Source organism: Scyliorhinus torazame, chromosome 21, assembly GCF_047496885.1.
Source record: "Scyliorhinus torazame isolate Kashiwa2021f chromosome 21, sScyTor2.1, whole genome shotgun sequence".
In the NCBI taxonomy this organism is placed as follows: domain Eukaryota; kingdom Metazoa; phylum Chordata; class Chondrichthyes; order Carcharhiniformes; family Scyliorhinidae; genus Scyliorhinus; species Scyliorhinus torazame.
Window position 1 is genome coordinate 46,296,005 of NC_092727.1, and position 60,948 is coordinate 46,356,952.

General features: G+C 46.4%; 1 protein-coding gene across 5 annotated transcripts; it reads left to right on the top strand.

Moving 5' to 3' along the window:
• The first annotated feature begins 18,465 nt into the window (after nucleotides 1-18,465).
• Nucleotides 18,466-40,515, top strand: tmem218 (transmembrane protein 218). Of its 5 annotated transcripts, XM_072486743.1 has the most exons (5): nucleotides 18,595-18,703; nucleotides 19,987-20,085; nucleotides 20,944-21,064; nucleotides 27,377-27,482; nucleotides 39,206-40,515. In XM_072486743.1, the coding sequence occupies exons 3-5, from the start codon at nucleotides 20,955-20,957 to the stop codon at nucleotides 39,335-39,337; spliced, it is 348 nt and encodes a 115-aa protein (XP_072342844.1). In that variant the 5' UTR covers nucleotides 18,595-18,703; nucleotides 19,987-20,085; nucleotides 20,944-20,954; the 3' UTR covers nucleotides 39,338-40,515. The 5 variants fall into 5 exon arrangements, with proteins under 5 accessions (XP_072342843.1, XP_072342841.1, XP_072342842.1 ...); XM_072486742.1 differs by lacking the exons at nucleotides 18,595-18,703; nucleotides 19,987-20,085 and adding an exon at nucleotides 18,466-18,514; XM_072486740.1 differs by lacking the exon at nucleotides 19,987-20,085 and having other exon boundaries at nucleotides 18,543-18,703.
• The last annotated feature ends 20,433 nt before the right edge of the window (nucleotides 40,516-60,948 follow it).

Sequence of the window (60,948 nt, forward strand, 5' to 3'; positions counted from 1 at the left end):
GTTAGCAGGGAGTCAAACTCATAGAGAACTGTGCTAACTGTGCTACTGGTTCAATAAATCAGATTGAACTAACTTCAAGGTCTGGAGTGTCTTTTGGTTAAAGCTGCATCCAGTTGCAGCCTGTGTTATCCCAGAGTACATAACACATCAAGCAGGTGGTGGATGAAGCGGGTGTTAGAATTTAGAATTTACAGGGCAGAAGGAGGCCATTCGGCCCATCGAGTCTGCACCAGCTCTTGGAAAGAGCACCCCACCCAAGTCCACACTACCACCCCATCCCCATAACCCAGTAACCCCACCCAACACTAAGGGTCTTTAGTCCAAGCAAGTTGGTTGAATTACAACAAAGAGATTCAGAGATAAAAAAGTTATACTAGAAAGAATATACGGAAATAGAATCTGAGTGTATACCAGAATGCTATTACATTACAAATAATGTACTAATGAGAAAATGGAGACTTTTACCTATTCAAGCAAGTGGGAAATGGGCAGAAGTTCATTAAGTGGTATTACCGGTGGATTATAGAAAGGAGGTTTTGCGAGGAGCACCTGAGGTTCCAGTGGGGGGGGGGGGGGGTCATTTAGGGACGAGGAAGACTCAAGCAAAAATACTAAGACATTTCTACTGGTCTGGACTGAATAAGGATGCAGTTGAAATTTGCCACACATATCACACATCAGGTAATAGGGAAACCTCAGGCTGTAATCAAACCAGCACAGTAAATACCCATTCCTGCATTCAAGGAAGCATTAAAAACAAGATTTAGTGGGCCTAAGATTGAAAGGAAATTGAGTGAGGTGAATCATTTGATAAGAATGCCAGACAGGAGGACTCACAGGGTGTGTCAGAGTAATATGCGAAAAAATGATTCTGATAGCGAATGAAAGAAGGAGGAAGTGTTAGTCGTAGTAATTCAGGGAGAAGAGTTAAATCCAGATAACTCCAATTTAACATTCCTCAAATTAAATTGGACAATAAGAAAACATTCAAAAATTGGGATAAATTATTTAGTTATCCCCTGGAGGAAAAGCAAAAATGACCTGAGTCATTACAGTCACATAGAGCTGCATGGAGGGATAACGCGGGAAGTCCAAAAATAATTATGCAGGATATAGCTATCGGAAATTACGTTTCCATGAAACAGCATACACGAAAGCTCAATCCGTTAACAACAGCTTGGTTACAAATGGAGATGGCTGATTCACGTAAATGAAAAATAAAACTTTTACAGAGTGAATGGAGAACTGAAGGCGAGGAAGCAGCTGGCATGGGAACTACATCCAGCAGAAGGCATCAGTGATGGTTACATCAAAGAGAAAGTTAGTCTGGAAAGGCAGATTTGGAAGAAAGCTGAGATCCAGCATCAGATTGCAAAGGAACTCTTTTTTAAAAATAAATTTAGAGTACCCAATTAATTTTTTCCAATTAAGGGCAATTTAGCATGACCAATCCACCTTGCGTGCACATCTTTTGGGAACTGGGGGCGAAACCCATACAGACATGGGGAGAATGTGCAAACTCCATACGGACAGTGACCCAGAGCCGGGATCGAACCTGCGACCTCAGTTCCGTGAGGCAGCAGGGCTAACCCACTGCGCCACCATGCTGCCCTTGATTGCACAGGAACTCTAGCATACCAGCAATCATCTGCATGAAATCAAAGAGGAGCAAAAACAACCATAATACGAGAGAGAGACTCACAAGGCAGCAGATTTTAAAGAAATTGCAATAACTATGGAGTTCCAAGAGCAGTAAAATTCCTATCATAATGGTGACACAGGAAGTGATGATATATCGAGTCACGAGGGACACATGAAAATCTAAAGCTGTCTCAACATTTCAGAGAGCATCGTCCGTGGTGGAATACAGAAGCAGGAAGATGAAGAGCTGGTACAAATGTAGCCAGAATCTACAGCAAACGTTTCAACATGCAAAGATTGGTGTTTGATACTGTCCAAATGCACCAGCTGTTACCAATTATTTTGGCTATCCTCAATATACAGCAAAAGATGCAGGATACAAAATCACTGCTAAATGTGACAAACTGATGATGAATTCTGCAACAACAATCAACAATCTGTCATATGATCAAATGGAAAACTCTGTTGGTAATGCCAGACAACTGCATGTAACTGAGTTATATATAATAACTCTTTGTATATTAACTCTGTACATTAGATCACTATAACTCTATATATTTACTCTGTACATTAGCTCTACATTAAACCACTGTAACTATATAATAGCTCTCTGTATATTAACTCTATATTAGATCACTGCAACTCTATATAACTGAATATTAACTCTATATTAAATTACTGTAACTATATATAATAACTATATATAATAACTCTGTACATTAACTCTGTACATTAGATTACGGTAACTATATATTAACTCCATGCATTCATTCTATATTAGATCACTGTAACTCTATATAATAACTCTATACATTAACTCTATATTAGATCACTGTAACTCTCGCTATTAACACTGGACATTCACTCTATATTAGATCACTGTAACTCTATATAACTCTGTATATTAAATCTGTACGTTAGATCACTATAACTATATAACTATCTGTACATTAGATCACTCTAAATCTACATATTAACTCTGTATATTAACTCAATATTAAATCACTGTAACTTTATATATCTCTCTGTACATTAACTCTATATTAGATCACTGGAACTCTATATAATAGCTCTCTGTCTATTAACTCTGTACATTGGATCACTAACTCTATATCTCTGTACATTAACTCTATATTTGATCACTGTAACTATACATAATATCTCTGTATATTAACTCTATATTAAATCACTGTAACTACATATAACTCTCTGTACATTAACTCTATATTAGATCACTGTATCTCTATATAACTCTGTATATTAACTCTGTACATTAGGTCACTAACGCTATATTAGATCACTGTAATTCTAGATAACTCTGTATATTAACTCTATACATTAGATCACTATAACTCTATATATTTACTCTGTACATTAACTCTATATTAAACCACTGTAACTATATATAATAGCTCTCTGTATATTAACTCTATATTAGATCACTGTAACTCTATATAATAACTTTGTATATTAACTCTATATTAAATCACTGTAACTATATATAACTCTCTGTATATGAACTCTATATCAGATCATTGTAACTCTATATAATAATGCTGTATATTAACTCTATATTAAATCACTGTAACTGTATATAGCTCTGTATATTAACTCTGTACGTTAGACCACTGTACTCTATATATTAACTCTGTATATTAACTCTATGTTAGATAACTGTAACTATATATAACTCTCTGTATATTAACTGTACATTAGATCACTGTAACTCTATATAACGCTGTACATTAACTCGATATTAGATCACTGTAACTCTGTATAATCTGTATATTAACTCTGTATGGTAAATCACTGTAACTATATATATTAACTCTATACATTAACGCAATATTAGATCACTGTGACTCTATATAATAGCTCTCTGTATATTAAGTCTGTACATTGGATCCTGGGTCTGTACGGAGTTTGCATATTCTCCCCGTGTCTGGGTGGGTTTCACCCCCACAACCCAAAGATGTGCAGGGTAGGTGGATTGGCCTTGCTAAATTGCCCCTTAATTGGAAAAAAAAATAATAATTGGGTACTCTAATTATTTTTTTTAACTCTGTACATTGGATCACTAACTCTGTATCTCTCTACATTAACTGATAGACCAGGTCAGACTACGTAAAGGATGGGTGGGGCAGGTGTTTCATTCAGGTTTGGATGCGAAGAACAGGCGGGTGGCTATCTTGGTGGGGAAACGGGTACTGTTTGAGGCAAAGACCTTAGTGGCGGATAGTGGGGGTAGATATGTGATGGTGAGTGGCAGATTGCAAGGGGAGGCAGTGGTTCTGGTGAACGTATATGCCCCGAACTGGGATGATGCAAATTTTATGAGGCGTATGTTGGGACGTATCCCGGACCTGGAGGCGGGAAAGTTGGTAATGGGGGGAGACTTCAATACGGTGCTTGATCCAGGGCTGGACTGATTGAGGTCCAGGACCGGGAGGAGGCCGGCAGCAGCCAGGGTGTTCAAGGACTTCATGGAGCAGATGGGATGGGTAGACCCCTGGAGATTTAGTAGGCCTAGGAGTAGAGAGTTCTCATTTTTCTCCCATGTCCACAAAGTATATTCACGGATAGACTTTTTTGTCTTGGGAAGGGCACTGATTCCGAAGGTGACAGGGGCGGAATATACGGCCATAGCTATTTCGGACCACGCTCCACATTGGGTAGACCTGGAGGTAGGAGAGGAAAAAGAACAGCACCCACTCTGGAGAATGGATATGGGCTTATTGGCGGATGAGGGGGTATGTTTAAGGGTGAGGGGGTGCATCGAAAGGTACTTGGAGCTTAATGACAATGGAGAGGTTCAGGTGGGAGTGGTCTGGGAGGCGTTGAAAGCGGTGGTTAGAGGGGAACTGATATCCATAAGGGCACATAAAGGGAAGCAAGAGGGTAAAGAAAGGGAGCGATTGCTGAAAGATCTTTTGAAAGTGGACAGGCAATATGCGGAGGCACCGGAGGAGGGACTGTACAGGGAAAGACAAAGGCTACATGTGGAATTTGACCTGCTGACCACGGGTAAGGCAGAGGCACAGTGGAGGAGGGCACAGGGTGTACAGTATGAGTATGGAGAGAAGGCGAGTCGGCTACTGGCCCACCAATTGAGGAAGAGGGGCGCAGCGAGGGAGATAGGTGGGGTGAGAGATGAGGAGGGAGAGATGAAACGGGGAGCGGAGAGAGTGAACGGGGTGTTCAAGGCATTTTATGAGAGGTTATATAAGGCTCAGCCCCCGGAAGGGAAGGAGGGAATGATGTGTTTCTTGGATCAGCTGGAATTCCCTAAGGTGGAGGAGCAGGAGAGGGCAGGACTGGGAGCACAGATTGAGATGGAGGAGGTGGTAAAAGGGATTGGGAGCATGCAGGCGGGGAAGGCCCCGGGACCGGACGGATTCCCGGTGGAATTTTATAGGAAGTATATGGACTTACTGGCCCCGCTTTTGACGAGAACCTTTAATGAGGCTAGGGAAAGGGGGCAGCTGCCCCCGACTATGTCGGAGGCAACAATATCGCTACTTTTGAAGAAGGAAGAAGACCCGCTGCAGTGTGGGTCCTACAGGCCCATTTCCCTTTTAAATGTAGATGCTAAGCTCCTGGCCAAGGTGATGGCGACGAGGATAAAGGAATGTGTCCCGGGGGGTGGTCCACGAGGATCAAACTGGGTTCGTTAAGGGGAGACAGCTGAACACGAACATACGGAGGTTGATAGGGGTAATGATGATGCCCCCACCAGAGGGGGAGGTGGAGATAGTGGTGGCGATGGATGCCGAGAAAGCATTCGACAGAGTGGAGTGTGATTATCTGTGGGAAGTGCTGAGGAGATTTGGTTTTGGAGAAGGGTATATCGGATGGGTACAGCTGCTGTATAGGGCCCCGGTGGCGAGCGTGGTCACGAACAGACAGAGGTCTGATTACTTCCCTCTTCATAGAGGGTTGCCCCAAGGGAATGCATTTCGGTACATGCAACTGAGGGCTTTTGCGAGGCAACAGGTGAGGGAATTCCCGCAGCTCCCGACGCAGGAGGTTCAGGATAGAGTGATCTCAGGGACATGGGTGGGGGATGGTAGGGTGTCGGATATATACAGGGAAATGAGGGACGAGGGGGAGATCATGGTGGATGAGCTGAAGGGGAAATGGGAAGAAGAGCTGGGGGAAGTGATTGAGGAGGGACTGTGGGCTGATGCCCTACGTAGGGTAAACACATCGTCCTCGTGCGCCAGGCTAAGCCTGATACAATTCAAGGTTTTACACAGGGCGCATATGACCGGAGCACGGCTCAGTAAATTTTTCGGGGTAGAGGATAGGTGTGGGAGATGCTCGAGAAGCCCAGCAAACCACACCCATGTGTTTTGGTCATGTCCGGCACTACAGGGGTTCTGGGTGGGGGTGGCAAAGGTGCACCGTTTCCATGTATCGGTGTATGGAGAAAAGAACCAGAAGGCACAAAAGGCAGAAATAGAAAGATAGGCAAAAGCTGTGCTGAAGCTGCAGCAGTAGACAGCATGGCCGAGGACCGGACCCCTGGTGTCGGCCCAGCGATCAACAGAGCAGTTAATGCAGGTCATCCAGGGTGGCTTTGCCAAGCAGAAACGGGACTGCCTGGACCCGATTAAAGAGTCGATTGATCAACTGGAGCACAGATTGGACGCCCAGGATCGGGCGATCCAGAAGGTTGAGAAGGCGCTGGCTGAGCAGGAGGAGCATCAAACTGCGGTGGAGCTGGAGGTGGGGATGCTGCGGGACCAGCAGAAAAGGCTTCTGGAGAAGGTGGAGGACCTAGAGAATAGGTCCTGCCGGCAGAACTTAAGAATTGTCGGGCTCCCGGAAGGGTCTGAGGGAGCTGCTGCTGGGGCATACGTAGCGGGTATGTTTGAAAAGCTGCTGGGGGAGGGGACATTCTCCCGACCCTTGGAGGTGGACACGGCGTACAGAGCGCTTGTGAGGAAGCCGCGAACGGGGGATCCTCCGAGGGCAATGGTGCTGAGATTCCACAGGTTCCTGGACAAGGAATGTATTCTTCAGTGGACCAAACGAACGCGGAGCTATAAATGGGACAACAGTATCCTGCGGGTGTACCAGGAGTGTGGAGGTGGCTAGGAAAAGGGCAGGCTTCAACCAAGTTAAGTCAATCTTCTTCAAGAAACAGGTGAAGTTTGGACTGCTATATCCGGCTCGTCTCTGGGTCACATATGAGGACCAGCATCATTATTTTGAGTTGCCCGAAGATGCACTGGACTTCGCGAAAAGATTTTTTTGAGTTCTGTTTAAGAAGGGGGGGAAAAAGTTTTTTTGTTTTGGGGCTTTCGTTTTGGTGAATGTTGGCAATGCCTTTTTCTTTGATGTGCACTTTTGGGTGATGGAGACGTGCTTGTTTGTGTTTCGGTGTTTTTTTTTTCAGCTGAGTGATTGTGCGGGGATTGTTAGATGAGGGAATTTGTTTGTATGAGCAGGGGGGAGGGGAGTGAGGGAACAATAGGTGGGAGACTATTTGGCGCCGCGGGTGGGGGCCACCAAGCTAGCTGGGTGAGCTAGCTCACAGAAATGCAGTGGGGGGTGTGCATATGTTTAGTTTATTGTATGGGTTAGGTTTCAAAGTGGTGTTGCTAGGGGGAGGAGGGGGGTTGTTGTTCTGCTGACAAGGGAGGGACTTCAGTTGAGGGACAGAGAGGAGGTCGGTGGCGGGGGCTGCCGGGAGGCGGGCCGGAGGAGGCGCAGCGCATGGGCTGGAGGCAGGCCCAAGAAAGGGGATGGCTGATCGGCGGAGGTGGGGGTCACTTTGCCCCCCAACTAGACTGATCACCTAGAATGTTTGAGGGTTAAATGGGCCGGTTAAGAGGGCAGGTGTGGGCTTCCGGGTGCGGTGATGACCAGCTAAGTCGCACGTTTCGGCAGCTCCCATTGGAACGGACTTTTGGGCTCTTGATAAGAGCCCCAACGGCAATTTTAAACGGCCAAAATCACTGTGCGGTGAAATAGAAGGGAATCCCCCCGGATATTGATGGAAAAAGGAGAGGATAGCGGCAGGATTGCAGTGGATCCTTCGGAGCAACGGCAAGGAAGGGAAGCTCGAAGCAAGATGGCGTCGGAAGGTGGCCTTTCGATATGGGGCCCGGAGCAACAAGAGTTCCTGCGGCGCTGTGTGGAAGAGCTGAAGAAGGAGGTGTTGGCCCCGATGCTACAGGCGATTGAAGGGCTAAAGGAGGCGCAGAGGACCCAGGAGCTGGAGCTTCGGGTCGTGAAGGCAAAGGCTGCTGAAAATGAAGATGAAATTCAGGGCCTGGTGGTGAAGACAGAGACGCACGAGGCGCAGCACAAGAGGTGTGTGGAGAGGTTGGAAGCCCTGGAGAATAATTCGAGGAGGAAGAATCTAAGAGTCTTAGGTCTTCCCGAGGGCGCAGAGGGGGCGGACGTCGGGGCATATGTGAGCACGATGCTTCACTCGCTAATGGGATCGGAGGCCCCGACGGGCCCTTTGGAGGTGGAGGGAGCTTATCGAGTTATGGCGCGAAGACCAAGGGCAGGAGAAATAGTGGTGAGGTTTCACCGCTATAATGACAGAGAGATGGTCCTAAGATGGGCGAAGAAAACTCGGAGCTGCAGGCGGGAGAACGCGGTGATCCGCGTATACCAGGATTGGAGTGCGGAGGTGGCGAGAAGGAGGGCAAGTTTCAATCGGGCTAAGGCGGTGCTTCACAAAAAGGTGAAATTTGGAATGCTGCAACCGGCGAGACTGTGGGTCACATCCCAAGGGAAGCACCACTACTTTGAGATGGCAGAAGAGGCGTGGACATTCATAGTGGATGAGAAGCTGGAATAATCTGGCGAGAGAAAGAGCTTCTGGGACAAAGTGGTGGGGTGACTATGTGGGACGAGGAAGGGGGGGGGGATGATTTTTCAATTGTTAACTCTTTAATCCTGTAAATTTTCTCTCTTCCCCTCATTTGGGGGGGGGGGGGGGAGTATGAGGAACTGTGGGCGCCGGTGGGTAGGAAAGCGGGGCTGAGTGGGAAACCCGGGTCTCGTTCCCGCGCTATGGTAATTATGGCGGGAACAGGGACGCAGGAAGGTGGGGGCCTCGCACAGTGAGAGGCTGAGGGCAAACGGGGAAGCGGAGGTCAGCCAGAGTTCGCTGACTTCTGGGAGCAACATGGGGGGTGTAATTACGCTAGAGGGGGATCTAGCGGAGGGGGGGGGGAAGGGAGCAAACTGGGTTGCTGCTGCTAAGGGGAAGGGGGAGCTGTTATGGGGCGGGGTGGTCGAGGCGGGAGGGCACCGTCGGTGGGATATACGGGTACGTGGGAACCGGGTGAGGAGCTGGGGTAAAAAAGGGGATGGCTAGTCGACAAGGGGGGGGGGGTAAAGAGCCCCCCAACCCGGTTGATCACGTGGAACGTGAGAGGGCTGAATGGGCCGATTAAAAGGGCGCGGGTACTCGCACACCTAAAGAAATTAAAGGCAGATGTGGTTATGTTGCAGGAGACGCACCTGAAATTGACAGATCAGGTCAGACTACGTAAAGGATGGGTGGGACAGGTGTTTCATTCGGGTTTGGATGCGAAGAATAGGGGGGTGGCTATTTTAGTGGGGAAACGGGTACTGTTTGAGGCAAAGACCATAGTGGCGGACAGTGGGGATAGATACGTGATGGTGAATGGCAGACTGCAAGGGGAGGCGGTGGTTCTGGTGAACGTATACGCCCCGAACTGGGATGATGCAAACTTCATGAGGCGTATGTTGGGGCGTATCCCGGACCTGGAGGCGGGAAAGTTGGTAATGGGGGGAGATTTCAATACAGTGCTTGATCCAGGGCTGGACCGGTCGAGGTCCAGGACCGGGAGGAGGCCGGCAGCGGCCAAGGTGCTTAAGGACTTCATGGAGCAGATGGGAGGAGTAGACCCTTGGAGATTTATCAGACCTAGGAGTAAGGAGTTCTCATTCTTCTCCCATGTTCACAAGGTATATTCACGGATAGACTTTTTTGTCCTGGGAAGGGCACTGATTCTGAAGGTGACAGGGACGGAGTACACGGCCATAGCCATCTCGGACCACGCTCCACACTGGGTAGAACTGGAGGTAGGAGAGGAAAAGGAACAGCACCTACTCTGGAGAATGGATATGGGCCTGTTGGCGGATGAGGGGATATGTCTAAGGGTGAGGGGGTGTATCGAAAGGTACTTGGAGCTTAATGACAATGGAGAGGTTCAGGTGGGAGTGGTCTGGGAGGCGTTGAAGGCGGTGGTCAGAGGGGAACTGATATCCATAAGGGCACATAAAGGGAAGCAAGAGAGTAAAGAAAGGGAGCGATTGCTGAGAGAAGTTCTGAGGGTGGACAAGCAATATGCAGAGGCACCGGAGGAGGGACTGTACAGGGAAAGACAAAGGTTACATGTGGAATTTGACCTGCTGACCATGGGTAAGGCAGAGGCACAGCGGAGGAGGGCACAAGGAGTGCAGTATGAGTATGGAGAGAAGGCGAGTCGGTTACTGGCCCAACAATTGTGGAAGAGGGGAGGGGCGAGGGAGATAGGTGGGGTGAGGGATGAGGAGTGAGAGATGGAACGGGGAGCGGAGAGAGTGAATGGGGTGTTTAAGACATTCTATGAGAGGTTGTATAAGGCTCAGCCCCCGGAAGGGAAGGAGGGAATGATGCATTTCCTGGATCAGCTGGAATTCTCGAAGGTGGAGGAGCAGGAGAGGGTGGGACTGGGAGCACAGATTGATGTGGAGGAGGTGGTAAAGGGGATTGGGAGCATGCAGGCGGGGAAGGCCCCGGGACCGGATGGGTTCCCGGTGGAATTTTATAGGAAATATATAGACCTACTGGCCCTGCTTTTGACGAGAACCTTTAATGAGGCCAGGGAAAGGGGGAAGTTGCCCCCGACTATGTCGGAGGCGACAATATCGTTACTTTTGAAGAAGGATAAAGACCCGCTGCAGTGTGGGTCCTACAGGCCCATTTCCCTTTTGAATGTAAATGCTAAGCTCCTGGCCAAGGTAATGGCATCGAGGATAGTGGGATTGTGTCCCGGCGGTGGTCCATGAGGATCAAACTGGGTTCGTTAAGGGGAGACAGCTGAACACGAACATACGGAGGCTGCTAGGGGTGATGATGATGCCCCCACCAGAGGGGGAGGCAGAGATAGTGGTGGCGATGGATGCCGAGAAAGCATTTGACAGGGTGGAGTGGGACTACCTGTGGGAAGTGTTGAGGAGATTTGGTTTTGGTGAAGGGTTCATTGGATGGGTACAGCTGCTATATAGTGCCCCGGTGGCAAGTGTGATCACGAACAGGCAGAGGTCTGACTACTTCCGTCTTTATAGAGGGACGAGGCAGGGGTGTCCCCTGTCTCCGTTACTGTTTGCATTGGTAATTGAGCCCCTGGCCATAGCACTGAGGGGCTCCAGGAAGTGGAGGGGAGTACTCAGGGGAGGAGAAGAACACCGGGTATCATTGTATGCAGATGATTTATTGCAGTATGTTGCGGACCCGGTGGAGGGGATGCCTGAGATAATGCAGACGCTCGGGGAGTTTGGGGAATTCTCGGGGTACAAATTGAACATGGGGAAGAGTGAGTGGTTTGTGGTTCATCCGGGGGAGCAGAGCAGGGGAATAGAGGATTTACCGCTGAGGAGGGTAACAAGGGATTTCCGGTACTTGGGGATCCAGATAGCCAGGAGTTGGGGAACCTTACATAGGCTTAATTTAACATGATTGGTGGAACAGATGGAGGAGGATTTTAAGAGACGGGACATGGTGCCCCTGTCACTGGTTGGGGAGGGTGCAGGAGGTCAAAATGGTAGTCCACCCGAGATTCCTTTTTGTGTTTCAGTGCCTCCCGGTGATGGTCACGAAGGCTTTTTTCAAGAAGATCGAGAAAAGCGTCATGAGTTTTGTGTGGGCTGGGAAGACCCCGAGAGTGAGGAGGGGGTTCTTGCAGCATAGCAGGGAGAGGGGGGGACTGGCACTACCGAGCTTAAGCGAGTACTATTGGGCCGCCAATATTTCAATGGTGTATAAGTGGATGGGAGAAGGGGAGGGAGCGGCGTGGAAGAAATTGGAGATGGCGTCCTGCAAAGGAATCAGCCTACAAGCACTGGTGACGGCACCGCTGCCGTTCTCCCCGAAGAAATACACCACAAGTCCAGTGGTGGTGGCAACACTGAAAATTTTGGGGCAGTGGAGACGGCAGAGGGGAATGACGGGAGCCTCGGTGCGGTCCCCGATAAGAAATAATCATAGGTTTGTCCCGGGGAGAATAGATGGGGGATTTAGAGCATGGCAGAGAGCTGGGATTGTGCAACTGAGGGATCTGTTCTTGGACGGGACGTTTGCGAGTCTGGGAGCACTGACGGAAAAATATAGGTTGCCCCAAGGGAATGAATTTCGATACATGCAACTGAGGGCTTTTGCGAGGCAACAGGTGAGGGAATTCCCGCAGCTCCCAACGCAGGAGATTCAGGATAGAGTGATCTCAGGGACATGGGTGGGGGATGGTAGGGTGTCAGATATATACAGGGAAATGAGAGACGAGGGGGAGAACATGGTGGATGAGCTGAAGGGAAAATGGGAGGAAGAGCTGGGGGAAGAGATTGAAGAGGGGCTGTGGGCAGATGCCCTACGTAGGGTAAACTCTTCGTCCTCGTGCGCCAGGCTTAGCCTGATACAATTTAAGGTTTTGCACAGGGCACATATGACTGGAGCAAGGCTCAGTAAATTTTTCGGGGTAGAGGATAGGTGTGGGAGATGCTCGAGAAGCTCAGCAAACCACACCCACATGTTTTGGTCATGCCCGGCACTGCAGGGGTTCTGGGTGGGAGTGGCGAAGCTGCTTTCAAAGGTGGTGGGGGTCCGGGTTGAGCCAGGCTGGGGGCTGGCTATATTCAGGGTTGCAGAAGGGCCGGGAGTGCAGGAGGTGAGAGAGGCTGATGTTTTGGCCTTTGCGTCCCTAGTAGCCCGGCGAAGGATACTGCTTATGTGGAAGGAAGCCAAGCCTCTGGGCGTGGAGACCTGGATAAACGACATGGCAGGGTTTATAAAACTGGAACGGATAAAGTTTGCACTAAGGGGTTCGGCTCAGGGGTTCACCAGGCGGAGGCAACCGTTCATTAACTATGAGGGCCAATTAACTGATATAGACAGTGTTTCTGTGGAGAAACACAACACTTCTGGTGAATTAAAACAGGCCATTTTTCTGAAAGGGCAACTGCCAAAAGTTGGTACAAAAGTGACATACTTGCCTGAAGGGTCTAGTCAATGAAAGGATGCAACTGTTATTAGTAGAGCAGGGAAGGCCACTGGAAAGTATAAACATTGGTTGAATGTACAGCATTCAGGGGAAGGAGTCAAGACAATGGATTGGGAAAACAAAGTTCAAAAATGGAGGGCACAGAAACGCAGTGTCAGTTCAGATAGTACATCGGATAGTGAACAGGTCCGCAGGAAAAGGTCGAGAACTATTGAAAGGACATCCCACAGCAGAAGGGAAAGATCAAGTAGTAGCAGTACAGAACGAGATACCAGGCGGGAGAGGGGATGTAGTTTGTCAAGATCTCGGAACATGAGTAAGACTACGAATACTAATAGGAGTAGAAGCCCACATGCACGTGAGATTTTGGTGGCTTCAAATAAATTAGATGAAAAAGTTATTAAAGAAGCAAAACAGCAAGAATTGCATAGTTGGAGTGAATTTGGGGTATACGCGGAAGTACCGGATAGGGGACAAAGAGCTCTATCCCACAGATGGATTTGCACGGAAAAGGTTCTTCCGGATGGAACTTATAAGGCAAAGGCCAGGCTCGTGGCAAGGGGATTTGAAGAAAACATAGAAGATCAGGATTTAAGGGTAGATTCACCTACAGCAGGAAAGGTTATTTTAAAGATCTTCTTGGCTCTATTAGCACAAAGGCATGGGAATGCAAATCTATAGATATAAAAGTTGCCTTTTTGCAGGGGCATCAGCTCCAGAGAAACATTTTTCTCCGTCCTCCAAAGAAGCAGCTAACACAGAAGGGGTACTCTGGAAGTTGAATATATGTGTATATGGATTAAATGATGCATCTAGAGTCTGGTATTTTTCGGTAAGGTCAGTTTTGTTAAAGTTAGGCTGTTGCCAGTTGAAAGCAGATCCTGCAATGTTTTACTGGCACTATAAAGGAAATCTTTCTGGCATTTTTATGATGCATGTCGATGATTTTTTGTGGGGTGGGACTAGTGATTTTGAAGCTATGGTTTGAGGAAAGAATTCAGGGTTGGAAGTCAGGCTTCCGGTGCATTTAAATATATTGGACTGGAAATTGGACAGACTAAATTAGGGGCAACTTTACGTCAGCAATCTTATTTGGAAAGCATCAGCCCAATAGCAATTAGTCGTGGCCGAGTTTCACAAAAAGACGCAATGGTTTCAAAGATAGAAAAAGAGCAACTACGAAGTTTAATTGGGCAACTGAACTGGTTAGGTAGACAGACTAGACCGGACGTGAGTTTTGATGTCTTAGAGTTGAGTACAAAAATGAATGATCCCAAAGTGGAAGATATAATAAAAGCAAATAAAGCGTTGGCCAAACTAAAAATGCAGGAGTGTGTTTTGAAGTTCACGGTTTTAGGTGACCTAAAGCACTTGAAACTCATAGTTTATAGTGATGCGTCCTACGCAAATTTATGTGATGGGATTTCAAGCGCAGGAGGTTTTATAATTTTCCTTTTGTGGAACAATGGTAAATGTTGCCCACTTGTGTGGGAAACAAAGAAAATAAGGAGAGTGGTAAAAAGTACTTTGGCTGCTGAGACGTTAAGCCTTGTAGAGGCGGTGGATATGGCTTTTTATATAAGTATGATATCGACAGAAATTTTGGGATTAGGGGATTTGGGTAATATACCTATTGACTGTCACATTGACAATAAATCCCTATGGGAAAATGTGCACTCTACAAAATGTGTAAATGAAAAGAGGTTACGGATAGACATCGCACGTTTGAAGCAGATGTTGGACAGAGGGGAAATAACAAAAATTAAATGGATCGACAGGAGCTATCAACTGTCAGACTGTTTTACGAAAAGAGGGGCGAGTTCACAGAAACTTTTGAATATTGTTAATGAAGGCCGCTTGTTTCTGTGACTGTTTTTTTTCTCTCGTCCAAACAAAAAAAAAGAAAAGGGGGGGGACATCTTGTGCGTGTTTTTGAGTTTCTTGAAAATTTGTTTTCACCTAATTATTTTTTTTCTCCAAGGAAGGGGAGACTGTTAAGTAATGGGTTGAGAGATATTGCAATTAGTTGTCTCATTTATGTTAAGTATCCATTAATTGACACTGATATGTAAAGGGGCTTCAGGTGGCCGCTGTCAGGTGGTATGATGTTAAGAGTTTTGTGCAGAGGCTGTGGAAGTGAAATAAATGGTGTTTGGTGAAAAGGAACAAGAACTTTAGACTCTTCATTTCACAGCAACTAAAACGTCTAACACCCTTGGGGTTATAACTGGTAGTCCTGCTCGAGGCAATGCCCTTACTAAGCAGGTACTGACGCAGTTCGTCGTTCATGAACGACGAGCCCCAGTCACTGTGAACTTACGTGGGGAAACCAAACAGGGTGTAGGGCTTTAATGACGGTGGCCGCGGTCATGTCGGGGCAAGGGATTGCAAAGGGGAAGCGGGAGAACGCGTCGATGATGTTGAGGAAATATATGTTGCGGTTGTTGGAGGGGAGGGGCCCTTTGAAATTGATACTGAGGCGCTCAAAGGGCCGGGATGCCTTTACCAGGTGGGCCTTATCCGGTCGATAGAAATGCGGCTTACACTCGGCACAGATTTGGCAGTCCCTGGTCATGGCTCTGATCTCCTCAGTGGAGTAGGGCAGGCTGCGGGCCTTGATATGGTGGAGAAGCCGGGTGACCCCCGGGTGGCAGAGGTCATCGTGGATAGCACGTAGTCAGTCATCTTGCGCGCTGGCGCATGTGCCACGGGACAGGGTATCTGGGGGTATGTTGAGCTTCCCAGGACGATATACTATATCGTAATTATAGGTGGAGAGTTCGATCCTCCACCTCAAGATCTTATCATTCTTGATCTTGCCCCGCAGCGTATTATCGAACATGAAGGCTACCGATCGTTGGTCAGCGACGAGGGTAAACCTCCTACCAGCGAGGTAGCGCCTCCAGTGCCGCACGGCTTCCACAATGGCTTGGGCTTCCTTTTCGACTGAGGAGTGTCGAATTTCGGAGGTGGTGAGGGTTTGTGAAAAAAACGCTACTGGCCTGCCTGCTTGATTGAGGGTAGCGGCGAGGGCGACCTCTGATGCATCGTTCTCCACCTGGAAGGGGACGGACTCGTCCACCGCGCGCATTGCGGCTTTGCCGATATCCGCCTTGATGCAGCTGAAGACCTGACGGGCCTCAGCCGCCAGTGGGAAGATGGTGGCCTTGATTAGTGGGCGGGCTTTGAACGCAAAGTTGGGGACCCACTGGGCGTAATATGAAAAGAACCCGAGGCACCTTTTCAGGGCCTTGGGGCACTGGGGAAGGGGGAGTTGCAGGAGGGGACGCATTCGGTCGGGGTCGGGTCCTAGGACCCCGTTTTCCACGACGTACCGAGGATGGCTAGTCTGGTTGTGCGGAAAACGCATTTCTCCTTGTTGTAAGTGAGGTTAAGGGTTCGGCCGGTTTGGAGAAATCTCTCGAGGTTGGCATCATGGTCCTGCTGATCATGGCCGCAGATGGTGACGTTGTCCAAATACGGAAATGTGGCCCGCAGCCCCAGCTGCGCGGCACAGGCCTGGGGGTATTCTTTGGTCGGGGGTCCACGAGGGGCTCGCGTGATCGGACGGGAACGCATTAAGGCTTTGGAACGCTACTTCCAGAGAGGAGGCTAATTTTACCGTCTCTTCCAGGTCTAAGGCACCTTTTTCGAGTAGGCGCTGTCTCATGTAGTTGGACCTGACTCCAGCCACTTAGGTGTCCCGGATGGTGAGGTCCATATGTTGAGTGGCCGTGTGGCCGTAACGGCCTGGTAATTGCAGCTTCGTGCAAGGACTTTGAGGTCGTGTAGGTACTCTTCCAGCGATTCCCCGGGACGCTGGAGGCGAGTGGTGAGGAGATGCCGCGCGTATACCTCGTTCACGGGCCTTACGCAAAGGCGCTCTGGCGTCGTGAGGGCGTCTGCCTAGGTGGAGGCTTCTTTGAGTTGAACAGAGATTCGATGGCTCACCCGTGCGTGGAGGAGACTCTGCTTCTGTTCGTCGGTGACGGAAGGCGAGGAGGAGGTGGTGAGGTAGGCCTTGAAACAGCGGAGCCAGTGCGAAAAAAATCTCTTTTGCCTCCGCGGCCTGCGGATCGAGTTCCAGTCGGTCAGGTTTGAGGGCCGATTCCATCGTGGCGTTGTAGTTTATTAAATTGATGCGACCATCAATTCACACGAAACCAGGAGTAGAAGTAAACTGTGGCTTTAATCAACTAGAACAGTGCCTGTCTGCGACTGATCTGTTAGTGGGAGCCGCCTACAGGTCAACTGCTCTTATACCTCCCCATAAATGGTGGAGCCAGGGGCGGAGCCCACACAGGCCCCAACATGCTACATCATAGGTAATACCTTACAATCATCCATAGGTGGAGCCCACTTGGGCAACAGCGTAATACAGTTATGTACATGGTGAATTGTTACAGCAATACATTCACCACAGGAGCTATTTTGGAAGAGGAGAGGGCACCACTGGAAGGGACCAAAGCAAAGTGGGAGGAAGAGTTGGGAGAGGATATGGAGGAGGGGTTCTGGTGTGAGGTGCTCCAGAGAGTAACGTCTCCACCTCATGCACGAGGTTGGGGCTGATACAGCTGAAGGTGGTGTACAGAACACACCTCACGAGGGCGAGGATGAGCCGATTCTTTGAGGGAGTAGAAGATGTGTGAGAACGTTGTGGGGGGGGGGGGGGGGTGCAAATCACGTTCATATGATTTGGTCCTGTCCAAAGCTGGAGGATTACTGGAAGGAGGATTTTAGGGGAATCTCTAAAGTGGTGCACGTGAAACTGGACCCGGGTCCTCGGGAGGCCATATTCGGGGCGTCGGACCAGCCGGGGTTGGAAACGGGTGCGGAGGCAGATGTAACCTTCGCCTCGTTGATCGCCCGAAGGCGGATCCTGATGGGTTGGAGAGCAACCTCTCCACCCTGTGCCCTGGCGTGGCGGGGGGACCTGTTAGAATTCTTGCCTCTTGAAAAGGTTAAGTTTGAACTGAGGGGAAGGATGGAGGGGTTCTACAATTCATGGGCATTATTCATTATGCACTTTCAAGAACTGAATAACATCGAACATTAGTTGGGGCGGGGGTGGTTGGGAGGGTTGGGGGGAGGGGGGGTGCGGTGTGTGTTAATGGTGACTATGGGTGATTCCTGATTCCTTTTTGTCATTTGTTTATGTGAACTTGCGGGCTAATGGTTGGGGTTTGGTGGGAGGATGGGATCGTTATTATTGATATGGGGATTGACATATTTGTTACTGATTATTGTTGGTGGGTGTAAATTTGGGAGAAAATGTGAAAAAGAATAAACATATTTTAAAAAAAAGAATAACACTGTATATTAACTGTATATTAGATCACTGTAATTCTATAGAATAACTCTCTGTATATTAACTCTATGCTATATCACTGAAACTCTATATAATAACTCTCTGTATATTACCTCTATGTTAGATCACTGTAACTCTATAAAATAACTCTGTATATTAAGGGTGTTTGGCATCTCCTGCTGCACTCAGAGTCTATCGTTACCAGGGGAGTGCTACCCTCAGTATTGGTGGCTCTGATTGGCCGCTATCGGGTCTCACCCAATAGCAGCGGCGGATGCTGCGGGGTGCGGCTCCGTCGCCAAGGTTGAAGCCCCAGGTCTGTGATGCTTCTTCATTCAGGGAAAGGATGAGTGGCGGCGGTGAAAGAAGCTGCGAACTGCAGAGGGCTATGTGCCTGGTGCTCTGAGAGGAGCCCAGGCTGCGTAACCGTCCATAATCATCACCACATTAATGTTGCTCACGCGCGAGGTTTATCCTCTTTTGTTTGAAAAGAGTTTGGGAGCAGGTGAACAGAGTCGGTGTTGCATTCGCCTACGCTTGCCAGGAAGTAGTCCGACAGATTGCCTCAGAGGACCTGGAGCCTTTAAAGAGCAGGGTTGGGGGAAAAGGGAGGAAAGGTGGTTTTTGGTGGTGGAATCACATTGGCAATGGCAACGCTCTGGGGTGGAAGGCAATGTTCCATCCAAGCTGCACAGGTGCACAGCCACAAAGCAACCCAAAAGTTCTGCATGTTAGGCAAAAAATGGAAAAGCCCAGTGCACTTAAATGACTTGGCTTTGCACTACTAAAAACTATTGGCCTGTTTATTTGTGAAAGGTAAGGACAAGGGGACCTTATCTTGGAAGTGCAGGTAATGTTATGGATATTCCTTGGGTTCAGGCACCTGGTGGGGAGAAAAAACATCTCAGATGCTCTTGAATGAGTCGTGGCATCATCAGAACAGATTGAACAGCGATTGAGGAACTGGGAGAAAGAAATTTGAGTCTTTGCACAAGCAAGGTGGAAAGAAGTACTGTCCAGGTACTTGTGGGAGTCAATGGGTGTGTACTAGATATCCGTTTTACCCCGGAGATAAAGTATGCTGGAAGGCTGAATTGGACCGTTAGCAAGGGATGGATCAAAATTTGAAGCATGGTTAATGAATGAAATGTTCTAAATCAGAACCAGTGCATGACATAGTCATTCGTCTTGGAAAAAGGAGCTTGAAACGGATCCTAAATGGGATTAGACAAAGTTCAAAATATTCTGTGAAGGGACTGGAAAAACAAGGATCCTTGTGATCTTTCATAGCCATACCTTTTGCTTAGAGGAAGTGAGTAGTGTTAACGTAAAAGTTTTTTCATGCAAGTGTAATTTCAACCAGGTGGACAAGGGTGGTAGTGGTGGATGCTGACAGGTTAAACTACTTTTGGACGAGGGGGGGGGGGACTGAAGACTGTCATGACATTACCTGGAGGTATAGAGAGACTAGGGGTAAACTTAAAGGATGGTAGAGGGATCGGCAGCTCATTGTACACTCTCATAGGAATGGAAAATCAAGTGGGGTGCACAATGGACGGGTAATTCGCCACCACTTATTTTGCATGCCTGAAGTTGGCTTTATAATAATTGGATATTTATAACGATAAAGCAATACTTGGATAAACCTGTTTGCACAGGTGGTGGATGAGGTCAGAAAAAAGATAGATGTAGGAAGGGACTGAACAAGCCAGGGGAAGAGTTAAAATAGAAATAGATTCTTGAAAAATCTTCATTATGCCTGGCAAATCTTTTTCCATTGTTTTACAGACTCATAACACAAATTACTTCAAATTGCATCACTCACTTCTGTGTGATGTTATTATGGAACACAGCCCATAACTTATCTTCTCCCTTTGATAGACTGAGGTTTGCAAACAATTATTTTGAAGACTGCTTAAATCCTTCCAAAGAATGTCCTTCAAACTGTTCAGAATGTTTGGGAAATGCATTTATCCCATGCTTTGGGTTTTGAGACGTGCTAATAACAATGAGTGGGATGGAAATATTTTGCATCTAATATTTTGATGAAATGTGCAAAGAAATAGGCGATTGATTGAGATGTGAAGCATTCTTTATTGTATTGAAAAGGTCATAGAAAATGCACTTCAAATAAAAACATTGTGAAACATTAATTTCTAAAGATTGCTGTCAAAGACCTGAAAGTATTCTGCTAATACAGTGTAATTTCTGTCAAGCTCGATCATGGGTACTCTCAAAGTTGCAATTCCCCATGCCCAATGTCCTCTGTACAAAAACTTGCACATCCAACTGGGTACTTCTAAGTTTCTTTTGTACGAAGCAAGGTTTGCTCTCACAAAAACTTCGCAACCAAGCCCCAGCCTTTCTGTCAGGGTGATAGTAATGAGGCAATATTCTCAGCATATATATTTCAGGGCAAACAGTTGGCTTGCTCTATCTGGGAGAAGCACATTGTGTTGGCACCTAGATAGTCTTTTCTTTTCAGGATTATCAGAGTGAAGAGACATTCCTGGCTCATCTCGCACACCACTCAGTAACTTGCCTGACCTTGTCTGCTCCTGCTTTGTCAGCTATTAAATGGTGCGTTAAGGGAAATAGAAAATTAATTCAGAGCCTGATTGGCGAAGATCTATAGGAAACCCACTGAAAAGATTGACATATTAAAGATGATGACGAGTCTGTACTCTAATCATTACTGATGTTTTCAAGTTCTTTCAGGCACTAACAATGTTTTTCCACTTACAGTAACCTCCACAATGTATGGTACCATAATGGGAGTAGGGGCAGGGATTTTTATCCTTGCTGTTGTATGGATTTTGGTGTTGCTGACATGCATGCTGTTATCTCGATCAGGAGGCATGACCAGGTGAGGCACTTTACTTTCTGCATAAGTCGACTATTTAAATGTACGATTGATCAAAATTAGGATTCTCCCTCTACTTTGGGATTATCACCTTAAAAGGTTAGCTTTAAATTAATCTAGATACATCAAACTTAGCCCAATCTTTGATTTTCTCCATTGATGTGCCTGCCTGAAACAATTTCTCCATCCAAAGCTGAGGTCATAACCCAAAGTTGAGTTTGAGACAGATTTGTTTTCATTCTAAAGTTTTTTTCTATGCAAAGACCATGTTAATCTTTAAGAAAGTGGAAGTCTTTCCTTAAACTAAACATCTCTCCACTTTTCCCTCTGTCATTTCTGTGTCTCTTTTCAAATATCAAGTACAACAAGCCTAGCGAAAGAGGAAACACTGGAGGGACTGACATCCTTCAGGTCGATAAGTCACCAGGGTCAGATGGATTGTATCACATGCTGTTAAAGGAAGCTAGGAAGGAAATAGTAGATGTGAGGATTGGAAGTCTGCAAATGTTGTACCTTTTTTTAATAAAGGGTACGAGGGATAGGTCAGAAAACTAGGCTTGTCAATATGTCTTTGATCATGGGCAAATTATTGGAAACAATTCTGAGAGATAGGATAAACTGTCACTTAAAAAGGCAATGGATTGATCAGGGTTAGTCAGCACGGTTTTGTTAGGGGAGGATTGTATCTTATTAACATAATAAAATTCTATGAGTAAGTAACAAGGAGGATTAATGAGGGTAGCCCAGTGGATGGTGTCTCGATGGATTTCAGACGCATTTGACAGGACCCCGCGTGGCAAACTGGTCAAAACAATGAGATCTCATGGGATACGTAGGAAGGTGACTGGTTGGGTCCAAATTTGGCGCAGTGACAGGAAACAAAGGGCAATGTTCGATAGTTGTTTTTGCTAATGGAAAACAGTTTCCAGTGGTGTTCCACAGGGCTTAATCTTTTTTTTTTTTTTAATTTTTTATTCTCTTCCATTTTCACATTTTCTCCCACATTTACATCCATCAACAATAAACAATAATCAGCAAGATATGTCAGTCCCCATAATAACAACAACGATCCCATCTACCCACCAACCCCCAAACCTCAACCCGCATGTTTACATAAACAAATGACAAAAATAAATCAGGGATTACCTGTAGTCACCCTTAATCTTTCACAGCTCCACCCCCCCCACCCCAGCTCTCCAGCTCCTCCCGTCCACTGCCTCTTGTAAAGCTCCTCCCCCTACCCTCGGTTCCTTCCCCCCCCCAAACTTTCCACCCCGGCTAGACCACTCGGACCCTGTTCTGCCAGGCTCCGATGGCCGCAGCCCCTCCCCCCACCTCACTCCCGTTCACTGGCCGGCACACACCGGCCAGCGTGGAGGCCCCCGCCCGGGTCCCTTTCCCACTTGCCCGGCCCCAGGAAAGCCCAAAGATCCCCTTTTAGCACACAAACCCCGCCTATCCACCTACACCCCAAAGAACTCTCATTTCGAGTGAAAGTCCCGTCCCTTCCCTTGTCCAAATATATACCACCTTGGCTCCTTTAATCTACACCCGCGCGCAGTGATACAAGAAAGAAGGACATACAGTCATGAGGTTACATCGGCACATGGCCATTCCTCAATTTGTCAGTTCTGCCACAGTCCTTCTGCTTTCGCAAACTCCTCCGCTGCTTCCGCCGTTCCAAAATAAAAGTCCCTGAGCTTGTAAGTCACCCTCAGCTTCGCTGGATATACAATGCCGCACCGCACCTTGCTAATGTACAGTGCCCTCTTCACCCAGTTGAAGGCAGCCCACCTCCTTGCCAGCTCCACCGTAAAATCCTGGTATACACGTATACCAGCTCCAGCCCTCTGCACCACCCGCTTCTGCTTGGCCCAGCTCAGGACCTTCTTCACCCTGTACCTACGGAAGCACAGAGTCACTGTCCTTGGCGGCTCACTCGCCTTTGGTACAGGCCTCCACGACCGATGAGCCCGATCCAGTTCATATCGGGAGGGGTCCTCCCCCTCCCCCAGTAGTTCTGCCAGCATCGCGGCAAAATACTCAGTCGGCTTCGGTCCCTCAACTCCTTCGGGCAGCCCCACAATCCTCAAGTTCTGTCGCCTGGATCTATTTTCCAGGTCTTCCATTTTTCCTTGCAGATCCTTGTTAGTATCCATCACCTTCCCCATCTCTTTCCCCATCGAGGCAAGTTGATCACCGTGCTGCAATAACGTCTCCTTCACTTCCTTCAGCGCCTCCCCTTGCTCTCGCACCTCCGCCACTGCGCTCGCCACCTCCGCCCTCACCAGGAAAACCGCCTCCTCCACCAGCACACTCAAAACCTCCCTCATCGCCTTCCTCACCGTCTCCATGCATTTCGCAATCTGCGCCAACTGCTTTTCAAATTCCGCAGCCATCACCTTGGTTATTTCTTCAGCCGTAAGCAGTGCGGCCTTCCCTGGTGCTCCAGCCTCCATTTTTCCTGGTGACCCCGCGGTGACCTTTCCACTCCCCGATGGACCTCCAGCTGGTTTTTTTTCGGCCGTTTTTTTGCTCACCCTCGACATTTTTCTTTGGGGTTTTTTTCCCTCCTGTGTCTTCACAGTGCCTCCTCCGTGCCTTCTCCCTGCTTCTGCCGCCTCTGTGGACCCTGGGACCGGGCTTGAAGCCCCGAAATTGCCGTTCCCGAGCGGGGGCTCTCCATTGTGCGGCCCCCCCCCCCCCCCCCCCCGCCCCCCCCCCCCGCCGTCACTGGAAGTCCCCACAGGGCTTAATCTTGAGACCCTTTCCAATTGTTCCATACTTTAATGATTTGGACTTAAATGTGGGTGGCATGATTGGGAAATGTGTAGGTGTCACACAAATAGGCTGTGTAGTTGATACTAAAGAGGATAGCTGTCGACTACAGAATTATGTTATTGATTTGATTGACTGGGCAGAGAAGTGGGAAATGGAATTCAATCCGGAAAAGTGTGAGGAAATTAATTTGGAGAGGGCAAACAAAGCAAAGGGAATATTTGAGAGGTTTTGAGGAAGTGAGAGACCTTGGAGTGCATGTCCACAGGCCCTTGAAGGTGGCAGGACAGGTGTTCAAGAAAGCCTATTGAATGCTTTCTTTTGTGAAATGAAAAATGAAATGAAAATCGCTTATTGTCACAAGTAGGTTTCAATGAAGTTACTGTGAAAAGCCCCTAGTCGCCACATTCCGGCGCCTGTTCGGGGAGGCTGGTACGGGAATTGAACCGTGCTGCTGGCCTGCCTTGGTCTGCTTTCAAAGCCAGCGATTTAGCCCAGTGTGCTAAACCAGCCCTTCTTGTTATCTTGTTAGACAAGATATTTTATATAAAAGCAGGGATGTGATGCTGGAACTGTATAAAATGCTGGGTGAGCCACAGCTGGAGTTTTGTGCACAGTTTTGGTCACCACAATACAGGAAGGACATAATTGCTCTGGAGAGAGAGCAGAGAGAATTTACAGGAATGTTACCAGGGCTTGGAAATTGCAGCTATGAGGCGAGATTGGATTCTTTCAAACAGAGGAGGCTAAGGGGTGATCTAATAGAGATGTAGAAAGTTACGAGATGCCTAGACTGGGTAGACAGGAAATACTTATTCCCCTAGCTGAGGGGTCAGTTACCAGGGGCTTAGATTTAAGATGATAGAAGGATTAGGGGGGACATGATGAGAAACATTATCACCCAGAAGTTGGTGGGCATTTGGAATTCATTGTCTAAGTTGGTGATGGAGACTGAAAACAAACATCCGCCCCAATCTTCAGAACCCGCCTAAGATTGTTATAAATAGCCTTCCCCCAATTTAGCACATTCACCCTTGGACCACTCTTATCCTTTGTCCACCAGCACTTTAAAACTTACTGAATTGTGGTCACTGTTCCCGAAATGCTCCCCTACTGAAACTTCTACCACCTGGCCGGGCTCATTCCCCAATACCAGGTCCGGTACAGCCCCTTCCCTAGTTGGACTATCTACATATTGTTTTAAGAAGCCCTCCTGGATGCTCCTTACAAACTCTGCCCCATCCAAAACCCTAGCAGTAAGTGAGTCCCAGTCCATATTGGGGAAGTTAAAGTCTCCCAACACAACAACCCTGTTGCTTTTACTCCTGTCCAAAATCTGTCTACCTATCTACTCTTCTATCTCCCGCTGGCTGTTGGGAGGCCTGTAGTAAGCCCCCCAAATTGTGACTGCACCCTTCTTATTCCTGATCTCTACCCATATAGCCTCGCTGCCCTCAGGTATCCTCCCGTAGTACAACTGTGATATTCTCCCTAACCAGTAGCGCAACTCCTTCACCCCTTTTGCATCCCCCTCTATCCCGCCTGAAACATCTAAATCCTGGAATGTTTAGCTGGGTCATCAGCGCCGCAGTCCCAGGGCTAACCACTGTGCCACATGCTGCCCCCGTCCACATTGACTCGAACCAATTTTTACAGATGCACCATAGGCTGGATAAACATGTTTGTACAGGTGATGGAAAAAGTCAGAACAAAGATATATGTAGGTGGGGACTGAACAAGGCAGGGGAAGAGTTCAAATAGAAATCTAATTGCCTTGACGATTTGAAGATTCTTGAAAAATCTTCATCATTTCACTGTACCTCGGTATATGTGACAATAATCAAATTCAATTCAAAGGGCTGAATGACTTTTTTCTGCATCGTAACGTTTCTATGGTTCTGTTTACTTTTGCACCTGTACTTTTATAGGAGTACAGGGAGGGTATCGAGACTTCTGCAATAGTTAGCACACAGGGAGCTAGAATGAAATGATCAAGCCATAGAACAAGGAGCATAGAAAGTGGGAGTGAATGGGTCAAGTCACAAAACAAGGAGCATAGAGAGCTGGAGTGAATGGATCAGGCCACGGAATGGGATAGTTTTGTCCAATAGGAGTTGCTAACAAGTCACGTGTGGCCATGGCAACATAATTTTGACCACTTACACTAATTTTAGTAGAAAGCATAGAAATAGGAGTAAACATTTAACCCTTTGAACCTGTTCTGGCATTCCATGAGATCATGACTAACTGCAATACGACTCAGAAACCTTCCTTGTCACATCCCGTAATACATTGGATTAACACAAATCTCTCGGTTTTAAAATTAACAATTGATCTCACAGCAATTGCCATTTGAAGAAGAGAGTTTCAAACTTCTACCACCCTTTCCATGTCAGAGTGTTTCCAAATTTCACTCCTGAAAAGCCTGGCTCTAACTTTTAGACTATTGCCTCTGGTCCTAGACTCCCACTGGTGGAAACAGTTTCTCTCTAAAACGCTTTAATGTAATTTGACAATAGTTGTAAATGTACTTCACGTGTACAGTTAGTTAATAAATATCTACCAATGTTCAATAGTCAAGAAGTAAATCACTCGAGGGCAGCACGGTGGCACAGTGGTTAGCATTGCTGCCTATGGCGCTGACGACCTGGATTCAAATCCCGGCCCTGGGTCACTGTCCATGTGGAGTTTGCACATTCTCCCCGTGTCTGCGTGGGTTTCACCCCCACAACCCAAAGATATGCAGGATAGGTGGATTGGCCACGCTAAATTGCCCCTTAATTGGAAAGATTAATGGGGTACTCTAAATTTTAAGAAAAAAAGAAGTAAATCACTCGCAGTGATCAAAAATTACACACACACTGATTTTTGTCTCACAATTTGAGTGAACATATGTATAAAAATAATAAAATGTACATGTATGCATCATGTAAATTGTGTTGAGATCACATGCCCACAGTGTCCATTCCTCAATTGTTACTTATGAATAAGAAATGTAACTAATCACATCTGGATACCCTGTTAACTATATGTGGCTAGTGGTTAATATACTGGATGACGCTGAGTGAAAGCATCATACCAAAACCACGGAGATCAGAATTGGGATTGAGCCGCTTAGAAAGGAACACGGCAAGAGAAGAATGGTGCAGGTCAGGCCATTAGAAAACCCACATGCAGCAGAACTGAAGTTGGGCTGGTGTACAAAAAATGCACATTTTGGCAGAGAGTGGGTCAAGTTAATGGAAGGAGGCCACAGAGCAGAGCTAAAAACAAACCTTTGAAAAAGACAAAAATTGGAAAAAGAAAGATAAACTTGCATAACTTAAGGAAGACCGTTTGGTCTGATGAAAGTACAATCCGCAGGAACCAGTGCAACATCAATGCAGTACCAATTTTGTTTGAGTTAAATTCATCTTCAGCTCATTGATTTTGGTGCTCCAATCCCCTTGCTGTGTCCCTTGGTTGATATCCAGTACAATAACGTATTATTTCTTGTGCAATACAGATTCAACAGGAATATCTTGTCTTTTTATGCAGCTGGCTTTCGACTGTGTTTGTTTTCTTCCTTGCATTGATTCTCACAGCGATCCTCATCTTCTTTCCTCGCACCAAGGAAATACCTGAGCCAGTGACTGAAGATGTGGTAAGAACAGTGCTTATGTGTGTTGCTTTATATTACATTTCATAACCTGCCCCTGAGCTTTTATTTAAAACAATGAGCAGGCAACAGAACCTTTTCAAGCCTCAGGCAGTCACATTTTTCACATATGCAGTGCACAACATATTGATTTCAGTGAAGGATGAACTACTGTACCTGCAGCATAAATCCAGACAAAACTCCCAGAAGAATAAATCAAAGGTTTAAACTCAAAGCAAGCTAAACCCCAGCAGTAAATGATTCCCTCCACTATATCACTCCCTCACTCTATCCATTTAATTTCAGTGAGTGCTTCTAGGCTCCTACGTACTCCTCTGGTCAGAGCATCAAAGCTCACTTATTGAGGTCGCTTGAATTGCTCTGACCTCTACTCTTTGAGTTATAACTTATGCCAGCACACCAGAGCCTTGGATTAGGATCAGAATTTTATTGTATTTTGCCTTCATGTCATCTTGATCTTATGTTTTTCTCTTTTTGAAATTGAGAAACCCAGGTCAAAGCCAGTGCTGCAGGCAAAGGTCAAGGAGGTAGGAGAGAAGAAGAGGCAAATTAAGAAGTTGTGTTTAGGTGATGACACATGGCTTGTAAAAGCATTTAGATTGTTGGAAGAGGGATAGGTGACACAAGATCTGAAGTTCCAGCGCGAGGTTCTGACAGGAGTGAGTTACAGAGGGATACAATGCTATAATCTTGATTTCATTGTATGCGAGGCCTAGAAAACAGAGGGGAAAAACATAATGTATTTGGACCTTGGGGAGAATGTTACGAGGAGTAATGACCACAGAAACACTGATAAAGCAAGGAACTACAAAGAAGATTGAATAAGGAGAGGTTGGAGGCTAGTATGAGAGAAAGGCCCTGCATCAGGTGAGAAATATTCCCTTTAATCTGATCCGGATTTAGTGATACAAGAGAGGTATTGTTTTTTTAAATGTATTTCATTCCAAATTTGTTCAACAGTTACAAAACATAAATAATCAGGGCAACACCACCCCCCCCCCCCCCCCAACAAGCAACTCCTCAAACGTGGCCATGAACAGCCCCCCACATGCCTCAAAGCCCTCTGCGGAACACCTCAGTTCAAACTTAATTTTCTCCAACCGGAGGAAGTCGTATAGATCCCCCAACCAGGCCGCCACCCCCAACCGCATTGCCGACCACTATTCCAGTAAAATTCTCCGCCGGGCAATCAGAGAGGCGAAGGCTGCAATGTCGGCTTTCCTCCCCTTCATCAGCTCTGACTTCTCCGATATCCTGAAAATCGTCATCATAGGGTATGGCCCGACTTCCACCCAAACAATCTTTGCTGCCGTCCTGAACACTCCCACCCAGTATCTCTCTAACTTCACAGCCCCAGAACATATGCGCATGGCTTGCTGATCCTCGCCAAACTTCTCGCACTCGTCTGCTACTCCCTGGAAGAACCCACTCATCCTCGCCCGACTCATGTGCACTCTGTGTACATCCTTAACTGTATCAAGCTCATCCTCACATGTGAGGAGGTCGAATTCATCCTATGCAGTGCCTCACTCCACTCTCCCTAAACTATCCCCCCCCCCCCCCCCCCCCCAAATCCTCCTCCAATTTCTCGATCCTCACCACCTGCACACCTGTCTGCTCTCCCAGCCACCCATATATGTCCCCAATCCTACCCTCCTGTTCCACATCTGGAGCAGTAACCGTTCCAAAAGGGCATATTTTGGTAGCCTGGGAAACCCTTTCCACCCCTTCCGTGCAAAGTCCCTTTCTTGTAAATACCTAAATTCACTTCCCCTCGGGAGCTCTACCCTCTCCCTCAGCTCCTCTATGCTTGCGAACCTCTCTTCCAGATACAAACCCCTCGCCTCACCAGCCCCACCTCTATACATACCGTACGTCTCCCCTGTCTTAAACCCGTGGTTCTGTCAGAACGGTATTAACACCGACATCCCCTCTATCTTAAAATCTCTCCTCAGCTGGTTCCACCCTAATCATGGACTGTGCAACCGGGCTCTCTGTATATCTCCTTGGTGCCAGTAGTAGCGCCGCTGTCACCATGGCCCTCAGGCTTGACCCCCTTCAGGACTCTTCCTCTATCCTAACCCATTCTACCCATTCTCCTTCCCAACGCTGCCTCACTTTCTCCACATTCACTGTCCAATAGTAATGCAGCAAGTTCGGTAGTGCAACCTCCCTTTCTGCCTCTGCCTCTATAGCAGGGCCCTCTTCACCCGTGGCACCTTCCCTGCCCATACAAACTCCGAAATGACTATCCAACTTCCAAAAAAAGACCTTTGGAATAAAAATCAGGTGTGTCTGAAATACATATAAGAACTTTGGCAGGACATTTATTTTCACCACTCGAACTCTCCCTGCCAGCTGCAGTGCATCCCACCTCCTAAAGTCCTCCCTTATCTTCTTCACCAACTTTGTTAAGTTCCACTTATGTAACGTTGCCCACTCTCCTGTCACCTGGATCCCCAAATACCTAAACCTATCCCTGGTTACCCTAAATGGTAGACCCCTAAATTGGCTCTGTGACCCGACTTGTTCAGTGGGAACGCCTCACTTTCCCCATGTTCAACCTGAGAAAGCCCCAAACCTCTCTACTAGGCTCATGATCCTCCCCTTACTCTCCAGCGCATCTGACTCATATAATAGCAGATCGTCTGTGTACAGTGAGACCCGGTGCTCCCTGTTCCCCCTCCGAATCCTCTGCCACTATGCTGACCCCCGAAGGGCTATCGCCAAGGGCTCTTATCGCCAGCGCAAACAGTAGCGGTGCCAGCGGGCACCCCTGCCTCATTCCCCTGTGCAATGCGAAACTCCACAAGCTCATCTTATTGGTCCTTACGCTTTCCACCGGGGCCACCTGCAACAGGTGCACCCATGCCACAAACCTTGGGACAAACACAAACCTTCCCACGAACTCGAACAGGTACCGCCACTCCACCCGTTCAAATGGGCGGTACGGTAGCACAGTGGTTAGCACTGCAGCTTCACAGCACCAGGGACCCGGGTTCGATTTCTGGCTTGGGTCACTGTCTTTGCGGAGTCTGCACACTCTCCCCGTGTCTGCGTGGGTTTCCTCCGGGTGCTCCGGTTTCCTCCCACAATCCAAAGATGTGCAGGTTAGGTGGCTTGGTCATGCTAAATTGCCGCGTAGTGTCCAAAGGTTAGGTGGGGTTGCTGGGTTACGGGGATAGGGTGGAAGTGTGAGCTTAGAAAGGAGTGCTCTTTCAGGGGCTGGTGTAGACTCGATGGGCCGAATGGCCTCCTGTAAATTCTATGATATGCCTTCTCCGCATCCACCACCTTCCGGTACCCGCCCTCTCAACAGGGTCATGATCACATTCAGTCATCGCCTTATATTGTTTAAGAGTTGCCTGCCCTTTACAAAGCCCATTTAATCCTCTGCAACCACCCCCGGGACGCATCCTTCCATCCTCCCGCCACTAACTTAGCTAGCACGTTTACATTTAACAATGATATGGACCTGTATGACCCACACTCTAACGGGTCCTTCCCTTTCTTTGGTATAAGCGTAATTGTCGTCTACTCCCCATTCACCAGTGCCTCGCTAAATGCCCCCAATAGGTTTGGTGCCAATTCTGCCGCAAACTCATTCTAAAATTCCATCGGGCCCTGGGGCCTTCCTCGATTTCTTCCGTCTTATACTCTCTATTACCTCCATAAGTCCTAAAGGCTCCTCTAGCGCATGCCTCCTCTCCTCATCCAGCCGGGGAAATTCCAGCCCATCTAAGAACCGCCCCATATCCTCCTCTTCACGACCCGGGTCCACCCTATACAATTACTCGTAATATACCCATACCAATTCATTTATCTTCCCCATCCCTGTCCATACCCTCAAGATTTCCCTGGACTCGGCCTGCCTCCGTAGTTGATGAGCTACCATGCAGCTTGCCTTCTCTCCATATTCATACTGCACCCTCTTCGTCCTCCATAGCTGCTGAACCGCCCTTCCCATCGTCAACCTATCCAACTGTCCCTGTAGCTTTTTCCTTTTCGCCAATTCCTTCGTGGTGAGGGCCCTCGAATGCTCCCTATCCACCTCGACTATCTCGTTCAATAATCATTGGTACTCCTCTCTCCTATTCCTTTCATCATGCGCCTTGAACAAGATTATCTCCCTCACTATTTTGGTTCAACCCCACATAGTCCTTAATCACCAACCGCACCTTACCATAAAACCTTTTGTCTGCTAACAGCTCCGAATCCAACCTCCATCCCTGCCTCTGTTCCGGCCCGAGCTAAATTGAACCTCCAGCCAGTGTGGTGCGTGGTCCGAGATTACTATCTCCACGAACTTAGGGCTCGATCTGTCCAGCACACAATTGAAGTCTCCACCCATAATCAACTGATGTGTGGCCAAGTCCGGAATCGCTTCCAACAGCCCCCTCACAAACCCTACAACGTCCAAATTTGGTGCTTATACATTCACTAATGCCACCGGCGTCCCCTCTAACACTCCACTCACCATCACATATCTCCCACCCGAGTACCTCACTTCCTTCGAACTCACTTTTTAAAATAAATTTAGAGTACCCAATTCATTTTTCCAATTAAGGGGCAATTTTTAGTGTGGCCAATCCACCTAACCTGCACATCTTTGGGTTGTGAGGGCAAAACCCACACAGACACGGGAAGAATGTACAAACTCCGCACAGACAGTGACCCAGGGCCAGGATCAAACCTGGGACCTCGGCGCCGTGAGGCAGCAGTGCTAACCACTGTGACACCGTGCAGCCCCTCCTTTGCACTCACAAACCCCATCTTTCTACTAAGCAAAATAGCCACCCCCAAGACTTGAGTCAAACCCCAAGTGAAGTAACTGGCCAACCCATCCTTTTCTCAATCTGACCTGGTCTCTCACGCGGAGGTGCATCTCCTGCAGAAAGACCGCCCCGTCTTCAAACTCGAGCATGCAAAGATCCGAGATCTCTTCACCGGCCCATTGAGACCCTGCACGTTCCATGTTATAAGCCTTACCAGAAGCTTGCGCCTCCATTCCCCTCCACTGTCCGCCATCTTCCCCTACCGACTCTGGCCCCTATAATTTTGTCCTGTACCGCGCCGATCCAAGATGGCCCCTTCTCCGCCCCGACTACGCTTCTTCTCCAACCCTGCCACGTCGCATTACCCCCTTACAAACTTCTTACCCCTGTAACAAATAGTTGACCCAACAAAAATCCTCCACCTAGAAAGAATAGGACCCCCCCCCCCCACCCACCACAGTACCCATATCCACCAAACTCCATTATGCCAAATCCTCCGTCTCCTATCAATGTTCAGTTCTCCCCCCAGTTTATGCTCTTTAATAAAGTCATTGGCCGCCTCTGGGGTTTCAAAATAATACTCCCGGCCTTCAAAAGTCAGCACAATTTTGCCAGGTAGAGCACCCCCAAACCTAATCTGCCGTCGATAAAGCACTGCCTTGGCCCTGTTGAACCCAGCGTGCCTTTTTGCCAGTTCCGCTCTAATGTCCTGGAATATTCAAACCTTGTTCCCATCTCATTCACAGTTCCGTTTCTCCCTGACCCACTGAAGGATCTTTTCCTTCTCCACAAACTTGTGGACTCTTACGATCACCACCTTGGCTTCTGCCTTGGACACCTGAGCGCTCTATCCACCTCTGGGGCCTTGTCCAGCAGCCCCTCCGTCACCACCCCTGTCAGCTTCCTCGAGATATATCTTGTTGCACTCGTGCCCTCCACTCCTTCAGGCAGGCCGACGATACGCAGGTTCTGCCTTGACCAGTTCTCGTGCTCTTCCACCTTTGCTCTTAAAGACTTGCACCTCCGCCTCCAATACCACCACACTGTGGCCCAACATCACCGTCTCCATTTCCCGGATCTGAGACCCCTGTGCCTCCAAACGCTTCTCGACTCTTTCCATCGAGCCTTTCAAGGGTTCAACCGCCCCTTTGATGGCCTTTGATTGGTCCTCCTGCTTCTCCTTTCTTTGTTGATGAAATTCTTCTCTAATAAAAGCCATCGACTGCTCCATCTGGGGTTTTCCAACCTGCGTCGACCCTTCCCCCTCCACCATCTTTCCAATAGCTGCTCTTCTAGCTTCTTGGCCAGGTCCTTGACTTTCTTCTGCAGATCTGGTAAACAGCAGGCATGCTACTCCCAGGGGGAACTTCTCCTCCACACCTTCAACTGCACTTTCCCGTCGACATTTCTCCTGTTTTGGGGTAAAAAGAGCTCATTTCCACACCTTTTGAGCAGGAGCTGCCCTGTGTGCGACCACTCACTTCATGGCCATCACTGGAAGTCCACAAGAGAGGTATTGTAAGCATCACTTCATTCTCTGAGTCTTGGGTGGACTTGGAATTTATGGCACCATCGTTTTCAAACTTTTTTCCCATGGGGCATCTCCTAAAAATATTAACATTCCAAAGAACCCACCTCACTGCAATACTAATTTCCTTAAGACCATATCAGCTGCCCAAAAAATATAACAATTGCAGAAAACTCCTTTAATAAGTATACACTAACAGAGCAAACATGCCAGTAAATCAACCAAACAATCCTGAAAAACTGATGACCTACTCACATGAGTATGATGTTGGAATCTGAAGGGTTCACAGTTTGAAAGTTATAAATATTTAACAGAGTGCTTCCCAAACTATTTTTCATATGACCCTATTTTAACACTTGAAAATTGATGTGATTCAGATACCAATAAAAAAATAACAAGACGATGGCAGAGTAACATTCAGTATATAATAATTAAATTTTGTGTATTCCAGATCAACATAAATACATCATATGAATATGAAAATCTGTGACTTAAAGTATTTTTGATTTCATACACTTATTTAAATTTCAGTCAAACTTACCATATTCCCCAGTGATAGAAGACTCAGTCAAGACCCTCTTGTCCTGCTTCCTGGCCCAGTATATCCACACATTTGGCACGCTCTACGTTGACCCCTATAAAGATAGCTGCCATTAACTTTGCTCCCATCACCAGGAGAAACATTGCAGCTTTTTTCCCGCTGGGACTGGTAGCTTTTTGGGGTTTGCAGCATATACAAGATGTCTATGTAGCCACCCACCCCAAGCTGCTAGGTACATCAATCGCCTCCGCCATACGTAGGAGAGAGAGGAGGGCAACAGTAGGGAGTGCTGTGGCATGGGCCTTGGTACAGCAGTGTACTCAAAGAAGGGGAACTTACCACCCCATCCACTACCTCTATAACCCCAATGGGGGCAGCGACAGTTTGGAAAGCACCAAATTTTCATTTGTTGAAGGTAAAAATATGAATTTGGCAAGGAAGAGGATCATGTAGAGAAGTAGCCTCAGAGGTCAGAGTACAGAAGAATTTATACAATAAAAAAAGACTTGAGAGTGGATAAAAGGTGGTAATTTTTAGTTGTGTTGGTGAGAGATATGAAAAAACTGAATCTTCAAAGATTTGAACTTATTGATGAGCTTGCAACCGATCAAAATGGAATGGTTCAACAATTGCTCTGGGTGAGATTGAGGTCTGTACCCTGAGGATGTGCTATTCAAAAGAAGCTGAAGGATGTAGAGTACAATCACCACAAAAGGTTGTCCTGAATGATGGGTGCAGGCGATCATGGACTTGGAGTAGGAACTGTGTGACTGAGTCTGGAAGAATCCCTGCATCGATGCAGAGTCTGAGATATGAGTCTTCGGAGCCATCGGTCAGCACAGATTCAGAGTTTTTGCAAAAGGAAGCTGAAGCAGACCACCTTAGAAATACTTTGTTAGACACTGGTCGAAAGCATCAGGGATATCTGAGTTGGTGGCAATTGTATAGTATTTGAGTGTACAGTTCCAGAGGTATGTAACAGGCAGAATGTCACTCATGGTATGGAAACCATCCAAGTGATTGTGTTTGAGTAGCTTTTATTACAGTAATAATGTTATATTCAGCATTGCAATGCATGAGCTGAAAATAAATTTAAAAAGTTGCCTAGGGAGAGAGGAATTTCCTTCCATCTGTTGTCTGCCTCTGTCTCTCTCTCTCTCTCTCTTTGTATAAATTATATATACATATTTCCTATTTGTGTTGAAGAACTGCTTTCTGCTTGAAGTATTTCTGCGAAACACATTGGCTCACGGTGCTCTAGAATCTGCCTCATTTATACCATTGAACAGAATTAAGAGCATTAATATCAATTGTGAAACAGCAGCGACTATGCTTTCAAAAGATGATAGTGGCTTCAACTTTTTTGGCCATTCTGCAGTCGCTGCATCCAGCAGCATCTGTATCTGTTTATACACACTGCCAGCAGTATGAATGCCCCAGAGGAGGCTCAGAAAACCATGACCTCACGTGGTTCTCTGCACTGATGGTCTTGACGCTGTAATATAAAGACATATAAAAGCACCTGGGACTGGCTGTAGCTGTCTTTCTACAAGGGGCTGTATGCACTTTGGTATGTTGCAAGTTCCCCTTTGTTATTTGTGTCAGTCAATAAAAGAGAAGTGTACAGGGTGTTGAATAAAAATATACAAGACCTTAAAAGTTAAAGTTCAAATAAATGGGAATAATTTAGCCTGATTAATGTAATTTACTGATTGGAACACCTCCGTCAGCTGATCAGATGTGAGATATTGCAAAACTGACATTAAAATGGAACTGTGTTGTATTGTGCTTCTGCTAACTTCCACCTCTGATCAAATAATAGAATACTGTGGTACCAATTAGCAGGGCACAGGGCAGGACTTCTGCTCGCGAGCCAATGAGCTATTAATATTACATGACCCAAGCTCTGTGTACTGCTCACAGTACCAGGCCCCACTAATTGGCTCATTAAAGAATGAGGTGTGTTAAACGAGAGCCTGTCTGGTCCGCAGGAGATTTGTTCTGTCGCCGAGGTGGAGTTTATTCTTCCTCGACATCGTCTTCGTGTAGCAAGCCCCTTGTATTGCTTCATGAGAGCACACGGCCAGAACCTCCTGCAGAGGCAGTGATTAGCATTCGTTAGCATTCTTCCTCTGCTGTTCGCTCTCTGCCTGTTCTGCTCTCAAATCTAATTAATATTTTAGACCACACATAAAGTTGCAGATTTGCATGCTAACATTATCTAGGATTTTCAAGTAAAGTGTTCTCTGAAATAGGATTGTGAGTGTAGCTCTGAGTTTCTTTGGTGAGTCACATGTAAATGCTTGTGCAGATCAGTGTTTGTCCCCTCAGTCATGATCATGAAATTGTGCAGCTATTAAGACATGAATGATTCCATTTAAAATTTAGTTCAATTCAGTTTTTAATTTTGGATGAAATTACAGCATGTCAGTGGTGATGCTATTTTGTCACAATATGTTTGCGTATAAAAGGCCCATCCATCCACTGCACTGTATGTTCTACAAACTCATTGTTCCTGAATACAGATGCTTCTACTCCTTCCACTTTAATGCACATACATTAAATGCCAGTGCCAAAAATGCTGCCTTACACATGAGCTTTTATATTGGGTGAGTGTGCAAGAAGGTGCCAATGAAGTGTAACGTGGATAAATGTGAGGTTGTTCACTTTGTTGGGGGGAATAGAATAGTTGTTTTTAAATGGTGAGAAACTGTTAAATGGTTCAAAGAAATTTGGGTGTGTTTGCACAGAAAGCAAAGTTAGCATGTAGGTACAACGAGCAATTGGGAAAACAAATAGTATGTTGACCTTTACTGCATGAGAGGTGGAATACAAGAGTACGGTTGTCTTGCTGCAATTGGACAAGGCTGATTGAGGTTGTACCTAAAATACTGTGTACAGTTTTGGTGTCTGTGCCTAAGGAAGGATGAAGTTACCAAACGGGCAGTAGGGTAGCACTGCTGCCTCGCAACATCAGGGACGCAGGTTCGATTGCAGCCTTGGGTGACTATGTGGTGTCTGCACATTCTCCCCATGTCGGCGTGGGTTTCCTCCGGGTGCTCCGGTTTCCTTCCACAGTTCAAAGATGCGCAGGTTAGGTCGATTGGCCATGGAAGTTGCCCCTTAGTATCCAAAGATTGTGCAGGTTAGGTGGGATTTTAGGGACAGGGCGGGGTAGTGGGCCCAGGTAGAGTCCTCTTCTTGAGGGTCGGTGCAGACTCGATGAGCCAAATGGCCTCCTCCACTAGGGATTCTATTTTTGTTTTTGGAATATTTTCATTATGTTTTTACCATTCTATACATAACAAAGAAAACGTACCCCAAACAGAACAAGGAAAAAAGAAACACCCACAGCACCCCCATCAACTGGCCACTCTTTGAATGAGCCTACACATTTGGCCTTGTCCAGCTTGTTGATCGTGAAGGGCATTATAGTCGAACAGGATTGTTTCTTTACTTGCGCACACACACACACACACACATTGCTAGACAACAATCAGGACCCTGGATGATTTTCCCTCTTACTCTGGAGGCCGTTGCCCACCTCTGAAGCGTTGCTATCCTAATGTATAGCATAAGATGGACCAATGCTCTGGACCCCAATGTGAATGGGATGTAGCTTCAGAGGTGGTGATTGACCGAACTGCTGCTTTGCAGCAGACGTGGGGAGAACTGGGTACATTCCCACAGTTAGCAAAAGACCATGAAAGGCAGCCCGGGATTCTCCTGCAAGTACCATTTGGCAGCTGGTTAGAGAATGGCAATGGCATAAGACAGGAACTCCGCTGTGAGCTTTACCCAGCTTATGATGCTGCCACCAGGATAGATTTTGTGCACGAGTGCACAGGACTTAACGCCCTGTATTTCATTGTTCACTGTCTGTCTTGCATGATGTGGCTGTGTTTAACAGGCTGAAACTCCAGACTTGTGAAGTCCCACTTTCTAGTCAAAGCCACACTTGTTTTTTCTGGAAAAAGCATGAAATATAATCTCTTTGTGTAAGAGTCGCTTGTTTTCTGTATTTTTTAAAGCAGCCTCTGTTCAATTCAAGGGGTTTGTAATCTGTTTTTCTCAAAAGTTTCTGTTTACAATAGGCTGACCTTGGAAATAGCACATTGTACCAGAAACAATCCATAATTTTGGCATGTTGTCAAGAGAAATTTAATTCAGTGTTATTTCAGTATATGTTGCCGAATCCCAACTTCAGTGACCCAGGTCATTTTTATTTTTCTCCTAAGTCTTGTACTCTTTCTCTGGCAAAATTACCACAAGCAACCTATTCTCCTCGGCTGTTCACTGTCGAGGAGGGGCGGTAGGATTACCAGGGAGCAAACAGGAGTGACAACCCTATTTTCCTCTCCATCATTATCCTCGGGGTATTGAGGTTATTTGCCCTTGTTCTCCCCACCACTCCAGCTAACTCAACAGAGTCTGATGATCAAATTCTGCAGCCTTCTGATCTGTACACCTCAGGACCCACACTGTATTATGCACTTAGTAGGGAGAGGTAAACCCTTATTTGGGGCCAACAATATTGCAGCATTTATGCATCGGCTCGTTATGATGAGCATCATTGGATGTTATATTGAAATGTTAACTTGTAATTTCTCTACTAAAATTAGTTCCCAATTTACACTGGTAGGGAGAGGGTCTGAGATGGCAGCTGAGGGTTTCTCCAAAAGAGATGAGAAGAGAGATCGAGAGAGAGATGTCATCCAAGACTCATCCATACCTGCTTGCAGTCAGGTTAAATTGGCTTGTTTTAAACATGGAAGCTGATTGCCTGTTTGTTTTATAGAAGGGTGGAAAGTGTTAGAAGCCAGCATACAGATCTGATCCATATCCTCTTTTCCTTCTCTTTCAGATTTATGACACTTTCTTCATTGGCCGCTATAGTCTGCTGTGCGTACTGATTGTGGCACTCCTGATCAGCTTGATTCTGCTCTTTCCCCATTATCTAGCGGAACACGTGGAAGCTAAACTCATTCGAAACTGAGAAATGGTCCGGAGAGTCTCTGCATTTGACGTGTGCATTCAAATAGCATTTACTCATGATAACTTTTTAAAAAAGTTTATTTTTTGTGAAATCTGTGAGGTGCGGACATTGGAATATCAGGTGGAGAATGGCAGACCTGCAGTAATCTACGAATGGAAAAAACCCCGAGTCACCAATTTCTTTTATTTTTCTACAATTTCCTGGGGGTTTGGGAAGGAAGTCAAAAGAATTTTCCTCGAACGGAGCAGCATCAATATGAAGAATGTAACTAAATTAGAATCATAGAAACCACAGCATTGAATAAGACCCATTTGGCCCATCACCCCTGTACCAATGAGTAGGTGATTCAACTCCAGATTTATAGAACTAGGCTTAGCTGAATTTCGCCACCACCCTCTAATTCAGCAGACTGAATGGTGCATGAAGAGCGGCCACATGGAGAAGGTACTAGAAGGTAGCCAGCACTCAACAGCCTGCGGTCATACCTAAGAGAAGGGGAGAATATTGAAGAAAGGAAAAGCATTCTTTGTTGAAACAGGAGGGCCCATTTGTTGCAGGTGCGTGGAAAATCCGGATTCCAAATATCCGTCTCAAATGGAAGACATGTCATTGCTTGCAAATAATCAAGAGCCTGTGAGGCACATTGTCTCATCCTGCATTCTCCCCAGCGGGTCCCCACCCCATCCCATGGCGAACAGTATAAAACTACAGGAAGACCAGTTGGATTAATCTGCGCAGCTTTTGGCTCCACACAGCATTGAGGGTGTTGAGGCATGAGAGACGATCCCTCACCGAATCGCCAGGTTGCAGCCTGCTAAGTGAAACAAGAAGAAAGACTGGAAAAATTGGAACTGTTTTTGTTAAACCAGAGGAGATTACAGGATTTGAAGGTTTGGTGGGCGCGGTGATGTTGAGTCTGGTAGAAGTGTTTAAAATTATGATGGACCAACAAGATGCCGACGCAATTCAGTATTTATTGAAAACAAAACTTTGTACATTGGGAATATTTTTCATATTTTGGAAACTTATATTTTGTAGCTGTTTCTTTTGAATAAGCAACTTGCGCTGCAAATCTGCAGTATTAGATTTACATAATTAAAACAAAATCAGTGACTGCTGGAGAATGCAAGCGTGGCTACATTATCTCTTTGAATTAAAAGACGCAATTTAAACATCAAGATTTCAGCCTGAGATTCATGATTTAATTGTGCGAGCAGAGAAATGATCCTTTTTGTCGTCCCTTTGCCCCCTAACCCTGTTAATTGGTATTCTTGATTAAAGAATTTGGCACTAAGTAGTGCCATGCTGCCATCTACTGGTAACATTTCAGAACTCTATTTGGAAAGTAAAGTGCAGCAAACAGAAAGCATAGAAATAAGATTGAGTGTGTCTCAAAAATAAGTAGAACATGTGAGAAAATATATTAAAATGGATAAGGAACTATAGCTATAATATTCTTCCATATAATCTATCATACATGTTCTGTAACACCTCTGTATGATGGTAAGCTTCAGCATAGGCCAATTTATTCTAGCTAAATCAGATTTATTCTGTTGTATCTGATTAAGTGTTCTCCACATGTGATTGATGCCAACACTGATACCCTGCACTCAGGAACTGAGGCAGAGCACAGAGAGGTAAGTTAAGAGATTGGAGAAAAGATTGGACAGCTCCAAGCTGGGTATACAGGTAGACTGTGTCCATTGTTATTGATCTTGGCTCGCAATCGGATCTACCAGCAAAATATACAGACTGTGATATCATCTCCTGTCCGCAGTGCATGTTTTCCAATCATCCCTTCAGAGATGCTGACTGGAAGTGCAGGTAAATCGAGTTGGAAGTACGGATCTGCCTTGGTTTAATTGAATGGCAAGAGAGGCTGAATGGCCTCCTGCGTCTTGAGCGTCACTTCAGTTCAGTTCTGTTGGGAGGACTCTTCTGACTCAGAAAGTTGCAAATGAAGACGAGCACGTAACCTAGGCTGATGCTGCAGTGGAAATGAAGAAATATTAGATTGTTGGAAGTGCTGTCCTTCAGATGAGCTATTAGGCTCACACCATTTGTTTGGACATCAAGGATCCCACAACCCTTTTTGAAGAAGTGCAGTAAGTTCTTCTGCTAGCCTGATGAAAATTGTGCCTTCAACAAAAAAAAACATTGACTAGGCATTGATCGAATTGCTATTTGCACTGTCTCGTGTGCAAAATGGCTGCTGCACCAGGTTGGTCCACATAACAGCAGTCACTCCCATTCAATGATTTACCATGAAATCTGAGCTGTTGAAACATTTCTGAGGCCATCCAGTCCACTATCTCTGTCACTCTGCACAAGTAATCCAAAATACTGCCTATTGCCTGGGTGTTTCTATTTTGCTCTGCTTTAAATATTCATATACTTCCTTTTAAAATGTGCAATAATCTCTGCTTCTACTACTAACCTGGGTATGGCTTTCTATGCCCCAGTTTACAGTGAAGTTTCTTTTAATCTCTTCATTCCCTAGTAACAGTTTAAAATTAATACTCCTTCATTATTGATACTCTAATAAGAGGAAAAGGTCATTCCTGATCCACGCCATCAAACCCAATGGAATTTTGTTTTTACAGGTTCCATCAACTAACCTCTTTGTTCCTCACGCCGCTGGAAATCAATTCTATGGTGTTATTGAATATGGGAAAAGGGCAGGGAAGTAAAGGTAGAGTGTCAGCCATGGACCTACTATGGGGATCCGAGGTCAAGGGATTGTATTGTCTACTGCTGCTCCTATTTATTTCTGAACATGGATGACTGGAAGATTGCCTGTCCAGATAGTTTAGTGTCACATTGGGCTTTCATTTTACTTGCTGTTGGAGGAAACTCCTCATGCCACCTCCTTGCCTTTCTCTAAAGTGAATGCGGTGCTCTTGCAAGTCTTTTATACCAAGGTATCAGCCATGCCTCTAGTGTAGCACTTTGTGTCAAAAGGTTGTGAGTTCAAATATCACTCCAAAGACTTGTGCACAAACATCTGGGCTGACACTCCACTACAATATTGATGGAATCCTTCCCCGATGGAGGTTTCAGATGAGACATTAAACCAAGGCTCTTCCCCTTGGATGTAAAAGATCTCATGGCAATTGAAGAAAAAGATTTTGAGTTTTCTTCAGCTCCTGGTCAATATTTATCCCTCAACCAGCATACATCAATTAAAAAAAGATGAACTGGTCATTTTCACATTGCTGTTTGCGGGATCTTGCTGTCTGCAAATTGGCTGCAGCTCTTCTTACAAGTACGCTTTAAAAGTACTTAACTGGCTGCAAAAGTGCTTTGGGACATCTTGAGCTGGCGAGCGGCGCTGTATCAAGGCAATCCTTTCTGGGAACATTTCAAATTATTTCAAAAGCAGGCCAGTTGAATTTCTTGTGCTATGCAGAATAAGGCTGTGTGGTATAATTGAAATTTCTGAGTGAGCTGTGATGGTGTGTAGGTGAGATCACTTGCTCTTTCCAGCTAATTATTAACTTTTGTAAACCACTCACTCATAAAGGAAAACTAATTACCTCTATTTTTCCATTTCAGAGTGCATTCTGTGATTTAATTGACGTCCATTACACTAATTGTCTTAAAGCCCTACAACTTCCAAGTAAATAAACTCTACAGACTTGTGGAAATAAAATGGGATTTTTATGCAAAATCTCATTGTATTTCTAAAGATTGATATTTTTACCACAGCTGTCTCTCAAGTGTTTGTTTATTAGGTTGTATTGCTGCTTTTTCATACTTGATTGGTAAAAACAGATGCTAATTAAGTTTGTTTATTGTCTGTCTTTTCAGGTCTTCTGTCTATCATCCTCCAACAGTGAGTCTGGTCAGGTATTCATTTCCCAGGCCCTTATCTTCACCCTTAGTTTTTTTTAATGGAATTTAGAGTGCCCAATTCATTTTTTCCAATTAAGTGGCAATTTAGCGTGATCAATCCACCTACCCTGCACATCTTTTGTGTTGTGGGGGCGAAACCCACACAATTACGGGGAGAATATGCAAACTCCACACGGACAGTGACCCAGATCCTGAATCGAACCTGGGACCTCGGAGCCGTGAGGCAGCAATGCTAACCACTGCGCCACCGTGCTGCCCTGTCTTCTCCTTTATGACCCATCTCTGTCTTTGAGCACCTCCAGTAGGAGCTACCCAAGACCAGATCTGACTCATCGCCATGTACCTACTCGTACTGATTTAATCACCCATTTCAGAAAGTAGCTACGGTGAGCCAGCACCCAGTGCTTTAGCTGTTAAATCCACCTTCATCTTTCCCAGCAGCAGACATGCAGGCTCCTAGGACCCCCTCAAGTGCCAAGCACTATGTTGTTACCAATTCCCTCCCTACACCATGGAATATGAACTCCTGGTAATTGAGGGGGCGGAGCCTCCCCCCTGATTGGGAGGAGCTTCACAGTATGTAAACCCTGGCCTGGGTGCAGGTCGTGGAGGGTGTCCCTTCGGGGTGAGGAGTTGTAGTACTTGTGGTTATTGTGTATAGTGTAAATAAACCTGTTCTTATCCAGCCTATTGTGTGTTCCATGAAGTCTGTTCCTTTGGCTACTACACTGACGATGAGGCTAAAATGGAGCTGCCGCAGCCATCAGGCTTTTCACCACCGACCCGCTTCGTCTAAGTTTGGAGAGGCGTCCATCCCGAGCAGCACGGATGCCAATGATTGGGCACAATATGTTGAGCTAGTACAACATTCTTTTTGTATCAATGCCATCACTGGTGAAGAATGACTATCAGCGGTCCGACCTAAACGTTGATTAAAGGCCTCGCCTACTCAGACAGGCCAGTCATGCTGCCGTTCGCAACATTCGTCACCTTGGTCGAGAGGCATTTGAACCCGCAGCCCCCAATCATGATCCAGAGACACAGATTCCACGCGGCCTCACAGGCCCCAACCGAGTCCAATGGGGAGTTTCTGGCATGCCTAAGGATGCTCGCCACTCCTTGCGAATTCTGGGCTGCCTTGGCCAAGTCCCTCTGAGACTATTTTGTCTGCGGGCGATGGTACAGGGAAACACAGCGGACATTGCTCATGGAGACTCCCCTAACCCTCTAACAAGCAATGGATGTCCAGAGTTGGGAGGGGGTGTTATGACCCCCTCAGGGGCCAAGCACTATGTATGTATCCGATTCCCCTCCTACACCATGGAATATGAATTCCCCGGTAATTAGGTGGTGGAGCCTCCACCCTGACTGGGAGGTGCTTCACAATATATAAACCCCGGCCTGGGTGCAGGTGCTGGAGGGTGTCCCTTCGGAGTGAGGAGTTGTAGTACTTGTGATTATTGTGTATAGCATAAATAAATCTTGTTCTTATCCAGCCCACCGTGTACTCTTCCTTCGGCTACTACACAGGCAAAGCACGAAGATCATTCTGATCAAAAGTCACCATGAAGTGATTTATGCATGAGGACCCCTAAATCCATCTGTGCTGCATCTTTCTGCAGTCTTTCTCCATTTAAATAATATTCAGCTCCTTTATTCTTCCTATCAAAGTGCATAACTTCACATTTTACTAAATTATATTTCATCTGCCAAGCTTTTGCCCACTAACCTAACCTGTCTATATCTCTCTGTGAATTCTTTGTATCATCCTCACCACTTTCCATCCCACCTATTTTTATGTCATCCACAAACTTGTCAGTCGGGCTTTCATTTCCCTCGTCCAAGTCATTAATATATATTGTAAATAATTGTGGCCACAGAACAGATCCATGTGGCAGTCCACTAGTTACAGGTTGTCATCATGAAAATGCTCTTCTTATCCCAACTCTCTGTCTTCTATCAGTTAGCCAATCCTCTCTCCATACTAATATAATACCCAAACACCATGGACCCTTATCTTATTAAATAGCCTTTTGTCAGCACCTTATTGCACACTTTTTGGAAATCCAAGTATATTACAAATATTTGGTCCCTTTTATCTATCCTACTCGTTTCCATCTTGAAAGAATTTAATAATTTGTCCAGCATGATTTCCCTTTCATCAAGCCATGCTGAATCTGCTTGATTATATGACGTATTTGTAAATGCTCTGCTATTACACCCATTACACAGTGGACTCACAGTGTTAAACTATATTACGACACCCTGGGCCAGTGCACAGTCAATTCCAGTTCCACTTGACCCTGAGTCGAAACATAGTTGAAATTAACATTTATTTTAAAATACTCAAGATCTTCGGTTACCCAATATCTACAGTCACTAGGTTTGTAAATATAAACATAATTAATTTATTATTAACAGTAACTAACTAAATAGGCAAAAAAATGCAACTGGTTAACTACTATCTAATTTCTAACCACCCTCCCTTTTAACTTGCCCCACCCTCTCAACACACACAGACCATATGTAACAGAGGAAAGAAGGGTGTAAATAATGATGAAAATAAAAGGAAAAAAGAGTCTTTGTTTCAGATGACCGTCTTCCAGTTAGTTTCTTCCTCAGTCTAGGTTTTCAGAGGGATGTTATCCTTTCTTTCTGATTGTAATGGTTTCACTGTAGACTCACAGAAAGAGCAAGCATTTGAGAGAGAGAGAAAACTTCTTCATTCAGGGTCTAGAAGCTTCAACCTTCAGACAGTAGGCAGCAGAGCAGAGAGAGAGATCTGCTTCCTCCTTGAGGGTCCAGTGGCTTTTCCTGTGTTCTCCCAACAAACCTCTCGGGTACCATACAGTCTAGGGTCTTCTTTTTTTTTAATAAACATTTTATTGAGGTATTACCTTTCATACAGGTCTCACCCTTATTACCCCCCCTACTCTCACCTAAACTACTCCCCCCCGCCCCCCTGTCTGCTGACGATTAATTTTCCGCAAGGAAGTCGACGAACGGTTGCCACCTCCGGGTGAACCCTAACAGTGGACCTCTCAAGGCGAACTTAATTTTCTCCATACAGAGAAAGCTAGCCATGTCCGATAGCCAGGTCTCCGACTTCGGGGGCTTTGGGTCCTTCCATGCCAGTAGCATCCGTCTCTGGGCTACCAGGGAAGCAAAAGCCAGAACAAAGAAAAGTACAGCACAGGAACAGGCCCTTCGGCCCTCCAAGCCTGCGCCGACCATGCTGCCCGTCTAAACTAAAATCTTCTATACTTCCTGGGTCCGTATCCCTCTATTCCCATCCTATTCATGTATTTGTCAAGATGCCCCTTAAATGTCATTATCGTCCCTGCTTCCACCACCTCCTCCGGCAGCGAGTTCCAGGCACCCACCACCCTCTGTGTAAAAAAACTTGCCTCGTACATCTACTCTAAACCTTGCCCCTTGCACCTTAAACCTATGCCCTCTAGCAATTGACCCCCCTACCCTGGGGAAAAGCCTCTGACTATCCACTCTGTTTATGCCCGTCATAATTTTGTAGACCTCTATCAGGTCGCCCCTCAACCTCCTTCGTTCCAGTGAGAACAAACCAAGTTTATTCAACCTCTCTCCTCATAGCTAATGCCCTCCATACCAGGCAACATCCTGGTAAATCTCTTCTGCACCCTCTAAAGCCTCAACATCCTTCTGGTAGTGTGGCGACCAGAATTGAACCCTACACTCCCAAGTGTGGCCTAACTAAGGTTCTATACAACTGCAACATGACTTGCCAATTCTTATACTCCATGCCCTGGCGAATGAAGGCAAGCATGCCGTATGCCTTCTTGACTACCTTCTCCACCTGTGTTGCCCCTTTAAGTGACCTGTGGACCTAGATCTCTCTGACTTTCAACACTCTTGAGGGTTCTACCATTCACTATATTCCCTACCTGCATTAGACCTTCCAAAATGCATTACCTCACATTTGTCCGGATTAAACTCCATCTGCCATCTCTCTGCCCAAGTCTCCAAAGGATCTAAATCCTGCTGTATCCTCTGACAGTCCTCATCGCTATCCGCAATTCCACCAACCTTTGTGTCGTCTGCAAACTTACTAATCAGACCAGTTACATTTTCCTCCAATTCATTTATATATACTATGAACAGCAAAGGTCCCAGCACTGATTCCTGCAGAACACCACTAGTCACAGCCCTCTAAATAGAAAAACTCCCTTCCATTGCTACTCTCTGCCTTCTATGACCTAGCTAGTTCTGTATCCACCTTGCCAGCTAACCCCTGATCACGTGTGACTTCACCTTTTGTACCAGTCTACTATGAGGGACCTTGTCAAAGGCCTTACTGAAGTCCATATGGACAACATCCACTGCCCTACCTGTATCAATCATCTTTGTGACCTCTTCGAAAATCTCTATCAAGTTAGAGAACATCTGTCTCTTTCTCCTCCTGGATTCCCGGATCTTCCGACATCACGAAAATCGCCACTTCTGGACCCAGCGCCACCCTTGTTTTTAAAACCTTGGACATGACGTCTGCAAACCCCTGCCAAAATCCCCGAAACATTGGACGTGTCCTCCACCCCAAAGAATCTGCTCATCTGGGCCACTGTCATGTGAGCCCGGTGCACAACCTTAAATCGTATCAGGCTGAGCCTGGTACATGTTGCGGACGCGTTGACTCTACTCAATAAACCATCTGCCCATAAACCATCCTCTATCTCACCTCCCAGCTCCTCCTCCCACTTACGCTTCAGCTCCTCGGTCTGCGGCGACTCCGACCCCATAAGCTCCTTGTAGATGTCCGAAACGCTCCCCTCCCCTACCCACCTGCTGGAAATTACTCTGTCCTGAAACCCCCTCAGCGGTAGGAGCATGAAGGTTGCCACCTGTTTACGAAGGAAGTCCCGCACCTGCAAGTATCTGAATTAGTTTCCCCTCGCCAGCCCAAACTTGTCCTCCAACGCCCTCATTCTCGGAAAGCTCCCCTCTATGAACACATACCACATCCTCTCAATCCCCACTCTCCGCCATACCCGGAACCCCCCATCCATACTCCCCGGGGCAAACCGGTGGTTATCAGAAATTGGGGCCCAGACCGATGCTCCCACATGCCGCCTCCGCTGGCCCCAAACTCTCAGGGCCGCCACCACCACAGGGCTGGTGGAGTACCCCGCCGGCGGGAGCGGCAGAGGCACAGTTACCAACGCCCCCAGACTGGTGCCCTTACAAGAAGCCGCCTCCATACGCACCCACGCCAGCCCATCCCCCATCACCCACTTCCTGATCATGGCTATGTTAGCCGCCCAGTAATAATTGCTAAAATTTGGCAGCGCCAGCCAACCTCTCCTCGGCTCTGCTCGAGCATTACCTTCCTTACCCATGGGGTCTTGCCCGCCCAGACGAAGCCCGTGATCACCCTGTTGACCCGCTTAAAAAAGGACCGTGGAATAAAAATGGGGAGACATTGAAATACGAATAGGAACCTCAGGAGGACCGTCATTTTCACCGTTTGTACCCTCCCGGCCAGCGACAATGGGAGCGTGTCCCATCTCCGGAAATCGTCCTTCATTTGGTCCACTAGCCGGACCAGATTCAATTTATGCAGCCGGCCCCATTCCCGTGCCACTTGGATGCCCAGGTACCTAAAACAACCCCCTACTGATCTGACTGCCCAGTCGTCCCTCCTGTCCCCTCGCCTGAACCACAAAGATTTCACTCTTATCCATGTTTAGCTCAAAATAAAGAAATCAATCCGGGTGTACACTAAATGCAAGTGTGAGTAGAAGGAGAACTCCTCGCCCTCGGCTGCCCAAACCTCCATGCATCCACCCCCCCCCCCCCCCCCCCCACCCCCATCAGCTCCATGAACCCTTTTAGTTCCTTTGCCATTGCTGGCACCCTTCCCGTTTTCGAGCTTGACCGATCTAAGCCTGGGTCCCCTCCCATGACCAACCTGTGTGAGTCCAGGTCCGGTATCTTCCCCAGCATCCTCTTTATAAACTCCACATCATCCCAATTTGGCGCATATACATTCACTAATACCACCTGAACCCCCTCCAGTTTCCCACTGACCATAATATACTGATCTCCCACGTCCGAGACTATTCTACCCACCTCAAACACCACCCGCTTATTGATCAGGATCGCGACCCCTCTAGTCTTTGAATCTAGTCCCGAGTGAAAGATCTGACTGACCCAGCCTTTCCTCAGTTTAACCTGGTCCGTTACTTTAAGGTGCATCTCCTGCAACATCACCACGTCCGCCTTCAATCCCCTGAGATGCGAGAACACACGTGTCAAACAAAAGAACAAAGAAATGTACAGCACAGGAACAGGCCCTTCGGCCCTCCAAGCCCTTGCTGACCATGCTGCCCGACTAAACTTTTTGACCGGCCCATTTAACCCTCGAACATTCCAGGTGATCAGCCTAGTTGGGGGGCTCATTCCCCCCCCCCCCCACCGATCAGTCATCCCCTTTTTTAGGCCCGCCACCAGCCCGTGGTCCGCGCCTCCACCGGTCCATCCCCAGGCAGCCCCCGCTCCCGACCTCCTCTCTGTCCCTCAGCCTAAGTCCCTCCCTCGCCAGCGGAACATTCAGTCTAGGGTCTTCTGCCCAAGACACAAAACTTTAACACAGTGTCCCATTTTGACACTTTAAGTTTCTTACTTCCTGTGTTCATCTTAAAGGTATATCTCTGTTAATGATCCATGGATCAAAAATGATAACGACAAAATAAAACAAATGGGACTAGGAAATGTGCAAGAGCCCTTCCTGTTAGTTTCTATTTCGTTTATTTTGTCTTTATCGTTTTTGGTCCATGGATTGTTAATGGAGGCATACCTTTCAATCCTGATAAACTGTTGGTTTGTTGTTCCCCAACACATATATTTCAAAATCCTTTACTTTTTATTAATAAATTTAGAGTACCCAATTAATTTTTTCCAATTAAGGGGCAATTTAGCATGGCCAATCCACCTAACCCGGCACATCTTTGGGTTGTAGGGGCGAAACCCACGCAAACACAGGGAGAATATGCAAACTCCACACGGACAGTGACCCAGAGCCGGGATCGAACCTGGGACCTCGGCGCCGTGAGGCAGCAGTGCTAACCACTGCGCTACCGTGCTGCCCATCCTTTACTTTTTTAAACCGATCAAGGAGGCAGTGGCAAAGTGGTATTGTCACTGAACTAGTAATCTGAGAGACCCAGGGAAATTCTCTTGGGGCAAGCATTTGAATCCCACCACAGCAGATGGTGAAATTTGAATTTAATAAAATCTGGAATTAAAAGTATTATGGTGGCCATGAAACCATTATCGAGTGTCGTAAAAACCCATCTGGTTCAGAAATGTCCTTCAGAGAAGAAAATCTGACGCCCTTACCAGTTCAGGCCTACCTGTGACATCAGATTCGCAGCAATGTGATTGACTCTTAAATGTCCTCTGAGATGGCCTAGCAAGCCACTCAGTTCAAGGGCAATTAGAGATGGGCAATAAATGCTGGCCCAGCCACCGATGACCACATCCCATGAACGAATTTTTAAAAATTGACGGCTTTGTCCCAACTTACCTCCATGACTTCCTCTGCTAATGTCCTGTGTCTCTCTAATTATGGTTTCCTGTACACCTCCCATTCCTTCCTTTCTCCATTTTCACCCTTCCATGAAGTATTTCCCCCAAATTTTCTCCATTAAAGACATGGCAAATAACAATCTAATGTTATAATTTAGATATAGTTTAACAAAAGGAAAAGATTGGGAAACATTAAGCACAAACCCTCCTGATGTACGCCCCTTAAAGCAGTCAGCTACTATAGCCTCCTATCTCTGTTCCGCCAGAGGTTTAAAGACTTTTCTATTTGATTGGTCAACCCCAGCCAATCTTGCCATATCCTCTTGCTATGCAAAATGTTTCCATTGGCCAAAGGGTTTCTCTACATCACAACAGTGGCCACATTTAAAAAGTACTTCATTGGTTGTAATTGGAATGTGCCAAGGTCATGAAAGACATTATAATAAATGTAAGTCACTTTTCTAGTCATCCATAATGCTGTTGTTATTGTTGAAAACACCCTCCTTTAGAATTGTTAACTTACCCAGCCGTAACGTAACTTTTCAGCAAGGGTCAGTACAGCGGTGGCATTGCCAAAGGACTGTCATGTTTGCCTACAATTGGCAATGCATTTCACGCTAATTAGAATCATAGAATCCCTATAGTGCAGAAGGAGGCAATTAAGTCTATTGAGTCTGCACCAACCCTTTGAATGAGCATTCTGCCCATTTACAAATGAATACCCTTATCTATCCCCATAATCCCATAACCTAACCTGCACATCCCTGGATATTAAGGGGCAATTTGGCATAGCCAATCCACCTAACCCGCATATCTTTGGACTGTGGGAGGAAACCAGAGCACTCAGAGGAAACCCACGCAGAATGTACAAACTCCACACAGATAGTCACCCGAGGCCAGAATTGAACCCCGGTCCCTGGCGCTCTGAGACAGCAGTGCTAACCACTGTGCCACTGTGCCGTGACACTCTAGTGCTGTACAGCCAGATGTGGCATCTTTCAAGAGGGGCTGTGTCTACTCTCTCAAATGGATGTAAAAGATTTCACGGCACTATTTTGAAGAAAGGTTCTACCCCAGGATCCCGATGAATATATATCCTTTTGCCACTGCCACTAAAACAGGCTATCTTGCCATTCTCATAATGCTGGTTGCATTCAAATTGCTTGCCACTTTTCTGACATTAGAATAGTGCATACACTTTGAAAGTATTTCACTGAGCTATAAAGCCTTGGTAAAGGCCTCCTGAGGCTGTGAAAGGCACTACATAAAGAAAAATATTTCTTTGTTCAAAACAAAAGCAGATGATGGAAACTCAAATGGAGCTTATAGAAGGAAGGCCTTGGGAATCTGTAGAAAGGAGCTGTTATGTTTTGTAACCCTTTATGGTTGAAAAAGTCATGCTTCTGATGATGGATGTATGCACCGATTCTATGTTTAAAATTATCTCCTGCTGACCACTGCTCCCACCCAAAACACTGTTCATTATTCACTAGTAACTGAAGGTGCAGATCTAAAGCTCCTTCTGTAACCAAGTATCATGAAGTTCATAAGAGCAGATTTGGATACCTCACCCTCAGTGAGGTAGTATTGTGCTACCTCAGGAATGTGGGCTGGTTTTTGTACTCTTATTTGAAACTTAACCTTTCACTCTCAGGGCTTTCCATCTGGTCACATTATGAGGAACCTCTCAGACAGTCTTGCATTTATTTTACACAGAGTGTACAGCACTGAAACAGGCCATTTGGCCAAACTGATCTGAACTTCAATCAAGACTCCTCCTCATCCTTGCAGCGGCACAGTGGTTAGCACTGCTGCCTCACAGCGGCAGGGTTCAATTCCAGCCTTGGGTGACTGTGTGGAGTTTGCACATTCTCCCCGTGTCTGCTTGGGTTTCCTCCGGCTGCTCCGATTTCCTCCCACTGCCCAAAGATGTGCAGGTTAGGTGGAATGGTCATGATCAACTGCCTCTTAGTGTCCAAAGATGTGCAGGTTGAATGGGGTTACGGAGATAGGCGGGGGAGTAAACCTGGGCGGGGTGCTCTTTCAGAGAATCGGTGCAGACTCGATGAGCCAAATGGTCTCCTTCTACACTGTAGGAATTCTATAGTTTTTCTGCTCAAATCTTTGAATTGATTCAGACTCAATGATGAGCATGATACCTCTGAGCCATCGATGACACAAAGGAATTAAGCCAAATGGAGACTTACAGGGGCAGTCAAGTGATCACTATATAACCACATTAATGTTGTTGTGAGAAGTGCATCTTCTTTCACCTCTAACATCAGCTTCATCCAACTGGCCTCACTCCCTCTGCTCACATGGTGAGCCTTCATTTTGCTAGTATTCTCGTCAGCTTCTGACCTTTCACCCTGTACAAAATGTAACTCATTGACAATCCCCCCTTGACTGCATAGAGTCCCACGCTTTAGTAACATTTCTACTTTCCAAACCGCACTCACTCCCCCTACCCTGGGACATTGATTGAGATTGCAAGGCCTCTCTCCCTCCCACAGTGAAACAGGACACATTTAGGAGATAAACAGCTATTGTGAAAGAACGATTGGCACACCATTGTAGGATTCATCAATTTAACAGCCATTACTATTCAGCTTTCTGTTAAGTCTGTTGTTTTTTTATTGTGCAGTAAAAGAAGACATGTCCGGGGGGGGGGGGGGGGGGGGGGGGGGGGAAGGGTATAATAAACGCAGCCTATAATAAACTCTGGGCTGTGGTTAAATGTACTGTAATGGTGATATATTCTGTTCTAAACAAATTGCAACTGGATTGTTAAGTAAGTGACTGCAGCAAAGGGGCAGATGTTATCAGTCAAGCTGTGCCTGATTTGGAAGAAGAGATGTTGAAGTATAACATGCAGAAGATTAATGAGAATTTAATGGTGACATTAAACTGTATTCTGCTAGATATGGAAAGCTCAAAATGAGAATATGAGTGCCTTGGAATAAAAGTGTTGAACCTACAACTGGACTGCTCTGTGACATGTTCAGACTATTGTTTTCCCGAAAATCCCTGGTGTAATGTGCTGCTGCCAGCCATAGGGACATTGCTCTCTCATCATCAAAGCACACAGCATGGTTTATTTTAATTACCTGATGGAAATTCAAACTACGTAATCAGATTTTCTGACCGGTTAATCATCAAGTCTCACAGAGCCATAACCTCACTATCCAGGACTGGCTCAGATCATTCAATGATGTTCTTTCAATGCATCGTTCTGTGTGTTGCAATTGTTAAATGGAGAAATAAATGCCTTTTGCTGAACATGAAAGTAAGACACATTTTAAAAATCATCATTCTGCTTGGAGCTCCACAGGTCAGAACAAAGCTGAAAGCTAATTTTTTTTAAAAATGCATTTACAGAATGTTTACATTCAAAAAGAAAGTTTGGAAAATTCCCATTAATCTGCCAATCAATGCAAAAGTGCACCCCGAAGAAAAGGTTGCATTTACATTAGAAAACTCTTTGCCGAATCTGTCTGTTGAGTTATTGGGCTTTGATCTTATTCATACAGCAGACAAGTGATAAAACCCAGCATCATTTGTGTCTAACCCACTCTGATGTCAACATCATTGAGAAACCTCCCACTTGCACCCAAATTAAGCTCTGGATAGTGTACGAGGTAAAATTTTGATTACTTTATTTCCGATTCCATTATTTTTGCTGGGTTATTATACCCACAAGGACATTTCACATTATGAATGAAGTATCATGGAAAAAGACCAGTGAAACTATAACTCAGTAATTCGCCACAGATGTCGCAGTAATGTTCCGTGCACATCATTAACTGTTTTACTGATATTACTGCGGAAAATGGGCAAATCGCTCCCGGATGGCAGTAATTTAAAAGAAACATGATTGGGGTTATTGCCTGTGTGTTACTTGGAACTTTAAAGGAAATATTGCAATAGGAATGGAGCAGAGAGAACAAATTGCAACATGGTTGTCCTCAGTACGTCTGAGTTAGGAAGAGATGCCATTGCTAAATTGCTAATCAGTGGCCTCTGATTAAACTGTGCCTATGTGGACATTGGGTGATGACAGGACCCAGCTTGGTTGCGATATCCCAATAGTCCAATAGCTTGTCAACACTTGCTATCAAGGCTTGAACACAAGACAAGGTCAAGACATGAATAATCCCCACTTGGCCTGTTAATCGAGGTGGGAAATGCCCATATGCTTCAGTCAGCACTCCGATTCAGAAAGGAGGGAGAATTGACTGGGAATAAAAATGAAACAAGACTATTATTTCAGAGATTAGCTTGATTAATCTATTTCTGTGATCGATCAGCAGAGCTTAAAGTGGTTAAGTGAGCGATTAAGTAAGTCATTGGTAGGTGAGTGGTTGCTAGATTGTCGAGTTGAGTGATTAAATCAGGGGCTGGGTGATGCTTAGTGGGTGAGTACGTTATCGAGAGTGATTGACCAACTAGGCAAAAATGTCATTATTAGTGCATTGATTAGTGGCTGAGTGAAATACTAGAGATGGAGAGTTTGAGGAGTAATATTTGAACAATTCGATGTTTGAGCGAGTGATCAATTAGCAGCTATTAGCCTTGACTTCTTAGTGATATCACTCTCCTCTCGAGTCACAAGGTCATGGGTCCAAACTGCATTCCAGAGATTTGAGCGTATTATCCTGGATGATACTTTACTGCATTACTGTGTTGGAAGGGCAATCTTTATAACATGAAGACCAAGCATTAAAACAGGGGCCTGACTGACCCATCATGTAGATATAAAAGATTCTATTGCAAGGAAGTTCTGCCCCTGTCCTGACCAACATCACCTCTCAGGAAACATCAGTAAAACCAGTTATCTGGTAATTTATCATCATATTCTTGCTTGTTGAATTTTGCAATTTCAAAAAAAATTTTTAATAAACATTTTATTGAGGTATTTATGGTTTTATAATAGCAACAGAAGAAACAATGTACATACTAATATAAACATAGTGCAAAAGCCGTCTTCCTCCCTCACAGGTCCCACCATTACTAACCCCCTACTCTAAACTAAACTAAACCCCCTCTCCCCCACCCCCCTTCTGCTGACGGTTAATTTTCCCCAAAGAAGTCGACGAACGGCTGCCACCTCCAGACGAACCCTAACATTGACCCTCTCAAGGCGAACTTGATTTTCTCCAAACAGAGAAAGCTAGCCATGTCAGTTAGCCAGGTCTCCGACTTCGGGGGCTTTGAGTTCCTCCAAGCTAATAGTATCCGTCTCCGGGCTACCAGGGAAGCAAAGGCCAGAACGTCTGCCTCTTTCTCCTCCTGGATTCCCGGGTCTTCCAACACTCTGAAAATCACCACCTCTGGACTCGGTGCCACCCTTGCTTTTAACACCTTGGACATGACATCCGCAAACCGCTGCCAGAATCCCCTAAGCTTCGGGCATGCCCAGAACATATGAACATGGTTCGCTGACCCTCCCACACACCTTGCGCACCTATCTTCTACCCCAAAGAACCTGCTCATCCGGGCCATTGTTATGTGGGCCCGGTGAACGACCTTAAATTGTATCAGGCTGAGCCTGGCACATGTTGTGGATGCGTTGACTCTACTCAACACATCCGCCCAGAAACCATCCTCTATCTCTCCTCCTAATTCCTCTTCCCATTTGTGTTTCAGCTCCTCAGTCTGCGTTTCCTCTGACCCCTTGAGTTCCTTGTAAATGTCAGACACCCTCCCTACTCCCACCCACATTCTGGAAACTACCCTGTCCTGTATCCCTCTTGGTGGTAGGAGCGGGAAGGTTGAGACCTGCCTGCATAGGAAGTCCCGCGCCTGCAGGTACCTAAACCCATTCCCTCCCGTCAATTCAAATTTCTCCTCCAACTCCCTCAGGCTGGGAAAGCTCTCCTTTATAAACATATCTCCCATCCTCTCGATCCCTGCTCTCTGCCATCTCCGGAATCCTCCATCTAGCCTCCCCGGGGCAAACCGGTGATTATTGCAGATTGGAGACCAGCCCGATGCTCCCTCCGCTCCCACATGTCTCCTCCATTGTCCCCAGACTCTCAGGGCCGCTACCACCGCGGGGCTAGTGGAGTACCGTGCCGGCGGGAATGACAGGCGCCGTTACCAATGCCCCAAACTAGTGCCCTTGCATGATGCCGCCTGTATTCGCTCCCACACTGCCCCCCCCTACCACCCACGTTCTAATCATGGCTATATTTGCCGCCCAATAATAATTACTGAAGTTCGGCAGCGCCAGCCCATCCTCCTCCCCCCCCCCCCCCCCCCCCCCCCCCCCCCCGGCTCCACTCCAGCATTCCCTTTTTTACTCGCAGGGTCTTACCCGCCCATACAAAGCCCGAGATCACCTTGTTGACCCGTTTAAAAAAGGACCGTGAAATAAAGATGGGGAGACACTGAAACACAAACAGGAATCTCGGGAGGACAGTCAAAAATCACTGTCTGCACCCTCCCAGCCAGTGACAATGGGAGCACGTCCCACCTTCGGAAATCTTCCTTCATTTGGTCTAGTCGGGCCAGATTTAACTTGTGTAGCCATTCCCATTCCCGCGCCACCTGGATGCCTAGGTACCGAAAGCTTCTCCCTACCACTCTAAATGGCAGCTCCCCCAATCGCCTCTCCTGCCCCCTTGCCTGGATTGCGACCATCTCGCTTTTCCGCATGTTCAATTTATAACCCGAAAACCGGCAAAATTCCCCCAGAATCCTCATAATTTCTTCCATCCCTTCTAGTGGGTCTGAAACATATAGGAGCAGGTCGTCTGCGTAAAGCGAGACTCTGTGTTCCAGCACCACCCCCCCCCCCCCCCGCCCCCCTCACCGGACCAGCCCCTTGAGGCCGTCAACACAATTGCCAGCGACTGTATGGCCAGCGCAAAAGCAGCGGGGAGAGGGGGCATCCCTGCCTCGTCCCCCGATGCAGCCTAAAATAGTCCGATGTTAACCTGTTCATCTGTACGCTCACCATGGGAGCCTGATACAGCAGTTTGACCCAGTCGACAAAGCCCCGTCCAAATCCAAACTGCCCCAATACCTCCCACAGATATTCCCATTCCACCCAATCAAATGCCTTCTCATTGCGACCACTACCTCCACGTCCCTACCCGCTGCGGGTATCATGATCACATTTAACAACCTTCTTAAGTTGGCCGGCAACTGCCTCCCCTTACCGAATCCCGTCTGGTCCTCCCCAATCACGCCCGGAACGCAGACTTCATCCTAGAGGACAAGATTTTGGCCAACAGATTGCCGTCCACATTTAGTATGTTGCCTTTTTTACCTACTGTAAATATGGCTGTCAGTGAGGTTGCCCTCCTTTCTTTAGGTATCTATACTATATTGCTCAGAGTTGCCAGGTATCAAATGATACCACCACATGGTTCAACTGGTTATCGATCAAAGAGCCAAACACCAGTTAGTTAGTTCAAGGTCAAGGGTACTTTATTTACACACACAATTAATCATGCAACATAAACACTATTAGTTAAACTACACCTATCGACTATGACAACCTGTACTTAACTTCAGGCACCCGGCTTAGGTCAGAGGAACAGTGGCCGCTGTTTGATTCTGGATCTATCGGGTCTGTAGAGGTAACTGCTGCTCAGCTAGGATCACCCATCTGGTAGCGGGCATTGAACTTGAACTTGCTTCTGGTGGTGCTGCACTTGGAAGTAGAGGTTGCCGGAGCGCCAGGTCCAAGAGAGGCCGAACACATGGTGGTCTCTCTTTTTATTTTTGGGGGTTTTCGTGCTCTTTTGGGCGGTCCTTCAGTTTGGACCCCACTAATTGGTGAATCCTAATCACTGTGTTCGATTCAAACCAATAAAGGGGCGGGTGCCTTGATGGCTGGGGGGTGTCCTAAGCGGTCATTGACCCTGTTGTTTACGCTTCCCGAGTACAGGGAGTGGCGCCGAAATGTCTGAGACTGTATCGGTCGCTCAAGTATCAGACCTTTGTCTGGCGGAGATGGGCCATCTAATGCTAATCGGTTGGGGGTTTCGATACCGTCTGGATTCCTCACTCACAAATATACATTCAGGCTCTGAGCCTGCCTGAATTTCGCATTGTCCATTTTTCCCGCTACGCTTTGCGACCTTCCCTGTTCCTGGTTGCAAGTGGCCATCACAGATGGCTACATTCCATCCTCTTGATCCTCAACGCAAAGTATGAAGGATCACACTACTGGATCTTCTCCTGTTCTCTGACATGCCAGGTACCCTCCATCAAGGACAGGTTCTATCTTACTCTTCCTACGGGTCAAAACATTTACCTAAGTTTCCCTGATACAAACATATCTCTAAAAATTCTAACGTTCAAACATACATTTCAGTCTCTTTACACAAAAAGGGGAACCTCTAGCTGTCTTTAACTAAATTATACTCATGCTGCTATCTAATAACCAAAGAACTTATCTTACAATACAAAATAACCAATAGCAGCATCACATTCCTACTTATCACGAATGTCCATGTACAAAGAAAGTAACTTTATTAAAGAAACAACAACTGCGGAATTTATTTGGGAGGAAGGGTTCCGAAAGAGTGTGGGGTTTGCTGGAGTCCGAGGAAAGGGGCTCTGAGTGAGGGCGGGAGGCTCTCCTTCGCCATTTCCGAAGTCTGATCGTCTGGATTGTTTTGTTATGTTTCCTTCGTGACATAAGCGGCTTCCTTACATTGCATTTGTCAAGGAAGGTCGAGACGTGTAAATAACTTTAACACATTTATTTACACTATGTACACTTTTGTAAATTGAGTTCGACACTACTGCTAATCCTATTATAGCTACCTAACTTGCTAACCATCTGCTGTCTTCCACGTGGTGGGTGTAATAATGAATCAATCCTGTGCCTCTCCTCACTGACTGTCTCCACTGGCCGAAGGGGCTGATCATGTGTGTCGTGTCCTTTATGTATCGGTTGGTGTAATGCCCCCCTGTGGTCGTGTCACCTCTTTGTGTATCGTGAATGTCCATTGGTCGCCTCCCATGTAGCTTATCTATTGGTTGAGTGTGTGTGATGTTTCTGGTGCTCCCTCGCTAAGTCTGTCTAGCTTACATGTATTTAGTGATGCACATCACCACATGGATGACACTACAAAGTTTAGCTATCACCAGTAGGGCCTCTACTGTGTATGAAAGGGAGTACCATTTTATGACATTCTCACACCATGTGGGGCTATCAGTGGCTGTGTCTATGTGTCGTGTAGTGTCCGGGCTAGGGGTGTCGTGTTGGGTGGTCATGTTTAGGGCCTGTGTGGTGAGGGGTGTTAATGCGCGCAACTATATTGATCCAACGACGATCATGATGCAGATCATCAGGTTCGTCTTCATCTTGTCCGTGTCTTTCTCCGTCTTCAGGTATCCGTATCTTCCTGGGGGTACAAGCATAATATCTGTTATTATCTTGTTGCTTAATATCTCGTTTGTCTGTCTGTTTCTGCTTATCGTCAATTTCCCATTTAGAATCGTCAACATATGTGACTCCCTCATTTATTTTTTTTAAACAACCATCTGGGAGACCAGACATCCGGGAAAAATACTGCAGCAAACTTGTGCCTTTAACTGCTATGTTGGATTGGATTGGATTTTGTTTATTGTCACGTGTACCGAGGTACAGTGAAAAGTATTTTTCTGCGAGCAGCTCAGCAGATCATTAAGTACATGAGAAGAAAAGGGAATAAAAGAAAATACATAATAGGGCAACACAACATATACAATGTAACTACATAAGCACTGGCATCGGATGAAGCATACAGGGTGTAGTGTTAATGAGGTCAGTCCATAAGAGGGTCATTTAGGAGTCTGGTGACAGTGGGGAAGAAGCTGATTTTGAGTCTGTTCGTGCGTGTTCTCAGACTTCTGTATCTCCTGTCTGATGGAAGACGTTAGAAGAGTGAGTAAGCCGGGTGGAAGGGATCTTTGATTATGCTGCCCGCTTTCCCCAGGCAGCGGGAGGTGTAGATGGAGTCAATGGATGGGAGGCAGGTTTGTGTGATGGACTGGGCGGTGTTCACGGCTCTCTGAAGTTTCTTGCGGTCCTGGGCCGAGCAGTTGCCATACCAGGCTGTGATGCAGCCCGATAGGATGCTTTCTATGGTGCATCTGTAAAAGTTGGTAAGGGTTAATGTGGACATGCCGAATTTCATTAGTTTCCTGAGGAAGTATAGGCGCTGTTGTGCTTTCTTGGTGGTAGTGTCGACGTG

Bases quoted from the DNA above. Each gene is read 5' to 3' on its own strand.
- tmem218 (XM_072486740.1), top strand. From the start codon at position 18,649: ATGTTGCTCACGCGCGAGGTTTATCCTCTTTTGTTTGAAAAGAGTTTG. The intron at 18,704-20,943 runs GTGAACAGAGTC...TTCCACTTACAG, and splicing joins TGAAAAGAGTTTGGGAGCAG to TAACCTCCACAATGTATGGT. The intron at 21,065-27,376 runs GTGAGGCACTTT...CTTTTTATGCAG, and splicing joins CGATCAGGAGGCATGACCAG to CTGGCTTTCGACTGTGTTTG.